Source organism: Larus michahellis, chromosome 6, assembly GCF_964199755.1.
Source record: "Larus michahellis chromosome 6, bLarMic1.1, whole genome shotgun sequence".
In the NCBI taxonomy this organism is placed as follows: domain Eukaryota; kingdom Metazoa; phylum Chordata; class Aves; order Charadriiformes; family Laridae; genus Larus; species Larus michahellis.
Genome location: NC_133901.1, coordinates 19,088,259 through 19,159,046, shown reverse-complemented (window position 1 = coordinate 19,159,046; position 70,788 = coordinate 19,088,259). Strand labels below are relative to the sequence as shown.

Here is a 70,788-nt window from a genome sequence, read left to right as displayed (position 1 = left end):
AGGATTTTTATAAAGCAGAAATAACTTGCATCTTGACACAGTTTCATTTCCTGCTACAAGCAATTATTATAAATGCAAATCAAAATGGTTACTCAGATATGTGAGGACAATCACTAATTACAAGGTTTTCTAGTAGGGGATTTTTCCAGCCTTCCTATGATACACCTTTTTGTATTTAGAAAGTAGCAGAAGAGCTGGATTTTTACCTATGTATCCTCCTCAATAAAACTGTAAATTCAACCCTTTGAATTTAGGACTCTCTGCATGTCAATATAATTTTTCAGTTCTGAATGGCTAGGTTCACACTGTATTTTTAACCTGAGTCTGCTCAGCCTCAGTTGGACAGTTTAACAGTTGGACATTGTTAAAAATAAACCTGCACTCAGCTATTAACCTTAAGGGAGCTTTGGGAAGAGACAAGATAAAAATGTGAGCCAAAGCTACCACTGATATGGGTGGCAAACCGTTGGCAGTGGTAGACAGGCAAGGAGCCCCAGCACTGCATGCTTTACTATCTTTAGGATTATAGGAGTAACCTGAGCTCAAGATTCCCCTAGGAAACTATGGGCATATGTTCAGACACCTTTCAGTGAGATACGTGGACAAGTAATGTTTGGATCAAGGACCATATTGCATGTCAAACCATGCCCTACCTCCTATGACAGACGGAGTCTAATAAGTCTGTTCCTGTGAGGCATTCAAACAAGACTGTATCAGGGAAGTTAGTGAGGAAATCAACACATACAAGCAGTAATTAAATTAACTTACTGAATTCATCTTCATATTTCTGTATCAATACTGCTTCTGTTCTACTCTCTTCTCACCCCTAAAATACTTAAGCAAGATTTTCAAAGTTAGGAAGGGCAGTATATCTTAAATTTCCATTGACTGTCCCCATCAGAGTCTTGCTAATGTTGCATCACCTGCCTGTCTTTGTCACCATTCACTGAATCTACCTGTATCAACTCCTCTGCCAATTACCGCGGTTTTATTTTTCCACTCAGCTCTCAGCTTTCTTGCTCTTCTCCAAACATACGCTGTCTTTTCCATCAGTTTCTTCTCAATAAACAAGGTTCCATAACTTTTTGCCAAACTCTGAGAAGCTGAGATCAAAGCTCACTGTCAACAAGACCTGTTTTGTTTTGGCAGTTGCCACAGGAAATTGGCAGCATAAAGGACATGTTTACATTTGAACTCATATCATCCTTCAGTGGAGTGGCACAAATTTAACACAAGACATTGTTTATTCACTATGGATCACTTTTCATTCTCAAACTAACTTTGTGCAGTGTAATTCCTATTACTTCTTCCAAATTATTTCTCATTCACAGCACTGCAAGGCATCAAATAAGACACATTTTTTTCCAGAGTCCTGAATATCCCTATCTCTAAATTTTCTTCCTATCACTTTCTCCAGTGAGCACTGGGTGGGATATATTCCTGTGACAGAGTTTGTGCTTTAAAACATTGCTCCCACATCTGTTTAGATCAGCTGAAGGCATTACAAAGGATCTAAGGACGTGTTAGTTGCATCGCTCCTTAAATCCATAGACTAATGCTCCTCTAGTGCTCTTCACCACTATCAAAACCACAGCCTGTCTGTGCAAAATCATTTCACTTGCAGACTATCCTCTTCATTATCAATTATTTGGAAGGAAGGAAATACAGCCCGTACAATTATAACCCTACCCAGTTTAATAATTTTTGCCTATTTATGCTTTTCTAAACAAATTATTTGTTTCTAAGAAGAGGAGAGGGAAAAAGGAGGCATGTCGTGCCACTGTTCTCTGGATTGCTCAAAAAGAATTTTCTGATCATTTTATTAACAAAACAATGCCTCAAACACATTGAAGTTAGATCAAGGCAGTAAAACTGCTAAGCAACATCTAAATGTAAAGAGGGCATGGATAATTTAAAGAGCATGTAGCTTAAAAATTCTGTAAATAAGAAGTTAACTGAAATGAAATGAGTTTTGTCTCGTTATTAATAGAAAGCTCCCTCATAAGAGAAATAAATCATCCAGTGCTGAACTAGAAAGCGAATTAAGCTCCAAATACTCTTGGAACTTTTTAATAACTGAACTTCCACTGACTGTAACTGGTCTCTGATGAGGATTTGCCTATGATACATGGTTAAATGTCTCCCTAAAGTACAATGGTTCAAATCTAGAACAATTCAAACAAAGTTGCTTTGCATTTACTCTAGTGTATCTGAGTAGACAATCTAGCCTGTAAAGAGAGCTTTTCCTTACAGATATGGTCATATCTGCATACCCCATACCCTGTTTATTAGTAATAGACTCTGAATCACACCAAATCATGAAACAGCCGAGGATGGAAGGGACCTCTTGAGATTACCTAGTCCAACCCCTCTGCTCAAGCAGGGTCAGCTAGAGCACATTTTCCAGTTCATGAACATATCTCTTTAAAGGTCTTTTGTGAAAGTACATGAAAGGTGCTATAAAATAAATAAATTTATTGTATGAGATGATAATAACTAACATATACTTCCTCTTGTTATTTTACGCAGAGCTAGAAACATGTTAGCGCAGCGCTAGTTGGTATAAGCCCCCAGGTCTTCACTCATGAAACCTTAGAGTCTTTGTATTAATAGCTTTAAACAGCAAGAATGAAAAATACAATTTGCATACATTGCACAAGTATCTGTTAATTCACTCAGCAATTCACTATTTAACATGAAAACTTTCTATTTGTGTATGTGAAGAAATTAATGCAAATGACAACAAAGCACTGTAAAAGCTTCACATCAAAACACTTGTCATCTTGAATGCATTCGGGTTTGCGTTGAATGGTTGATCTGGGGCTTTTTAGGAGGAAGATGGGGTATGGTAGAAAGCAACTGTAATTGTGTCTTCTCATTATTCAATTGAGCTTACTTTCACATATTCATAAATTTCTTGTTAACTTATCTGAGTTAATTATCTGATTCATGCAGACACTAGTGACCTGGGATGGTGACAAACTGGTATGTGTTCAGAAAGGTGAAAAGAATAACAGGGGCTGGAAGCACTGGATTGAAGGAGACCTACTGCATCTGGTAAGGGCTGCTATACAGCTACATAGCACATAACTGAGACTGCAAAAAAGTACAGTTTTCCATTTTGAAGGGTTTGTTACTTGTTCTAGTTAGAATGGTCTTTAATATTTGGACAGCTCTGATCTCTGAACTCTAAGGAAATCCCCCCCTCTGCTACAACTCAGGAATGCTCAATTTTTTTCCACCTGCTCCCAATTAAGTCATAACCCTGCAGTGTTTTTTTTTCTTCACTTCACTGCTCTCCAGCTATTAACCCTTCTTGTTACATTGCACGTCTAACATCATCTCATTCTTATATAATTGTTGGTAGAAAAAAAAAATACCAGTATGGGACAGATTGCAAGAAAAGTATTATTTTTTGTTGTGAAAGAAGCACTATGAAATTTTAGCGTACTATGCTGTAATACAGATCAGAAACCTCTGGATACTCAAGAGGATCCTGCAAACTACCTACGCTGCAATTACTTTATGCTAGTACAATAAAAAAGACAAAACAGTCATACATCTAAGTTAGTAAACTGTAGCCCAAAGATAAATGAGGTGAGTCCAAGAGAGGCCAGAAGACCCCGTGCAGGAAATAAGCAGTCGATGAAGTCCAGAATGATTGCAAAAAAATAGATACATAATAATAACGATTCCAGAGTTTCTTGGGAGATCAATCAATAAATGTGCATGGTAATGTTGGATGGTGCAATAGGTGGCTGCAGAGAGATTATGGAGGAAAGCTCATTGTTTCTATCTCATGGTTTGCATCTAGATATCTACTCCTTCACAAGTTTCCCTACAGATAGATAGCTGGTATGGCCAACCACATTGCCTCAAGTCTGTATGCTTGAAAGGTCAAAGCAATGAATTAAAAAACACTATCTGCCACCTAACTAAAAGCCAGCTATCCAGCACACTTTTTCAACTCGATTTTAACACATATTCAAAAACTGACCCGACAAAGGTTCAACATGCCAGCACGAGGATTCAGGCTAAGATTTGTCGAAACAGAGGGACCAAGTAGATTCTTGTAACAGTCTGCAGAAACTCTGCAGAGTTTGGCCAACTGTTCGCCAAAAAGCCAGCCTCAGTTCACCTCAAAGCCTTATTTGGCACAGGAATGCTGGCTAATGAGAAGACTAACCAAACTGACTCCCTTGCAATGTGCAGGTGTGACAACGTTTAAGAGGTCAGTTTTAACACTGAGCAAAAATGGTGCATTTTTCTGGCCTCTGAAAAATGGCTGGGCGTATCTCTGGACCAAATGTCCTCATCTTTTTAAAGCATCCTCCTTTTTTTTTTCATTTCCTTGTTTCATTGCTTCTCATGAATTATGAGGTAACGTATGAATTATAAACTATTAGAGTATATTGTTTTAATAACAGAGCATGAAAAAGCCTTGCATTAAAGACCAATGCATTAAAGAGCAATTTTAATGCATCTTCATATTTATTTTTCTTAGAGCTCAATTCAATTGTCAAAATTTAATTACTGCAACATGTAGTGTGTGCCTACTGATTGGTTACATATAATACACTATTCTTTCTGTTCTCTTTTTCATAAGCTTATCTTTTTAATGCAGTGGCTCAGTTGTAGTAATTCCTGGTGGGATCTGCTGTCTATGCAAAATACAATTTGTACCTCTATATACTTACTAATTTTTTTAATACTGTAGGAACTGACATGTGAAGACCAGGTGTGCCATCAGACATTTAGGAAGAAAAACTAAGATCGACCAGAAAGCCACCCAGATCTTCATCACACTATTATGCTGTTATGTTTTGTCTAAAAAGAAGAACCAAGCCAGATTTGCAATAATTATTTGACACTGCTACGTGAATGTATTTTGTGCATGTTTATGGAAACAAACACATTTTATAGAAATAGTATCAAACAGTTACAAACATCATAAATTCCTTTGCCTTTCAGTCTGGAGTTAAATAAAAGTAATTGTCTTTCAAATAATGCTTTCCTTCATCTTTGTAATAATTTCCAGAGGAATGTCCTTTAGCAACAAGGCTGAAAATTAACAGTCACAATTATCTCAACCACAGTATATCTCTCCACAGTGCTGTAATATCATAATATATTTGGATGACTGAGTAAAATTGGGCATTCATTGGACTGTTTCTATTTAATTTAGTCCTGGATCACTAAGTCCACAGTTTCAGGCAACAGAATGGCTCACTGAACACAATACATGGTCTTTCACATCAAGGTTATTCATTTGAATTTGGCCCGGGTCTATAGCTGCTAGTAGTTATCACCTGATAAATGTCTCATGGCCAATGCGAAATGCTGTAGCTCCTTAATACAGTCCTAACGTGGATTTTTGACAATGCTGCTAACCTCCAGTTAGAATTGGCATCCTACTAATAATCCCAGAGGAGAAGTCCACTGTTTAAAGCAAACTCTACATTCAAGAGTTGCTCCATGATGTGAAAACTAAGGCATACATATGTCTATAAGAGAAAAACTGCAGAATATACACAGACTGCATGTACACTGTGCATAAAAAATACCCAGCATGCTGCAATCTTCATCTTGTACCTACCTTTCAGAGAATTTAAAAAGAAAAGTAATTTTCATGCAGCTTTTCTCAGTTTTATTCAGGCTTTTTCAAAAGAATTCATGTTATTGGCCAAAGGCAAGTTTTAGTTAACCACGGATGGTGAGCACTGTAGATGGAAACTGAAATTATTCAACCAAATGTGTGCACATGTTCCACAGAACTGAAGAAGGACTTGTATGCCCAAAAGCTCATCTTTTTTTTTCCCAACTATACGAATTATTCTAATAAAATACACTGTCTTTCCTACAACCTTGCCTTGCAGATATATAAACTTTCACGTAAACTTTATCACCATTTCAATTCCCCCTTGTCCATGGGCCCCCATCTTCTGTTTAGTATGAGAGGAGTGGAAATTCACTAAACAGATCAGTGGTAGGGAATTAGAGAAAAGATGTGGAAAAAAAACTTTGCAGAAATGGAGGAATATATGTTTGCTCTGCATCCCCATCTGCTGCCTAGCCTACTTGCTGTCAATAGCTCAAGATAGGAAAGGGGTGAGACAGTCTCCCAGCTGAAAACAAGGTAACATTTGCAAAAGCCCAAATCTGATTAATATGTCACTAATACTTATATGGCCATAGGCATATAAGTGCATATGTAGGGATATTTTCATGAATTGGATTTTGCTTCTCCTGATAGAGGTTGACCTGCGTCAAACTTCCTGTGTACTTCAATTGAGCAACGCTCTAATGTTAGTTCACATTGAGGAAACTGCACTTGGAGTTGGTAAACTCCTGTTCAGCCCTCACCTGGACTTTCCAGCAGAAACATATTTAATTCCTATTTCTAAGTCTCTGCTAGTTACTAGGCTAAGAAGTACCACAGTTCATTTAGCTTTCAAAATGATAACAGAACAAAGTAATCACTAGGAAACAAAACGTACTTATTTTAATCAGTGACATTTCTCATAGCTGGTTCTTGCCAGGGGTAAGCCTGCACAATGCAGGGTTTCATAACTTCACACCAAATCAAAAAACAAAGGAAAAGCTTTCATATATCACAAAGAACTATCATTAATTCACAAATGATGAGTTTGAAGATGGAAAGCAAGCATTGTTCAACTGATTTCTTATTATGCTTACTATTTTTATCTAATGGATATTATTGGGCAATAAATGAAATAGGCAATTTGGCACTTGAGTAGACTTTGATTAGGAGAAAACTAAATCTGACTTTATTTTTTTGCCTATTTTGGAAAATAAAATTCTAGGCTTTTTAACCGGGAATGAGAAAATGTGCAAGGTTGTTTACGCTCCAAAACAACGTTTTCTTCCTACACATACTGATATTCAAGAACTTGTAGCGTCCTTTACAACTGTATGCACAGAACTGGAGACAGAGGAGATATTCATTGTGCTGCATTATAATTACTTCCAAAGGTGTACTTGTTTGTATCATATTTGTGATGTTAGGTTGGTCTCTAAGCTGTACAAAGTCCCTTATCTCCTTGTCATCAGATTAAATACTTGACTGGAGGAATGGACCTCGCTGGTAAACCAGAGAATGTTCATTCATATTTTTTCAGCCCTCTGGCATGCAGTGCTGTCTCAGCTGTTTTGAAGGATTACCATTTGCATTGATTCTTTTCCTCGTAGAGAATATTACCCAAATACAGCTAACTGTAAGGGAATTTACCAGCAACCTTCCGATCAAAAAAACAGAAAAGCCTGTACTACAATAAAAGCACTTTCTAGTGAGTACAGTACTGGGCAAAGGGTCAGACATGTCACTAGACTATTCAAATGACAATGACAAAGGTGTGTGTAGGAAATGTTTATGTTCGGGTTTCTAAAAATCCTCTGCATTGGGCCAATTTTTCACCCTAAACGTCAACTAGCAATTTTTTAGCAATTGTTAAAAGAAGAAAGCAATACTGCAAGCAAACACTGTAGAATAATGTTGTAAATGCTCCTACCAATAATGTTGTGTGGCTGGTTCCGATGATGCTATCTTTCTGTTAAGATCTGAAGGGTCACCTAGGAACTATGTGTACAGAATGGCTTTCAAATTTGCCATGAATATCCTACGCGTTTTGCTGATTTGCTGCTTGTGAAAGATATCTATTCCATTGCCATCTGTCAAAAAGTCTGAGGTTTCTAAATCAGCATTTACTTCAAGATCTGATGAAGACAAATAAAATTTCAGTAAAAAAAATTTTTTTTAATTACATGTGTTTCTATTCTTTTTAAGCAAGGATACATATTTTTCCTTAGTGGGGAGAGATTAATAGAAAGGATTTCTTCTGAAGGTTTTTTCCCCACTAGAAAACATTCTTTTCAGGTTTAATTTGTGACTGATTTGAAGGGCAGAGGTTGCAGATATTTTAATTTCAGCTTGCTCATTACACTTGTTATGCAGATGGTGAAGACTTAAAATTGCAGCATGGAAAATTCAGGTAGACATCAGGCAACATTTCTGTACTGAAAAGATAATGAAGGACTGCTGGCAGAGGAGCTTGTGGAGTCTCTATGGTCCAACCATAGTATCCACTTTCTTCCATCAGCAAATTAAGCTGGGTCTTTATTGTACCTGTAGGAATAGTTAACAAAAAGACTGCCTGGAAGATCTCAAAGATATTATAGTCTTGCCGTTTTTATGAAAAAAAAAAAAAAATAATGGCCAAATAGAGTACCTGCAGTAAGAGAAAGGCTACAGCATAAACTCATGTTTACCAAGACCCAGAAACAAACCCTAAGAACCATTGGAAGTTCTCTTTACCTGTTTTCATGTTGCTATACTTTGGATTACTGCTGTTTTTAGTTTAGGTAACAGTCTGTCTTAGAAGGGCTTTCTGAAAATCTGATAAACCCTTCACAAAGGCTGTTCCTGTAAATTTAGTTGTGACTTCAGAATTAAACCATGGAAGGAAAGTTAAATAAGATATCTTCCTGTGAAAGCTGCCAAGGGCATTCCTTTGAACTGCTTTTAATATGTAGTGTCCTTTGCTGCCTTTCACCACTCTATTTTCTTATAGTTTTTTAATTGTTTCTTTCTGTCACCTCTATTTCATTCACTTTTGGATTCATACATAAATACATTTACACACACACAGGTATTTACATTCTGGGGGATAGTGGTTCATTAGCCTCATTTGTTAAGAAAATGAGGCATAGGTGTTCACAATATTTGTTTACCCACATCCCCACAGCTTTTGAACCAACTGCTCAGTGTAGACTGGCCAATCAAATCTGCCAAAGGATAAAGACTGTCTAAGATATAAAAGTTCTACAATTTTATATGAAAATGAATGGCCAGATAGAATGCTTCAGTAAAAGACAGGCTACAGGGTAAACTCATGTTTATCAAGTCCCAGAAAAATCACTTAGGATAAAACCAGGATAAATGCCTGTAACTTGGAAAACCTTTGGCTGGAGTTCATATCTTGATACCAATGGATTCAACCATGAGACAAAATCCATAGGAAACCAAGCTTCAGTAGTTCTGCTGCTCAGAGTAGTACTTGTTTTATTGACTACCTTATAGTAATTAATATTTTTGCTACTTACTCAATTCTCCGATTTGTCTTTTTCTGGCTATCTATCTCTAGTATCTGATCACTTGTATTTAAAAATTTTCTCATCTGTTCCTACACATGTGTAGAGGAAAAGAACTTTAATAACAGAAGAATAAGTATAGGTTTTTCCTGGAGGCGCTGTAAAGACAAAGGCTGCTTAAATTTTCTGGTGGTCAGACTAAAACAATGCTCTTCCAACATGCCATCCAATGCGTAGTCCTAAAACCCAACTGAATACTTTAGTATGTCTTTTCAACACATTAATTCATTGACTGAAAAATACCTTACTCCATGGTCATACATTCTAGCTTGATCAGAGAAAGGCTACTGAGCCTTTGTCACAAAGGTGAGTAAAGACTTCATAAAATCAGTTGGCATGACGAGTGAGCCAATACTATATTCTGAAAATATATAATTTTATCTTTTCTTTATACCTTTTAAATTAGATTACAACTTTTGAAATCATTATAAGGGCCTCTAACTGTAGATTGGAGACAGTTTTGCAAGCAGTTCTACTTAAGCAGGGAGGACTTCTGTGGAGTCATTTATTCCATTCAGACAGATCCTGACTCAGGTCACACATACCTACTGATAACACAGAATATAGACTCTGAAGCTGCAGAATTTTATGCATTCAAAGTATCAGTGTCAGAAAAATGTGTATTACTATTCACTGTTATTTATATCTGCTTCAAAGATTCAATAACGAAAGAATGCAATAAATTTCCCGAATGTTTAGGAACAAGGTTTTTAAGTTAAACATTTTTCTTCTCACTTAGATGTTCAAAACATGCAACTAAAAATAAGAGCATGTGACATATGGCAATTTTTTCTATTATCTAAAAAAAAAAAATTTACATTTTTTTATATAGATACATATCACACTGTATTTCTTTAAATAAATCACCAACAACTTAATCTAAACTAGACTTTCACTTTCTAAACATTTTGGGGAAGCCAACATCAGTAAAATAGTCGGGAATAACACCTGGAAGATGAGCCTTACTGGCTAGAGGATTAAGGCAGAGTTGTATGGCTCCCTTTGTGAAATAACAGCCTTGGTTCTCTAAAAACACAGATTGCTGTTTGCTACTAATGGGTGCCTTGAGTAGCATTACAGCAAATTGCTTTCCTTCATGGCATAAACTGAATACACAGAAAACATGAACACTTAGTTAAAATGTTAGCACATCAAAAGTCACTAAAGGAAAATAACTGTTTTCCAGAGAAGGGCCTTGTATGATCATAATTGAACTATTTCTGTTTTAGTGAACTTGTGCCATTTAAAATGGGAAGCAGAACCAGATTTTCTACTGCCATGCTGATTGCATAGTCATTCTGCAGCAGTGCAAAATGAGTGCTGACTGTGACTAAATCACAATGGCAGGAATAAATTAACCATTGGCTATTGGGCTGCAATGTGGTCCCCAATGGAGTCTAGATAGCTCCAGCCCTTGCCCCAGTTTGAACTTCCAGATACATCTGCTCACAGCAAGAGGGTTATCAGACTGTTTTGGTTACACCTCTTCCTACCTGACTCACCTCGTTTAGCTTGTGTTGTACCTGCACTATCAGATTCTACAGGGGCAATGCAATACTACAGGAGAGTAATGTTTATCAGGAGATGATCTCACACCAACTGGCTGAACTCTTTCAATGGAACAAGTAAACTCAAAGGAATTGCAGCACATATTTTAGTATAGTAGATTAAACCTCTGTAATGCTCCATTGACACAGCATGAAGTGCAAGGCAATAAAGATTCTGGGCCTTGAGCTCAGACTTGGGTTTACTTCATAGCCTGTTTCTTCATAAGAATAAATCTCTATATTCTGTTGATACAGTTTATGTTTTGGGATTTTTTTGTTTCAAAGAAGAAAGTAAATCCTTCCCAAAGTCATAAATAAAAAAAAAATTTGTTTGGTTTACTCTAGATCTCAATATAAACAAACTATAAACAAGGCTGTGCATGAAAACATTATTATAACTTCTCAGATATGTGTTTTTATTTATAAAGTAACTCTGTAGCTGTCCTAGTGCAAGTAATTTAAATAAAATGTGACCTAGAACATATTAGGAATCTTCCAATGAAAAGTAGAACATATTTTGGCACCTTGGAATAGGGTTTTAAAAAGGCCCAAATAATCCAAGTGTCTCTGCAAATTTGTTTCCTAATGAAAGTAGACCCAGATTAAAATTCTTTCATAGAATAAATGTGTACCACTCTATTGAATATATCAGTGCAACAATTTATCTAAAAATATGTGCCTGCAAAATATTTAAAATGTGTGTAGTCCTTTGCCTAGATTACCAATAATAGTAACAATTAAGTATATACTCTGGATGTAATTCTGCAGTCATATACATATACAGATTCACATACAGAACAGTCAGTTTCACCTTAAGCAGTTTACAGTGCAAATCACTTTCTCAAATATTAGATCAATACTAGAGCATTTGGGCTGCATGGTTTAGTTATTTTCTAGATTCCACTTGGACTAAAGAACAAAATACGGAAACATTTCAATCAATTGCTCTCAGATTGTTAAAAGATTACAAGTTATTCTTCTTTCCTGACCACTCCATTAGGTTTTGGTAATGAAAACCATTATTACTTCTATCCTTTCCTGTCAGCTGCATCGGCAGTAATTAATCTCCACCAACTGAAGAGCATAAAGGTAGCCTGGTGCTTTTATCGCCTTTTTTTCCCCCTGCATGATAATGATTATGTATCAAAAAAGATGCCAGAGAACACCTTTAGATAGGAGAGGATTTAATCTGAGAACTTCTATATGTAGTTCAATGCCAGGTCTTATTATCTGGCAGTATTAATTAGAGAGGGAAAAAAAAAATCCTGGTTTATACAGCTCTCATTAATGTGTAAGATTGTAACCACATCACAGTATGGTGAAATGAGCTGCAAAGTGCAGCGTGCCTGTCTTGTCTAATGCATGACATAGGTAAGCTTTCTTACATACTTTGTACTAATATGCTCCATGGCCCTTTCTGAAGTTACTTGAAGCCACAGAAGAATTTGCAGCATCTTCTCTGAAGACAAATTTTTTAATTAAGTGATTATTTTTTTAGAAGAGAATTTATATAATGATATTTTTGATGAAATGAGTAATACAATAAGCACTTTTTTTTCTATACTACCATCTTCAGCATAGAAAAAGTTCCTCAAAAATCTGGTCTACGCTGCAAAGGTTTATTGCCAGAAACCTCCTTTTGTCACTAAATGTATGAACACAGATGTGATGTAAGCTAGTAAAAAGCCCAGTTTTTGTCTTGTCTTGTCCAAATCAAATCTACTTTCCCAAGCAACGGAATTCTCTCAGCCAACACACAGTCACAAAAATACTGATGACAAAATAATACTGCCTCATAGTGTTATTTTATATAAGCTCCCAGCTTCTATTTGCAGTCAGTGCCAGTCTTCTGAGTCCCATCTCTGAGAAGCCCCTCAAACAACTCCATCACTAATTTCTACTACATTTAACATAACAATATTAATCAGTTGTCATGAAATAGTTCACATAAAAAATCAGATAGCATTTTCATTAAAGTTTATATTTAAATAATTTAAACAGTGGATAGCATCTCTTTCAGTTACGAGCCCATCTAATGAGGCTGGGTTTTTCTCAGCAAAACAGCCAAGTATGTGCAGGAACACAGCAATGTCCTATCATACAACATCCATTACAGTAAGTTTTTTTGTTAAGGGTGGCCCAGTGCAGCCCTTTGACACACAAAAAAATTATCACAAAGGAAATAGTTCCTTTTGGTCAACTGGATGCCAGGAACTGCTCACATGCAACTGTCCACCTGAGAATGTCTATATTGAATTATTGCTTAACCAAAAATAGAATCATAGAATCGTCTAGGTTGGAAGGGACCTTTCACATCATCGAGTCCAACCATCAACGTAACACAGACAAAAACCATCACTAAACCATGTCCCTAAGCACTACATCTATCATCTTTTAAATACCTCCAGGGATGACGATTCCACCACTTCCCTGGGCGGCCTGTTCCAACGCTTGATAAACCTTTCAGTGTAAAAATTTTTCCTAATATCTAAACTAAACCTGCCCTGGCAGAACTTGAGGCCATTTCCTCTTGTCCTATTGCTTGTTACTTGGCAGAAGAGACTGACCCTCACCTCTCTACAACCTCCTTTCAGATAATGAAGTCCCCCATCTTACGTTTAAAGGGAGGCTGTGTGGTTTTCCTTAGATTTATGGCAAGAAACTGCCAGGTAGAAACATGCACACATTTAGCGTGGAGTAGCTGACCCATGTTCATTTGTTATACCATGGTAACCTGCTTGTGTACCACAAACTACAGACCTGAAGTCTATTAGCGCAGAGACTAATGAATGAGGAATAGAAATTACAATGCTTCCCTTGATCTGTAGTTAAACAGAAGATTTCAGTCTCTCTCCAGCCTGGTCCACACAGGAATTATTAATGGATATAAACCTGTCAATACCAGGATCAGTGATAACTTTTGCAAATGTATGAGTCTGTATCATAAAATGGATACAGTTATGCCAGTATTAAAATGCTTTACAAAAATATAGTTTATTCCCCCTGCCCTCCTGGTAAGGAAAAAGGTGCCTCAAATGAAACATATTTATACAAGGATTTATCCACACATGCTAAATATCTGTTAATAGGTGCTGTAAAGGACATTATCCTGACCTGCTTCTATTTTTAAGTTACAGTTGTGAAGTACAGGGACACGAAAAACATGAAAAAAAAATGTATGAAGAAGAAATTTTTTTAAGACTTTTTGTCAACAACAAATAAATTCTGAGTATAACAGAAAATCTGATGATGAAAAAAGACCACACACACAAAAACCCCAAAACAAATTAAAAAAAACCCACAAAACAGGCTGCTGTTAAAATCAGAGATGAAAATTGAAATAATTGTATTTAATTCTGTAGAAGGCCTTCAAAATTTAGTAAAGAAACAATTTCAGGATTTCAGGTCCAGACATCAGTCAGGAAAGAGAGAAAAAAAGAGAGATTAACAGAATCAAGACGTCATCTAGTGGCTAATCTTTTAAACACACAGCTAAGGGGGGCATCCTGTGGATTCATTATCTGAGTTTCCTGTCCTCTTCACAGACTCAAAACAACAAATACTGTCATCATTGTAATTGTATGTCTCCGTAGTAAATTGAATAAAATTCTTATAATATTTTTTTTGAGAAAAGAACTATTAAGACAACGTATGTAGTCTAACCCACATTGCAAGTTTACAAGTGCTTTTACTTTGAGGGGATTAAATACCAAATACACACTAGGTACATATTAAAATGCATCAGGATGGTTGTGATAACTTGCAGTCTTCAAACTAAGTGAAAAGGGTACATAGCACACACTTTTACTATTGAATACTTATATGACTGTATCTCTGAAAGATGTAACGATTCAAGTTCTAATAGAAATGGGAAAACAAAAGAAACAGAACTTGTGTAGCACTTGCATATATAAATACATTGTTACATTTGCTTCTGGCAATGTATTATTTATATATGATTATTATAAAAGAGCACAGATAAAATCTAATACAGCTTTCATCACTGCTTGCTCTCCTACACAAATAACTTGTTACTGTGTCATTGTGAAGAAAAAGCTTCAAATACAAAGACATACATTCAGTGCCACAGAAATGCCATGAAATTCTGTGATTGCTAATTGTTTGAACTACAATACAAACTGAGAAACCATGTAACTATGCAGCTCAAATCACAAAGACAGAGTGGTCTTAACCTTTCCTGAAAAAACCCCTACATATTACCACTACTGAAAACAAATTAAAAAAATAAAAATAATTTTTTTAAAAAGCCCCAAAACTGTTGACAGAGCCACTTTCCATTTGACAGGCTTATCTTGAGAGAATGGTTCTGGATTACGGTCACATTTTGGGTTTCTAAAATCTTATTCTCACACCCTGCGTAAATTAGCCTGACCTGAAAAGAAAAATTAGTAGTAGGGTTTTGATTTTATGTGCCTAGCACACCACAAGCCTGACCTGCATTTGAGCCCATGGTGAAACGCTGCTATCAAACTATAAAACAAAAGACTGCTCATAGCAGAGCATTAGGTCATGTGGGATGAGTGCCTAAGCAATAGGATCTTAGTAACAAGAATGACAGCTGCTCTTTAACCTCAACTTTCTTCTCTCTGCTGAGAAAATACACAACTGAAAGAAAATGTCTTACATCATTACAATCCCATAAAAGTAGTTTTAACATCATGACTGTTCCTTTGAAACAGATACTAATGTAGAATATTTAGATATTAATACTGTTCAGTTTGTTCTAACTAAATGTATTTTGACCGTTTGATTCTGTATTGTTATATGCATTTATATGCAGATGTTACACCAGGGGCTGAAACCTCATATCTGCATCTGGAAAACACAAAACCACCTGATCAAGAGAAAACAAACAACTTTGTTTATTCACAAGCTATAGTCAATCATCAAAGTCTGGCCACTAACCTTTCACATTGACTAAGCGTCCATACAGCTGTTCTTAAACTTCCTTTTACCACTGCTTTATATCTGGATAAAAAATAACTCTATGGCAATCTTGTCTAACATTAATAGAAAAAAAATGCGGTATTTTCAGTTTTCCAGAGTGCTGGCAACAGGTCATTCTGATGATTGATAATACTATTAAATAAACATTCTTTGTAAGCTCATGGAAAACCCTATGCTGAATCATTTCCTAAGCACACTCCAACTCTGTGGTCAGCAGTGATAATTTAATAATATACATTAGCAATTAAAAGTGATAATAAATGAACATTTTTGTCCTGAAATCATGAATATCACTATATAAATTTGTAAGTAGCTATTGGACTGATACTCCTCAGACAAGAAGAAATAATTTTGTAAGTTTTCTAGTTCATGTTATCTATCTCAAGACTATATTCAGAACAAATGAAACTGCTTGCTGAATCAGATCGTAGAAGTAGTTTGATGGTTTCTTTAAAGAAGAGCAGAGAAAATGGAATAAGTTTATCTGAAGCCTCAAAACTCAATAAAAGTACATTAATACCAACATTCAGCTACAGTGGAAGGCGTTATAAATCTGATAAAAAAAGAAATTATATGCTCTAAATTTGGAATACCTGGGAGGATATATACTGCTACATTCCAAACCACTTCTGTGGTTTCAAGGCCTGCCCTTTTGCCACTGATCTTAATGGAAGTGGAATCATGCCAAAATTGTGACTATGGCCTCCAGAAAATAAAATGTGAAGGAGCAAGTGTTAATAAATCAGAAGCACTAGCAGGCCAATCAAGATCATTCCTGCTAAGTGATTACATAAATGACATAAAGATAGCATTTATCTAATGAATCAAATGTACTCAAAGAAGCTGTAGCACAAAAGGGTAAGAACTGGAGTCTTTATATTACGTACAGCACTTCGTTCACTCTCACCGATAACCTTTTTTTTGTCAAAGTTCCCTGTTTATAGACAACTCTCTCGTATTTATTAGCATGCCAGTAACTTACTGTGCTACCACGATTAATATTTTATGTTATATTTTCTGCCTAAATTAAGTTTATATCAGATGCTGCTAAAAATATTGATGATTATCCTGTTCCTGATTTTAAAGAAACTGATATTTTGTGCTCCCTTAACACCTTTTAAAAAATAACTAAACTTTTCTACCTTGAAAATACAAGCTGACATAGGTCACTTCTTCAGATGAAGAAATCTAATACAAAAAAAAATCTAAACCCACACAGCTGAAGTTTGTCAGAATTATAAGTTGAAAAGGCAAGCTTGTAATGAAAGTGTCAGGTAATGTTATTTTAGGTGACTTCAAACACCAAACTTTCAATCCGTTCTTTACATACTGCAGTATCCATTTTCTCTGTATGCACCACATATATGGTTGTATTTGAAGTAAGAACCATTTTTTAAAACTATCAGTTTATGCACCACCAGGCTGCTACTGGAAGGTTGCAGGTTTTGGAGAGAATGGGATTATTTTTTTCTGGTATGAACTCTACGGTTTTGACATTTCTGCTAAAAGTTCTGCTTTCTTTACTGGCATTTTAATTCCTCACTATCCTAGTCAGTTTAATACTCTGTATATCAGTTGGTATTGCATCCAAGGCTGGTACATTTCCAAGAGATTGAGAAGAGACAAAGGCTGGGCATCTCAGACTGAAAGAGACAAACTGCGTTCCACAACACCGCTATATCCCTGATCTGCAACAAAGTGAAATACTACAGTTTCAAGAGAGCTTTTAATTCAAATTTACAATGGGGTTTGTCTCACAGCTCTGCCACCTACACGTTAATAATGTCTTTTCTTTAAACCAGTTGTTCCATCAATCTTTATCATCTTCCAAGTTAAGGCTGCAATGAGTTTTACTTCACTTCACCGCACTGCAACTATTAACTCCTGGCAATGAACAGCACTTCACATTACTTTTGCATATGAAATAAACACTTTACAATAATACACAGGTGACCTAAATATATAAAAGCCTGTGTATATTCTAAAAGGAAGGCTCTAATGAGAATAATACAGTAATTCAGGTTACAAGATAACTCACAGAATACTTACAGAATTAGTAAGACATCCATAATTCTACCTCAAGATAATAAAGTTAGTCAAGCTCAGAGATGCTGGCAAACTGAGACCCAAAGTGAAATGCAGTGATCCTGGGAGGTGCCACATATCCCCGTAAAGAAAATAAGCAACGTCTGAAGTCTGGAGAAACAAAGAATTTACCTAACAGTGGGAGTGTCCTGGGTAGAACAATCCTTCCCCTACATTTTTTCTTTCAGTGTTCCAGCCTGTTCTTTCAGTGTTCCACCTGAGCTGGCTAAAAATTATGAATTAGACTCAAAAGACATAAATTTTACTCAAATCATTACTTTTAAACAAGATTGTCCAGATTCTACATCCTGAAATTATGTACTCAAATGTTTCAAGCATTATTCAACAATCATTAATATAATGAAATGAGAGTGAAAAGAAAGCCTCAAAGAAAGCTGAAAGTTTAAACTCACTCGTAACAGTTGACAAAACTGTGCCCCTTTTCTTGCTTCAGGCATTTCTCTCCTCACTTATTGTCATCAGGCGTGCGTTTTTTAAATTTTAAGTATCTGTCTTTTCTGTCTTTGCTCTCTTGTAGTGAAAATAAAAAGAGTTGAAGTAATCTCTCTTTCACACTTTTGTTTGTTTATGTCCTTCAAACTGTAGACACTCCAGGGAAATGTAGTCCTTCTTACTGTGTTGTAGGATAGAGCACACGGGCTCCTATTCCTCAGGTGAACACTTGTATCAAAAGGAGAATTTTCTTTAACTGAATCCCAAAGAATATAAATATCCTCCATGTTATTCCTCTCCTTTATATAATGAAATGTGGGGATTGCAATTTTTAATTAAACTTCAATCTGGCAGCAGTGCTAGGAGAAATTTTCGCAACAGTGGTTCCTTGTGCTTTGGTGCTTCTCAAAATCTCACATTCTGCATGATGTTTCTACAAGATGCTGTTTGGGGTTGCAGTATCTGTAGCTTTAGCTAACAAAAAGATTAAGAGGAGGACAAATGTTTGTGCTGGTTTTGACTGGGATAGAGTTAATTTTCTTCATAATAGCTGCATGGGGCTAAGTTTTGTATTTGTGCCGGAAACAGTGTTGACCACACAAGGATGTTTTAGCTATTGCTGGCCAGTGTTTACGCAGAAGCAAGGCTTTTTCTGCTCCTCACACTGCCCTGCCAGCGAGCAGGCTGGGAGTGCACAAGAAGTTGGGAGGAGACGCCACCGGGACAGCTGACCCCAACTGACCAAAGGGATATTCCATGACATGACATCATCCTTAGTATACTCAGTATACAAAGCTGGGGGAAGAAGAAGAAAGGGGAGAACATTTGGAGTGATGGTGTTTGTCTTCCCAAGTAACCGTTACACATGATGGAGCCCTGCTTTCCTGCTGAAGGCCGAACACCTGCCTGCCAATGGGAAGCAGTGAATGAATTCCTTGCTTTCCTTTGTTTGCATTCGCAGCTTTTGCTCTACCTATTGAACTATCTCAACTCATGAGTTTTCTCAGTTTTACTCTTCTGATTCTCTCCCCCATCACACCTGGAGGGGGAGTGAGCAAGGAGCAGCATGGTGCTTAGCTGCTGGGTAAACCATGACGTGTCACATAACCTTTCACATCTACAAGGCTGGACTGGCCAGGCTCACATCTTTCTTATCACATGAGAGAGGCAAGCTGGGCTCCTTCCAGGGGCTTGCTTCAGGGCCCTGTCATGCTCACCGCTGAGGACGTGGCCCCTCTGACCAACGCCGCCATTATGCACACTGAGAGACCACACTGAGCAGGCAAAGGGAATCAGAGGACCCTTGTATTCTCCATCTCGCTCACAACCGGGCAGGCCTTGGTAGCTCTCCACCACCATCATCATCATCATCTACCTGAGAGGTCCATGGCCGCACCAAAGGATCGTGGCAGGGGACGGCGACGACCGGACCTCATCTTACGCCAGTGGCCGTTACAGCCGCCCTGAGGTGAGGGGGCGCGCGCTCCCGCACGCGGCAACTACAACTCCCATCCTGCCCCGCGAGGCGCAGCCCAGGCGCTGCCGACTACACATCCCGGCATCCCACGGGGGGCTCTCTCTCGCGAGCCCCGGGAACTCTGGGCGCCGCTCTCGCGAGAGCGCGTGGGTCCGGAAGCTCCACGTCGGAGGGTCGGAGACACCTCAGCCGTCGGGGCGACGCGGGGCCATGGTGGGTCTGGCGGCCGCTCCGCCGGCGGGGCCTGCTGCCTGCCCTGGGAGCGCGGCGGGGCGGGGGACCGGGAGCCCGGCCCGGGCGGGCAGGGGTGAGGGGGGCGGTGGGCCGCGGTCCGGGCGGAGAGGGTTGAGGGGGGCTGCGGCAGGGCCGGCTGAGCGCGCTGCGAGCAAACCCCCGGTGCCGGAGGGTTGCTAGGGGCCGCGCAGGGGTGAGGGGCTGAGCAGCCGCCAGGCCCGGGGGTCGCGGGGCCCTCCGTTGGGCCCCGCCCGAGGCGGTCGGGTTTGGCTCAGGGCAGCACAAGTCAGGAGTAAGTCCGTGCGGGGTCTTCTTACTTGATTCGGGCTTCCCTGTGCCCGTGCTGCTTGAACAGGTGGTGGTGTTATTCCGTAATTTAGGTTAAATACGGGAGAAAGTGCTTGAACGTCCCCTAGCATCATTATGCTTGCGGTCACGGAGGTCCCTTGGGCTGTGTCACCAGTGTGGGGTTGCAGGACAATTTCTCAAACAGAGCTAACAGTTGTCAAAGTGTTTTGAGTATGTGTTGCAGCTAATCTCTTAGATTGGCTATGGTCTAGTCCTTAGTAGCAGTAGATAAGAGCAATTCCAAGGATAAACGCAGCATCGTGTGTAATTGTCTTGCCTGCTTTCCTAGTATTTATGGCAGCAGAAATAAATCACAAGTTCATTCTCTGCCGTCAGATGTCATGTCCATAAGTTACAGGTACTACACGATAGCTAGGTATCTTTTTTTCTCCTTGTGGTGTCTAACATATATAACCACAGGTTTTATTTTGCTACAAAACACATACAGCATTCTGTGATCAGATATTACCTGTTACGCTCTCTGAGATAAAATGTCAGCAGCATTAAGCGAGCTCAGCAGTCTTTGAGCCTCTAAATGAATCTCTAATGCCTCAAACATTTTAGAAAATAGCTTTGGTGTACTTCATGCCTTTTAAATGCACTGGCTTTACATTGCCAGTGATGAAAGTGGAAGGCCAAAGCCCTCTTTATAAGAGAAAGACTTAAACTTCTCTTTTCCCCCATTTTTGCAATATAGTGTTCGGTTCTAAAGCTTAATGTTGGAATTGTGAAAGGAAATAAATTTATAACAGGGAAATGTTGTTGTGATAACTGGCTTATACACGTCTTCGTTATTTCAAGTGAAATAGCAGGAAGATTAATTTTCTATTGTTTCTATTAGAAGCAGATTCTCATTGCTTTGCTTTAGTAGTTCAGGGACACCAGGAAGATGTACAGAGCATCTTTTTTTTTTTTTTGACTGTTCTGGAGATACTTTATACAGTATGAAAAACTTCTCTAGTTCACAAAGTTAAATTAAATGGGTCCATTGCCATTGGCAGAGATGTGATGTTTCAAGAAACCCCTACAAAAACAAGCAGATGGATATAAAATAGTAGTTTTCTGTCTGCCTGAAAAGCAGAAATGACTCTTTTTTTTAAAGTTTAACTTCAGCTTTCCTTCCTCCATTGTATTCCTGTGCCAGTTATGTTGAGTGACTTAATATTCTTAATTCTTTTCCTCTCTAGCCTCTTCGACTTGATATAAAGCGGAAACTAACAGCTCGGTCTGACCGAGTGAAGAGCGTTGACTTGCATCCCACGGAACCATGGATGTTGGCTAGCCTTTACAATGGTAGCGTCTGTGTTTGGAACCATGAAACCCAGGTGAAGATTTTTGTTTTCTTTTATTATGAAATCTTCGTAACTGACAGATGCATAAACTCTATTTTTTCAATACTAGATACACAAGAAGAATCTTACGTTACTGCACTAATTGACTGTATTCTCCCCATCTAATTTACAAAAGTCACTATAATAATGGGCAAAGAATATCTTGAGCTATAACTTCAATGGTGTTTCGTTTCATATAAATTTATTTTTCAACAACGATATGGTTTCTGTATTTCTTGCAAACTTAATGCCCTTCCTTCTGAGGGATCAGATGCCTCTGTCTTGTACCTGCTATCTGTATTTCTGAACGCTGAAGGAACTCTTAGTCCTCTACCTATCTGTCAAGTATAGTTGAAATTGGGCAGCAGCTCCAAAAGTGTTTGGGAAGTCTGGGGCTGGGTTAAGCACGAAGGGAGGACATAAAGGTGGTGATAAAAAAACCAGAAGAGGCAGGCATTTTCCCCTGCTTGGACAGGGATGTTCCTTTTAAAAAGTGTATGTGTAGTGTTGTAGGATTCTTTGGAGAGTTGCCAAAGACAATATACTGAACACTGTTACGAAAAGAAAAAAAGCTGATTTCAAAACTGTTATTTTACCCAGCGCTATAAACTTATTGTTTTTATTTTTAGACTCTGGTGAAGACTTTTGAAGTGTGTGACCTACCAGTGAGAGCTGCAAAATTTGTGGCAAGAAAGAACTGGGTTGTTACGGGAGCTGTAAGCTATCTTCTTGTGATTTCCATATGCAGTGCTATTTCTCTAATTTATATTTTCATGCCATTATTTTGTACATCCTAATAGTATGGTTGATCTGAACTTGTAGGAGAGAAAGGAATACTTTGCTACGGTTTCCCAGAAATTTTCTGCTTTAAGTAAGCTTAGAAACTTGAACTTTTTATTTCAAAGGAGAGCAACCTAATATGGTGGCTAATCCTACATGTAGTGCAAGATCTAGATTCAACTTTTACTGTCAACTGGAACACACTCAGCACCCAATTTTGACTATATATTAGCAGTGCTACTTTAACTAAGATGAAAGTAATGGCTATCCCAGACTTTCTACTTTTGTTCTTGGTTATATTAAAAATAATTTTTTTAGAGTTTTGTTCACCTTAAGAAAAATACTTTTTTTTTTTTATACAGTGAGTCTAATTCTTTGAGAGCAAAAGTTTTATTCTAATCTTCATAACACATTTTTCTTGATGGAAGGAATGTTTTTTGTCTAAATTGCCTAAAATTTTTTGTCTCTATTTTATTTGCTCGTCTTCTGCCCTATACACAGCAAAAAATCTTGTTGTCTTATGTTGCCATGACCCAGTTATTTCAAGTGGGCACAGTTTCCCTATAAGTACGATACTGCCGCCTTAGCAGCACAGGTGTTCAGTCAGCTGTATGAGAACTGGATTAGGAACTGAAGAAAGTTGAAGTCTCCATTTTTATCAGCTGAATTTCTCCTGAAACGTTTTCTTGATCTGATTCAGTGTGCAGCCGTATTTGTCCTAGCACTCCCAAGGGAGGCTGCAATGCAGTAGCAAGAAATAGTAAAGAAGGGGCAAGACAGGGGCTGTCAGCAGCAGAGCCAAGTCTTAGTGACTATGAAAATGTGACGTAAGCAATAAGTCATTACGTATTCTGTGTGTTCTGTGTTAATTATGCTGATAGCTGGCCTCAAAAACACATACTTGTCCTTTTCTGCCATTCCAAAGGGTGGTTTCTGTAGGTATTGCTGCTTAAACAGGCATGTGTGTGAAAGAGGAAAAGCGAGAGTGAAAAAGTAAATGCTTTGGATAAACTCTACACTATGTGTTTTTATCACAGCACCTAAGTTTCATTTACTCTGATGGCCTTGTAAGTCATGGTCACTTCTGAAAGCTTTACCTGATGTTTTATTCCTTGTCAGATAGTTCTTCAAAATCGGGGGGTTGTTTTGGGTTTTTTTGAGGTTTGGGAATACTGTATCTGAAATAAAGATATCCTTTTTTTTTCTTTTTTACCCAAAAACTCAATTTTTAAAAAGTTAAATTGAAATAATCTTTCCACTTGATTTAGAGCTACAATTTCTTTCCTCCTGACCCCACAGCATTAACATCATTGTAAGTCTGATGTTGGAGCACCTTGCTTTTCATTTTCTAAGGAGCATTAATAATTTTCCGAGCATTAATAATTTTCCAAGCATTTTTGCACTTCCTTTAATTTTAAATCAAAATACTATTCAATGTATCTTTTAAAGATGAGATTTTAGTTGAAGTTTTCCTCTTTTTATAAATGCTTTGCAATGGGCCTGGGTAATTTATAGACTTCTTAATCAAATTCTGATTTGTATCTACTTGTAGCGATGTGCAGAAAATACATTTTCTTAAACATTTTGTTGTGGTGGAATGATTTTTGTTGTTGGTTTTTTTTTCTAACTACTCTGCATTGAATATAAGGTGTATTAAACAGAGAGTCCTATTTTAATGGTTGCTTTTCATCTCTTTCTTAGGATGACATGCAAATAAGGGTTTTTAATTATAACACCTTGGAAAGAGTTCACATGTTTGAGGCTCACTCAGATTACATTCGTTGTATTGCTGTGCATCCCACACAGCCTTTCATACTGACGAGCAGCGGTAAGAGTTCTTTGGTATATTTTTATATTTGTTAACCAGCTATTTTTAGGCTTCTGTTTTCTACTTGAGGGATTGTCTGTTTTTTTTCCTTTTTCTACTGAAACAGGAATCCTTGAGCAAGTAGCCAGCATGACAGTTGCCACTTCATGTTATTTCTTTACCATATGCACTCATGTTTTTAATGGAATATCAACTGTATTTGCAATTTGAAATGTAATAGCTTATGTTCTTGTCAGGGAAGACCAAAAATACCTCATTGCTTAGTATCTGCCAGAGGAAAAGTTCATATGCGTGCTAATTAGCTGTTGTTTGAGTTTGCCACACTAAAGTTCTGGGTTATGTTTTTTTTTTAAAAAAAAAACAATGGTTTGGAGTATGTTTTCAGATGACAATCTGACTAGAAGAAACAGATAACATTAATCTTTTTTTTTTTCCCCAAAATGCTATGGAGTTCTCCGTTATTTGGGGTGACCTATTGCAGTGACTATGTTACTCAGAACTGGAAGATCACAGTATCCCAACAGATCTGGCCCAAGAACATCTACATTGTGCTCCTCTGTCCTTTTCGTTCCTGGAAACCTTGCTAATGCAGTCAGAGCTCTGCAAGGATGCAGAGAGTCTTTGAGTCAGAAGTACTGTATATTTCTCCATTTTGCTGAAACAAAGGGACTAGGAAGCCAGCATGGTTGTCTCGGCTGCCTGTTCCTTTGTGCTCATCAGAGTAGATGCTACAGAAGAAAGCACAGGTCCGATTCCTTAATGTCTGCCAAGTATTTTAAGTTTAATCCAATACCTTAATATAAATTCTTAATCTCCCTTTTTAAGGCAGATGTGTGGTCTGAACAGAATATTTAGCTGAGCCGGGCAGACTGATTTGTTTTAGTTTTTATGACCATTTTGCTGGACAATCTTTTTGATGAACTTATACTCCCTGTGGTCCTTCTGCAAGGAAGGACCAGTAATCTTAGACATGAAAAATATATTGAGTGTTAGTAGTGCCTGCTTTGAAGGAGAAGGGACGGGTGAGCCTTTAACTTGAAGTTAGTAAGAATTACGTAGTTTACGAAGGTAGGTATCAGAATATATTAAACTAACTGCAGCTTGTTTTTTTGTTGTTTTGTTTTTTTTTCAGATGACATGCTTATTAAACTCTGGGACTGGGATAAAAAGTGGTCTTGTTCTCAGGTGTTTGAAGGACACACCCATTATGTCATGCAGATTGTCATAAACCCAAAAGATAATAATCAGTTCGCCAGTGCCTCTTTGGACAGGACAATCAAGGTAGATAAACTGTATTTGGGGGTGGGTGGTCATTAAAAAATTATCAGACAGAATACACAAACCAATAATACTGTATGGACGGTGGGTCAGAATTCTTAAAAGTAGGTGCAATAATAGAATTTTTATTGCATAAAGGCCTGAACGTTGGTCAAGTTACTATACACCTACTAAGAAATTCAGTTAACTTACAAGATCACCTGTCACCTCTAATCATTGAAATGTGGTTCTCTAAATTCAAAGTACTGCATTTCCATATGGATTATACTGAAATACTGGGGAGGGGTAATGGTTATACTTCAATGAGGGGTTTGGGCGAATTGAAACATATATATACACACGTAGTAAAGCCTTTAACTATGTGCATTTAAAAAAAAACAACAAACAAAACCACAAAAAAACCAAAAAAAAACCCAAAAACAAACCCACTAAACCCGTTTCTCCCATTATTTTCCCTGTCCTTGGCTGTCTATAATATGAATTGTTTCCAAAGTGTCTTCAGCCTTCTTATGGTGGACCCTGATGAGTTTCATTTGCTGTGAAACTATTACTAAATATGAAGGCCTAGAGATTTACAGCCACCCAGTCAGTGAGACTTCATCACGTTCCCTATAAATTAGCAGTATATTGCCTGTAAAATGCCAGTTTTGATTTCATACATCCTCAGATGTTGAGATTAGGTGTGTGTAAGTGTTGATTTGTTGTGATGATCATGGGAAAATAGAAGTGTATCTACAACTTGACTCACTTCATTTGGTGTCCTCATTTAGCATGAGATTTGTCATTCATTTACTGTAACTGGAAAAAAATAAAATTCTGGACACAGTTTGGGGCAACCTGTGTATGCACAAACAGTGCATTTTCTAGGTCTATTATTTAATTTCATAAACAGATACTTCTTAAAAGCAGCATCTTACATGGTTTTATGTCCTTAAAAAAAAAAAAAAAAGTTGAAAGAAACGAATTCCACTGTTCTGAGGTGTGAGCCCAGTGTGTGCAACTTAGCATGTTATTTCTGTTTAATGACAGGGGGTGGTAGTTTGATAAACAGTTCAAGTTTTTCGCCTAAGAAAAACAAATGTATCTTTTGAATTTCATATTCCATATCTTTGGAATTGTAAATGTACATCTGAATACCTACTCTGGCAAGGTTGACCTGGATGCAAAAGATAAACAATTACAAGCAGTTGTGTTCTATTGTTGGGTTGTTCTGGTGTTCTTTTGGGAAGGTGTGGCAGCTTGGCTCTTCTTCACCCAACTTTACTCTGGAAGGCCATGAGAAAGGAGTAAATTGCATTGACTATTACAGTGGAGGAGACAAGCCGTACCTCATTTCAGGTGCAGATGACCGGTTGGTTAAGATCTGGGACTATCAGGTATGTGGTCAACTCTTTGTAAACTCTTGTGCAGACTGCCATACCAAAACTATTAGTGAAAAAATAGAAAAAGAGGGAAAAGACTTGAATACACCAACAGATTTTCCTCCTTTGTCCTTGGAAAGAAGGAGGTGGGGGGGGGAATGTTTAATGTAAATAAATATTTCAGTAAAAAAACCCAACTTTGTTAACCCTTGCAAAAACCTGCTGTGAATTTAAATAACCTCAAAGTTAATTTGCAGAATTAAATTTGACATGAGGTTTATATTATTAGCATTGTTTTTTTTTTTCTTGTAGCTTAGTAATCCCTACCTTTCGGACACCTTTTTTTACTGTGGATAGAGGCCCTCCTCTCCTATGTTCAAATGTGAATATTCTTCATGTATCAACTCTTTCCATCCTTCAATTCTCATTCATTTTTTCTTTATTCCCTTCCCTCTCTCCATTTTCTTCCTGTGCACATTTACACAGGCATGTGTGTGTATGCTCACAGGCACATGTGTTTGTACTTGACAGTTTGTGGGGGTCATGAGGTGACTTGTTTGAATGTTCTACAGGAAAAAAAAAAAAAAGTGATAGAATTCAGGGACTGTTGCTGGAACCTAGAGCTCCTAAGTTCTTCTTGCGTACAAGTTTACGAATGGCCAGAAGGGCAAGATAAAATTTGTTAGATAGTACTTTCACGTTGTTAAAGCATATTGCCCTAGGGTAAATCCAAGCTCAGAAATTAAAGCTAGTGCTGTTAATTTAAGTATGGACTGCAGTAAGGACCGCTACGTGCCCCCATGTACAGTTGTATATACATCACTTACCTAGTCCAATCTTAGTTATCTCAAGCAGGGTAGACTTTTCTTTCATAACTGTATGAATGAATGTTCTTAACAAAGACAGTATTAGATCTGTCTTCACATGTATTTAGATTCAGGTAGAAGTTTTGCTCTGATTTTTTTTTATTTTTTTTTTTCAGTGAACTAAGCTTTCTGTCTTGCTTTGATCTGTGCTACCTGGCTCTGAGAAGTGTATCTTTTAGGCAGAAACCCATCTGAAAATAGAGGGGAAACAACTATGTCAAGGAAAATAAATAGTTTCTTCTGGGGAGGAGGAATTAACTCAATACAGTCACAGCTTTTAATATGTCTTATGCTCTTTGAGAATTTTGGAAATAAATATTGCTGGAAGAAATCTAGAGAAATACGTTTTGAGATAAATTTTGGATTTGGGGGCAGACTTTTCTTTTAAGAAATGAAGGTAAAAATGTAGCAATGTGTTTATTATCTGTGCCTGTACCTCTGACTTGTTTGGGGTTTTTTTGTTTGTTTTTTTTTTCAGAATAAAACATGTGTGCAGACACTGGAAGGACATGCTCAAAATGTGTCGTGTGTCAGCTTCCATCCTGAATTGCCTATCATTATCACAGGCTCAGAAGATGGTAATTTTGGGTTTTTTCTGATATATAAAGGACAGGGGAAGAGCTTATGGGAGAACTCTTCTTGTGGTGTGGCCACATACCTCCTGCCCTCATATTGAGAGAAGAGATAAAAGGCATACATTTATTTCTCTTTTCCTCTAGGAACTGTGCGCATTTGGCATTCAAGCACTTACCGCCTGGAAAGTACCCTCAACTATGGTATGGAGAGGGTGTGGTGTGTGGCCAGTTTAAGAGGATCCAATAACGTGGCTTTGGGATATGATGAAGGCAGCATTATTGTTAAGGTACAACTAATGATTTGAAATGAGAAATGGTGATTCATCGCTGTCCTGTGTACAGAGCAACTAATTTCTGATTCTGCGGTAATATGTAAAATACTGAAAAATTGGCATTTTAATTGGCATTTTTAGACAGAGCCAAGGTATTTCACTAGATACATTTTTGATTTCCTTTTCAGTTGAATGTATTTCCTCCATCTGCTAAATTCTTGTGCTACACTTCCTAGCTTGGTCGTGAAGAACCTGCCATGTCCATGGATGCAAATGGAAAAATTATTTGGGCTAAACATTCAGAAGTCCAACAGGCTAACTTGAAAGCTATGGGAGATGCTGAAATCAAAGACGGAGAAAGATTGCCACTGGCTGTGAAGGACATGGGGAGCTGTGAAATCTATCCTCAGACAATTCAGCACAACCCTAATGGACGGTAATAGATTTTAGAGCAAAATACTTAAACATATCTGATTTCTCCTTTTTTTTTTTTTTATTATTTCATATTGGAAAACTTTTTGAGTGAAAAAAAATGAGTTGCATTTGTGCTGGTGGCTGAGAGCCTGCGGAGAACAGGTATATTGGAGCCAGGCACTGTAAAATCTGAGTAATGGATGGGCTTCACCTGTAAGAGCTCACAGCATAAATGGACAGGTTGGACATTCTAGTTAGGGGAAGAAGCATGCAAAGAAAATTTATAAAGTAATAGCAGCAAGCCACATTCTTTTATTACTTATCTTGAATAGATTTTTTGGTAACAAATGGGCTAAATTAAAGTAAAAGGTGAAGAGATAGAAGGTACAAGACCTGCTCAGTGGAGACCAGAAGGAAGAGGGAATAGCAAGTAGATAGCAACATGATGCAGAGAAACATCCCTTCCTGTGACATTTTTGGCATATATGAAGCTCTCTTATTCTGTCTGCATTTGCAGTGATTATATTGGACTAGGGGCCTTTAATTTTTCAGATAATTTATGTGCTTGATCATGCCTGTTGAAGTGAACGCAGATATCCGACACATGCATCTTTCTCCTGTTGTAGGTTTGTTGTGGTGTGTGGTGATGGTGAATACATCATCTACACAGCTATGGCTCTGAGAAACAAGAGCTTTGGTTCTGCACAGGAGTTCGTGTGGGCACATGATTCTTCAGAGTAAGTGTTGCAGATTTTTTTCCTTTGTATTAACTTAAATTTGCTGCCACTAGTTTTCAGGCTGTACAAAGGGTAAACTGGCCTGAAGACTAAGACCTGTGTGGATAATGAACTTTCAATAACTGTCCTGCTTTAAAATTTTCCATTTGTAGCACTCCACTAATTTTTGAAGATAAATCAAATGCACTTGTTTTGTAGCAACCTACAATTCTAGTAATTTGCTACTTAGGAAGCTGAATAATTTTTTTTTTTTTTTTTTTTTACGATGCAATTTCTATTTAGATATGCCATCAGGGAGAGCAACAGTGTTGTAAAGATATTTAAAAATTTCAAAGAGAAGAAGTCATTCAAGCCTGATTTTGGAGCAGAAGGTAAATATTTAGTTTTAAAATAGATATGTTGGCACACTTTTTTTGCACAACGTGGATTTCTTCCATCTTTATTTTCTTGCAGGCATCTATGGTGGCTTCCTATTGGGGGTCAGATCTGTTAATGGTTTGGCATTCTATGATTGGGAAAACACAGAATTGATTCGCAGAATTGAAATTCAGCCCAAACATGTAAGTTTCTGGATGGGACTGAAGATATTTACCTGTCCGTTTTTACTGACTTTATTTATTTTACTAGACTACTGATTTTCTTGAATGAAGCCAAGCTGTCAATTATAAAGTAATAACTTCTTAAGTTTTATGTCAGTCTTGTAGCAGAAGTGGGGGGAAAAGTCCCTGTATGTGTTGGTTTCTCAGGTCCTAAAGCTTCTGTTGGAATTAATATGTTCTAACACTAATTTATACATCCTCCTTCCTTAACCTGGGGTCTCTAAAACGGTGCTGTTGTTGATTCTGATGATACAGATTTTCTGGTCTGACTCGGGTGAGCTTGTCTGCATTGCTACGGAAGAGTCGTTCTTCATTCTGAAATACCTATCAGAAAAAGTTGCAGCAGCCCAAGAAACACATGAAGGTGTCACTGAAGATGGAATTGAAGATGCTTTTGAGGTACTTTCTATTTAAAAAATGGAATAGGATTAGAGGTCACTGAAGCAAGTCTTCCCAGAGTGTAACAAATTAGTCCCTAACATAGTCCTATTAAACTTTAGTTTCCAAAACATTGAGTACCACATGGTGTCCATCTGTCTGAGGAACACTGTTAACCATTTCATTTGGGTTCCCTGGGGAGAGTATCCCGGTTTGAATCCCAGCACGACAGACCTTGATGCCTACGTTTCTCTTCATGCATCTGTTTACTGTTCCCAACGCAGCTATAGAGGTTATTTTTCAAACACACATTTGGATACCATGTTTACGTAGTTTAAACCTTTTCTGCAATTCTCAAGTTTTGAAATGCTATTGAAGTTTGAGAACAAGTGAAAAAACAACCAAATAAACAAAAAAAAACCAAAACCAAAACAAAACACTGCGTGCTGTGAAATGTCAGAAAGAAAAATTTCACAAGGAAGGTTGTCTTTGATTAACGTTTAGTTAATTGTCTTGCTTAACATTTAGTTTGGTGCTTGTTTCCTAGATTTCTAATTGGTTTAGTTAAGAATTAAGGTAGGCATTTCTATAGCTACTTAAATCAAATTTTATTTGCAGGTTCTTGGTGAGATTCAGGAGATTGTGAAAACAGGCTTGTGGGTAGGAGACTGCTTTATTTACACCAGTTCTGTGAACAGGCTGAACTACTATGTTGGAGGAGAAATTGTCACTATTGCCCATTTAGACAGGTAAGTTCCTGCATCAAGTTATGAGCAAGCATTAAAGGTTCTTTCAGTGAAGTTTGGACAAGGTGAACCTCCTCACCTGCTTGCTGTGCATTGCTATTTTTTCTTACATATCATGCTAACGTAAGTTCTGAGGCAGTAATATCATCTTAAAGGGAATAAACAGTGTTATGTGAAAGCGTATGTATTGTAAAAGTGGAATCTTTCCTGTGAGCATTCTTGCTACCGTTAAGACCTATTGGAGTGTTTTTTATGGACTATTTGGTAGTGGATCTATTCAAGGTGAATATTCTTTGTCTTGTTTCAGGACAATGTATCTCTTGGGTTATATCCCGAAGGACAACCGACTGTATTTGGGCGATAAGGAGCTGAACATTGTTAGCTACTCTTTGCTGGTCTCAGTGCTTGAATATCAAACTGCTGTGATGAGAAGAGATTTCAGTATGGCTGACAAAGTTCTTCCCACGATTCCAAAAGAACAGAGAACCAGAGTTGCGCATTTTCTTGAAAAACAGGCAAGAAAACTACCTCTTGGTTATCAAAAATTTAACAAATCAGTTTATTTGCATTTCTAATTGAATTTGCTAAGCAAAACCCATTCATGTTACCTGTAAGCATAAACTCTTGTTAATCATCTATTTGATAATACCGTAACCTTCTGTTTAGAGGGTTTTTGTTAGAACATCTGGGATGCTGTTTGACCTGACAGATCACAGTCTCACTTCCAGACTTTTGTTTTAGGGCTTCAAACAACAAGCTCTTGCAGTATCTACAGATCCGGAGCACCGTTTTGAACTTGCTCTTCAACTTGGAGAATTAAAAATAGCATATCAGCTTGCAGTGGAAGCAGAGGTAAACATAAAATTTTTGGTGGCTTATACTAATTCTGAGTATTAGCATAAATCCGAGAGGTCCTGTAAGAAAAGACAGTGGTATATGGGGATGCAGTACAGCGCTCTGAACACTGTATAAATAGTGTTCCTCCAGCTTCCTTGGTGAAGCTCTTCTGCCTGTAATTCAAAGGAGTCCAGGCTGTGAGGTGGGGATAAAAGAATGTTGTCTGCTCAGAAAGCTACGGGAACTCCTGGAGAATACAAAACTGGAACCAAGCCTTAATCTCCAGTATTTAAGAGTGAGGAGGAATGGCAGGACTGAAGCCTCTGGGCCTTTGTTCCAGCCTTGGCAAACGTAAACCGATGCAGAAGGAAGACTGGCAGGCAGTGATTTGTCCCGTTGCCATTATTCAGAGAACTGATCTCACAGTTCCTGTTGTAAAATAATGAAGTTAGTGATAAGGAATGTGAACTTAGTTCCAGACACAAATACATTTCTTTCATTCTGAAGGTTAACTTGTGAGCTTTCTTTAAGAGACTGTTACTGTTTAAATTTCCAAAGTTATTTCTACCTCCTCCCTCCATGTTTAATGAAAAACTATTTATTTTCTGTAATGGTATAGCTGTGTAATGATCTGCATGTAACACTCACCGTCTCATGCTGTGAAGCTGCAGTAATCACAGTATCTCAAAGGGAAGACAAGTTTAATGATGGGATATGGTACCTTCACAAGTAAACTAACGTTTCTGTATTGAATGCTCTGAAAATCTTTAAAAGCCGTTCAAAACTGCGAGGGTTACGTACTTTTTGGTTTTTCTTTCCCTCCCTCTCCCCTTTTTGTACCATTAGTCAGAACAGAAGTGGAAGCAACTGGCTGAACTTGCCATTAGTAAATGCCAGTTTGGCTTAGCCCAGGAGTGTCTCCACCATGCCCAGGACTACGGAGGACTACTGCTGCTGGCCACAGCCTCAGGAAACGCTAACATGGTGAATAAGTTAGCTGAAGGAGCAGAAAAAGATGGCAAGAACAATGTTGCATTTATGAGCTACTTCCTGCAGGGAAAGTAAGTAGCAAGCAAGAGATGCAGGTTGTTCTGTTTGCTTTCTGAAATGCAAAGAACCTCGGGTTCTTCTCATGGTTAACTACAGGTAACTTAAAACTTCATGGAGAAAGACTGCGGCATGTGCCTTTTCAGAAAATCTGATTCTATTTTATGATGGCTGCTACTTTAACAGCTAATCCAATGCAAAAATTTGTCTATATTAAATTCACTGGTTAAAATCACAATTTAAAATCTTCTAGGCTTGATTCATGTTTGGAACTCCTGATTAAAACCGGGCGTCTCCCAGAAGCTGCTTTTCTTGCACGGACATACTTGCCAAGCCAAGTTTCAAGGTAACTTCAAAGCATATGTAGAGCGTGAAGAGTGTTGTCACAATTAGCTGTATCTAACAGTTACGGCTTGCATCCCCAGGGTTGTTAAACTGTGGCGGGAGAATCTCTCTAAAGTCAATCAAAAAGCTGCTGAGTCTCTTGCTGATCCTACAGAATATGAAAATCTTTTCCCTGGATTAAAGGAAGCTTTTGTTGCTGAAGAATATGTTAAACAAAGTCTTGCTGACTTGCGGCCAGCCAGGGAATATCCCCTTGTCACTGTAAGTAAGAAGTGGGAGCTCTTCTTGTCTCTAGAAGAAAAACATTTGGTGGTGCGTAAATTCAGCTTTAAGCAAGTCAGTGCAACCACAGAAACATTCCATGAACATATGTTTTGGTGGTTTTTTTTCTTTTTTTACTTAGCCAAATGAAGAAAGAAACTTACTTGAAGAAGCAAAAGGCTTTGAGCCTTCTGGAGTCACGGCACCTCAGGTCAGTGTTTGCCACTAAATAATGAATTCTAAGAAAGAGGCAACTTTGCTATTGTATGGGAACGTCTACCCTGGCCAATAATGGTCACTAAATTTCACCAACAGTGGACAAATTAATTACTCCTGAGTTCCATGTTTTTTGCCTCAGACTGTTCTTAATCTACTGTAACTACTAATGACTTCTTCACTCTGAAATTATTTCTTTTGTGTAGTTACTTATCTTGGTTCATCTCTTGTTAGTGTATGTGAGTAATGGTACTCTTACCATTGAACTCATCCTGCAGAAAACCAATTTCAGTTGCACATACAAACACTGCCTCAACTGCTGCTAGTTTTCCAAAAGCTCAGTAGTTGGAATGTGGAAACTCTTGCATATTACAGTAATTCAAAATGCTTTATATTCTTTGCTAGTGTGCATGGTTGTGCAATAAGACTATTCTATAACTAATTGGCTAGGAATCCTACTCAATTATTTGAAAATATGTTCTAATTAATATCTGAAGTAACTCAAACTGATTTTTCTTTTTGACCACCTCAGCTGTCCAACTATTATGCAGCAAACACGACTTCAGTGTAAGATAATGAGGCACCCACATTGAAACAAACACTTAAAATACTGTGTTTTTTCCTTGTAGAAGCACTACAAAACTTCACTGACAGTTCAGAGAAGTTAGCTTACTTTCAAATAGCTTTAGTGACTGTTACGAGCGTATCCTTGCATTCGGTTAGTGATGGCATAGAAGTCCTTAAACAGTTGTCTCACAACTGAGACTGAATAAGGGAAGTTTTGTAGGAGATAATTATGTAATTAATATGATTAACAGAATAGTACCATTGCTTCAGTAATGATATTAGCTGATAAATTATCTTAATATAAAACTTGTGCGGCAGCAAAGGAGGATGAGTGTTAAACCATTATAGGGTTCATAGGCAACGCTGCTTGCCAAAACTTTTGTGACAGTCTCAAGTAACCTCATCTCTTTCCTGCTGAGGACTTTGCAAATCTCTTACATTTTAACAGTGCTGCGGTATTTGAAACTAACTGACACTTTCTGAAGGCTGTTTTCATTGCATCGGTTGCATCATCAACTGTTTTAAATAGACTGGGCAGTGAAACAGTCTGTACTGGTTTGACGACTAGAACACTTCCTGGCTGTGAAGATGTGGCTGAAGAATTGTGAGGGAAACTCTGAAAGAGAACCACCACGAGAGGGGGATTATAGGTCTACTCTTTACTTGCTTTTGTTGAAAGAATTTAAACTCGAAAGAACTTAAGGCATCTCTTTTTCATTAGAAGAAGGCTGAAGAACCAGTTCCATCTCCTAAACCTGAGGTGATGAAGACAGTTTTGCAGAATTCTGATATACTTCCAACAAGAGATCAAAAGGTACTGAAATGTATTTTTATGAAGGGGGAGGTACAAGCACTAAATTCATTTTGTGTTAAAGACTTCAACTAATGTGATGAAACCAAGGTACTGGAAAACATCACTTTCTGTATGAATAGACCCAGACACAGTAATATAGGGCCGTTCCTACAGCATTGTGGATTTACAAGGAACAAAAGGTGAAGCCCAAACACAGTGGGGCTGAACATAGTAAAAAGCTGCAGTTCTGAGAGGGGTAGCTTCTCTCTACAGCTTGCTTTAACAGTGGTGTTTTGCGGAACGTGCAAATACACCATAGAGAATCATATATCACATAAGCTGGCTAACATGTAACCATATTAGTGTCCCCTTAATCTAGTCTTTCCTTTTCGTAGACACTACTGGACTTGGAAGATGATTTGGATAACTTGGATCTGGAAGATATTGATACCACAGATATCAATCTGGATGAAGAGATCTTAGATGAGTGAACATATTTCTTCGATGACCAAATCAATTACTCCAAACAAAGGAATGAAGTTCTGTGGACTATGTACTCCAAGTTAATTTGATTTTTATACTGCAAGTGGACCATCTACATGTAGAAAGAAGGGTAGACCCAGCAGCTGTACAAAAGGAATCTGCTTCCACTATGTTGAAATTCAAGATACAGGCCTGCTCCAGTGCATACTAACAAATGTTTTCATTTATCAAGCAATTTAATAAACCCTTTTAAATGTTCTATTGCTCAGTTCTCCATTTACTATTCTTAGCCTAGCCTCAATAGTGTGTATTGCAAATACTTGAAACAGGAGCACAGTAGCCAAGCATTAGTATTTTAACCTGACTTTTCTTAGCATATACACTTAGGTATATGGTCACTTTTTCACCTGTGCTATTTAGTTTATACCTGTTAACAATTAGAAGCTCAGTTACTCTTCCAAACAACGCTTTTAAGTAAAAATTCTAACAGAACAGTAATATGTTTTAAGGGATGGATGTGGTGTTAAACATGTTCCTAAGCAAAGCTGTCCAGACCCTACGCTTACTTCAGTAAGTAAAATGAACTGTGGGCAATTCTTTAGATTGAAGATGCAACAGTAAAGGAATTCACGTCGGGGCATGTTGTTACCTCAAAACAGAAGTCATGATGAGTGCTATAAGTTCATTTACAGAACTTCTGAAAATAACCAGCTGCTGTAGTGATTCTTACATATTTTAGAAAAAAAAAAATTCTAGAACAGTCAGTTGCATCAGTCTTTGAAAGTCTTTATTGTGGAATCCTGTACAGAGACGGTTTATAAACTCATGATGAACTAAGGTTTATTTCATGAAGCTGTAGAAGTAGCCATTGCTTCTTCATAAGCCTGGAGGGCCAGTTGTATATAGCCTTCTTTCTGTGATTCAGTTTTCACAAATACCTGCAAACATGGCAGGAGAGAGATTAATGGACAATTAAGAGCATAGTTGCATAATGAGATTTCATGAGTCCAGTGGTGCACCAGCCAGCTACAGACAAAATCCTGGTGCAGCTACATAGAGCTTAAAAAAGAACCAAGACAAACCACAACCTGGCATGCACAACAGTTCTAGTTAAGTATCTGCTGCTTAAGGGAAGGAGAAATTTAGACTACTAAATAGGCTTCTGCTGTTTAAAAGCTTTCTCTTTTGTAGTTAAGTAGCCTTGACATAAAAAAAGCTGTCCTGGTTTGAGTGACACAGGACTAATTTCTCCTCTAATGCTTGCAAAAAGTGCACTTCTAGAAGACTCCGGTGTCTGAATTTGAGAAAATATTTGCTTTATAGCCAGCTAGGCTATGTGGGATTCAAGGTCTCAGTGTTTTCAAGCCTTGCCAGGTGCAGGGATGAGGAGGAGTGAGACCTGGGCACTTGACCTAAGCTGGCCAACAGCATTGTTTCATTCCATCAATGTCACATTCAATATAAATTAGAAAGTTTGCTGTGGAGTATGCGCTCGCTCTCTCCCTTGATGGCTGCGGTCCAGAGAACTCCTTGCCCCACTGCTGGAGCCCTGAGCCCTTCCCTTCTTCCCCAAGCCACAGTGCTCACAGTGTCCGACATTTGCTGTCCACTGCTAGGAGTGCACAGCTTCCTGCTGAGAGAATGGGCTGAGTACAGTCCTTGTATATCTTACATTGGTATCCGGATCAATACTGGCTCTTTAGTATTATTAATGTTAATTATTTAGTCTTATCCTATTAAGTCTTTATATATCCATGCTCATATTTCCTTGTTTTTCCCTAATTCTCCTTCCCAGGTGGGGAGGGGTCATCGGGTGATAGAACAATTGTCTAAATGACAATAAATTGTTGTGGGTTTCTCAAACCACAACAAATGCATACCTTGATGAGATCCACTCCTTGAAGTTTCCGTTCTTTAGCTTCTTTTGCTGATTGACATTCAGGATGAAGCATATGATACAGTGTAATTAAACTTGTAGCATCATCCAGCCTAAACAAACAAAGGCCCATTTGTAGCAATTACTTAGTATTTACTTTGCACACCACAGGCTTTCATAGACTTCTGCTTTCACTGAGTTACACAGTCATTAGAATATACAGCTAAACAGGCATCCCATCATCTATCGCAATGGCAACCTCTTCATGAGAAGGAAGACAGAAGGATGTGAACACCAAGGTGCACCAGGTAGGGTACACAAATTTACCCATTCTGCAGGTTAGGCCTGATGTACTGTTCAGCAGTACTAAAGCTGAAATCTCTCTGTAAAATACAATTAATTACCTAACAAGTATTTAGCAGAACAACCGTGCCAAAGAGAAACTTTCTGACACAGACTGCAGCAACGAGCATGTTTTACAGAATCAGTTTTATAAATCTTGTGACACCTAGCCCTCAGCTGAATTTAAATCTGTAACGGGCGTTTTACATAAATGCGAGCATAAGCCAAAAGTGGGTGGATGGCAGGTAAAGATGCTCCAAACTCTGGTAATTCAAATTGTCCAGACATTTGAATTTAACAATTTAACAATTTTGACAACAATTTAAATTGTTAAATTTAACAATTTAACAATTTGATTCCAAAACTGGAACTTTGCTGTATTTCTTTGTATCCTCAAGTTGAAAAGTAATATCTGACCACCTGTTGAAAGTTTCTAACCACCAGTAGGAAATGAATGCCGCCATCACCGCAGCTTGGAGTTCTAATTGTACAAATTTCTCCTAGCTCTAGTGACATTTTGAACAATTAAATGCTTCAGGGAGTTTTGAGTAAGTTTAGCAGCACATGTTACAGAAATTCATCCATTTAAAATGAAAGCCTATCTATCTGTTCCAAGCTACTTAGGAATTACTTTAAAATACAGAGTGTGTCAATCTTAATAGACAAAATTGAGCTTAGTAGTACAAAAGCGTTAGGCTTTAAGATCAGCACTGCCCAGAGCTGGAAGTGTACTGACAATTACAAGGGAAACAAAAATAAAACCCCAACAACTACAAAAGGTTAATTTTTCCAGAAACCTAGTTTAATACCCTACAACTTCATGGACTGTAGTTGGTGTTTCCATTCAGCATCTATATAGCTAAAAGTTACAGCTAGCCCAAAATTCCATGCAAATGGAAACTTCTATACATCTTACAGAGATACTGTTTTCATTTTCAAGCAATAGTACATGTTTTCTATTTGTTTAGATAAGCAGAATTAATAAGTGACAAACACCACTTACAAGTCTCTCTGGATCATATCTATTAGTAAGCCATCCGTTTTCTTTCTGTTTACTAGATACCACACCATTCCTCCAAAGTGTCTTGTTGAACGGAGCAGATCGTATTTGGCATGTTTCTCAATGTCATCGTAAGTCCGATGATGAACCTATGCACACACAGAAAAGGTTTCAGTTTCATTAGCGTAACTGGAGCTTGATGACAGTTTCTCCCCTCTACCTCTCACTTAAAGTTTTTTTATCTATTTTCAGACATCCCTAAAGCGCAGGAGTAAGCCACAGGCTGAACCATGCTACCTTAAAGCTTTAAACATGTTATAATTCAGGGTAACACCAGAATAACCCAGTTCTTAGTACTTGGGCATAGACATCTTTATGTTAAGAGCAAGCTAAAATACTAGCTATGTACTAAAAATTTGGGGAGGGAGGGACATAGCCTCTGAACCTTCATTTCACTGCTGTCAAGTTGTAATCTATTTTTGAAGGGTAAAAATGCTAAAGCAAAGAGGTGAAATCTTACTATGAAAAAAAGGTACTTCAAAAATTGCCCGATAGAAGTTATGTTCTCAGTGAGTCAAGAAAAAAAGAAAAGATCATCACAAGGATAACAGGTAATCTATGGAGGGGGGCAGAACACATGTGAACAATTTTATCACCAGATAACACGTTTACAAAACAAACCCTAAAGTTCTTCACTAATATTCATTATTTATTAGAAAACTGAAAAGTCAACTCACTCTGATATAGTCAGGGGAATCTGGCTCGAACTGAGCAATGCACATGTTAAGGATATCCTCATGACGGTCTTGCCGAAATACAGTCTAAAACAACAGTTCAAATTCAGGAATAGATACTGTATCACACCATTCCAACTATCCAAAATCAACATAGCAGCCACAATATTTCTCTTCTGTGTAACACTTGCAGTGAGTATCCCCTTAATCACAAAACAAAATGGATAGAAGTACAGTAACTGCCTTGATAACAGTTTCTCGACTTTTGCTTCTGAACCACCTGTTCACATTTTCAGATTAAGCATACAATTTTATCAATGCATAACAATCTAATTTGGATTTATAGTATGTATTTTAAGTAAGTTACAACGATAAGCAACTGTTCAAAACAGAATTCAAGCCGCTTAAAACATACAAGCAGGCTGGCTTATTCAGAGCTCCTCTAAGTAGCACATTTTCACTATCCGAGCACAAGCAAGGAAAAATGATCAGTTTTGAAAAACAGGAAGCTCTTACCCCAAGGTGTTCATCCTTGAATACCACTGGGGGAATAACTCTGCGCCCTTCTTTTGGGAAAAATATCTGTATCATTCTGTCTCGTTCTTCCCAGGTCGCTTTGCGTAATACACCATTTGGTTCTCTAACTACAATGAAACGCTCCTGAAAACAAGGTTTAAAAAAAAAAAAAAAAAAGCATTATCTCCCAAAGCCTCCTCTCTTTGTAGCCAGAACCATTGTAAAAAATATTCATATTTGGCAAAGGCCCTCTACATCTCAACCCACAGTAATACTACCAGTTTCTTTCTGACTGTTGCTATATGCTAAATTCACAATTTCTCCCTTGGTACCTGCTAATGGAGTGCTACATTTGCATCTTAATTTTATTTTATGACATAACTATGCATGTGCCTACACTAAAAGCTACATCTCTGTGAAATTTAGACAGATAACATAACTAATACCCACAGAACTGAGTTAATGTTGCTGCTGGCCTGTTTTTATGCTTTCAATAACATCTACTTAATTAAGAATGCAAGTGCCTTGTACTTTTTAAACTTTGTTTCAGAGGTAGGTGCTAGAATCAAGCAAGGGCAAGTGCAAAACAAAAGATACAACAAATAAAGCAATATACTCAGATTTATTCACAAGCCTATTTGATTTAGGGCTGCAGACGGGAAAGAGGAAGTTTTCAATACATTGAGGCAGGAGAATAAATAGCAGGTTCCTGGAGAGAGCTCTTGGATGGAGTAATAGATGGAAGAGTTGGCAACTCATTTACAGGATCATCACCATATGCATCTTTGAACCATGGAGATGACTTAAAATCTTAATTATTGTTAAGGATTTTTCCAGCCTCTTATTACTGGTACTGAAGACAAGCTAGATGTTTCATTATACCAAGAAATCTAGCTGTCATCTTTATCCCTATACTCCACAATTTTATTTAACAACTGTTTCTTCACAGCTTCCACATGAATTCATTTATCATTTACTCAGGTTTCCACCAGATCTTTGCAACTGTGAAGCAGCTCCATCTTTTGGTTTATGCACAGTACCAAGTAATTCAATTCCACAGAAAACTTGCAGGAAGCATGGAAGAAGTCAGCACTTTGCAGCAAGTCACAAGTATATGCTTTTAAAATAATTAACTAGCTATCCCACGGCTCCCCTACGCACACCTGCTTCTGAGCACTGGAATTAATTTATCATTATGAGTTAGAAGCAAACATTTAGAAATATGTCTTTTTATTACCTTGTACCAGACTGAATTTACAATTCCTCAGCATTTTTGCAGACTGCTATAACAACATTTTTTTAAAACCTAAAGCTTACTTTGAAATTAAGAATTAAAAGCTCTTAAAATAAGTTTATATATTGTTACTTACACGATGTGGAATGGAATAAGTTAAATCTGTAAACACATATTTTGTAGTTTCAGTTCCTTCAAGAAATTTGTCTTCTGCTAAGACATCATCAATTGGTTCTCGTTCTTTCAAAACAGGGGGCATAATTAGTTTTTCTTTAGCTTCCTCGATGGCTTTTCTTGTGGCCTTAAAAAAAAAAAGGTAGTTAAAAAACCCTATCCTTTTGGAAAGCTAACATACAATTTTGGGACAAATATTTTTATTTAGAGAGAAATTTTAAAAACCTTTCCCCCCAACCCCCTTCTGCAGTTGAGAAGAAGTGAGACACTAATTCAATCTCCAGGTAGACAAAATGCATGTGAACAATATACCGCTACTGTAACTTGGGCAATTTGGTGGAAGAAGTTCCAAAACTAAAATCTATGTATCATACTGCAAACACCAAGTTTATTTCAGGCATTTTGCCATGGCAAAATTCCCCCAAAGCACAAACTGCAATAAACAGTTTATATATTGCTGTGATTGTGGTTACATGAGAACTGGTTTAAGTCAGGCCCCTTTGTCATCCCGGACTGTGGTCAGACAACAGGAAAAAAGGGTAGTCAAAGGATTCCCAGGGCTATAATTTAAGCATCAGATAAAGCCATTTAATGCAATTAGGAAGTGTAAGGAGAGCCAATAATAAAGGAGACCTTTCACTCAAGAAGAAAAAAAAAGTACCCAATCTCCTTCTATAGTCCATAAAAATCAGAAACCATTAGATAAACAGAACTGATGATTTAAAGTGAAGAAACACTGATGTACACTGGTTTAGGAAATGACCTGAGACAAAAGAAAGAAACTGAAATGTTTTCAATAGCAGCATTAAAGGAAGCAGAAAGAGGGACTGTTACAGACTTTTTGCCAAAACCAAAACTCAAGTCACAACAAAGCAGAGCAGCCTACCTCTTCCAGCTGAGCTTCTGTCATCAGCTTGTACTTGGGCGGTTTAAGCTCCTTTTTCACCGGCCTAAAAACTTTCTGCAGGTTGAGCCCAGTCATTTTGTAGAGCAGATTCTGAACCGTTTCATCCTCAAAGGAAGGCTTGGTGGCTTCTCCCTCTGTGGGGGGATTTCACAGGCTGTTAACCTGGTTGGCGGGGAGGCCACGGTCATAGAATCTTAGAATTGTCTAGGTTGGAAGGGAGCTTCAAGATCATCTAGTCCAACCATCAACCTAACACTGACAAAACTACCACTAAACCATGTCCCTAAGCACCACGTCTACCTGTCTTTTAAATGCCTCCACAGGGATGGTGACTCAACCACTTCCCTGGGCAGTTCCAATGCTTGATAACCCTTTCAGTGAAGAATTTTTTTCCTAATATCCAATTTAAACCTCCCCTGGTGCAACTTGAGGCTCTCTTCTCTTGTCCTGTTGCCTGTTATGTGGGAGAAGAGACTGACCCCCACCTCTCTACACCCGCGTTTCAGGTGGTTGTAGGGAGCGAGGTCTCCCCTCAGCCTCCTTTTCTCCAGGCTGAACAGCCCCAGCTCCCTCAGCCGCCCCTCATAACACTCGTTCTCCAGACCCCTCACCAGCTCCGTTGCCCTTCTCTGGGCCCGCTCCAGCACCTCAATGTCTTTCCTGTAGTGAGGGGCCAAAAACTGGGCACAGTACTGGAGGTGGGGCCTCCCCAGTGCCGAGTACAGGGGGACGGTCACTCTCCTAGTTCTGCTGGCCACGCTATTGCCGATACAAGCCAGGATGCCATTGGCCTTCTTGGCAATGGGGGCATACTGGGGGCCCCCCGCGCCTCCTCCCGCCCTCGCCGGGCTCCACCGCGCCGCACACCCGCCCCATTCCTCTTCCCTCCCCCTGGGCGCCTCCCTGGGAACCGCAGCGCCCACCGCGAAGGGCACGGCGGGGCTCAGCGGGCCCTCACAGGCTGCGAGACCCGTCCCGGGGCAGGGGATCCCCCTCACGTACCGTCCGCGGTGCCCGCATCCTGCACGAGTCCCCGCCGCGCGCGCCAGCCCCACAGCGTCCGCGCCACGCGCGACAGCCGCGCGGGCACCAGCGCGGAGCCCCACGCCCCGAGCGCCGCCATCTTACACACGCCTTTTCCCGCCCCGCCGCCGCGCGGCCCCGCGAGGCACGTCGGGAAATGGAGTCTGACTTCGCCTCAGCAGGCCGTCACAGCGGCGCTGCCGGGGGGGCCCGCCTCAGGGGGAAAGGAACGCTTCCTTGGGAAGGGCCAAAAAAGCGCTCCCAATGCGTTGGTGTTATTAAAATGCTGGTGAGGCGGAGGCGAGGGGCTGTGTTAAGGTGCGAGCTCGTTCTGCCGTTCTTGTCAGAGCAGGGACAACGGTGACGGTGGGAGCGGGAGAAGGGACCGCCGGCTCCCTCAGCCGGTAAGGGGATGGAGCAGGGCTCTAGGCTGTCACGTTCTCTTCCTTAGTGGGGAGACAAAATAGTAGTAAGAAAGAGGAGCTGAGAACATGGTGCACACTGCCGCGATTAAACCACTGGTCAACTGTAGCTGCTGAGGGGTGAGGAAAGGTGCAAGGTAGTAGGTGGGTGTGCTTTGTCAGCAGCTGCCTGGTCTGATGTCCCTCCAGGACGACAGGGCTGGTTCTTGGGCAGCCTGCCTGTGAGGGAGAAATACTGTGGTAATTTATATAAAAATTAAAAACCTCATGTGGCTCTCTTTGCTAATTTGTCACTTGCATGGTGACTGAAAGGGCTGTCTGGTTATCAGGTAGCAGGTTTTCCATCTGGCCCGTAATGTGGGGGGGCTCCAAAGGACACAGCAAGTAAACCATGAGTATTCATGCCTGAGAGTGCTACCTGAGAAGTACCTGTGCCTCTTCAGTGTACTGGTTTCCTCAGTCTGGTAAAAGGAGTCGCTGCCATTGGTGGTGATGAGTTTAGGCTTCTCATGTTTGTGGGCTTTAACGTTTGTGTAAAGGAGAGAAAATAAATAATTGTATTCAAGCATAAAATCAAAATTAAATTTTATATCCTATTGATACAGCAGATCAGCTCTAATGGCTGTGAAGAATGGGTATGCAGTTGAAACTGGTGTGTTATTTCATTAAAACAGTAACTTCTAACTGAGTCTATTTCAACAGGTTGAAAGTTTGTTATTACCTGAAGTTTATTTTCTCTAGCTGGTTTTCTATGGTGAATTTCAGTCTTACAGACTGTGGTTAGGGGGTGCGAAACAGAAAGAAAACCTATTATCAGCAGGCAAGTTTGTACAGGGGCCCTAAATGCTTTGAATTTTAAAATGTTCAAAGCCACACATTGATGCAAGCTGGCTGATGACTTCCCATCAAAACATGAAATATTTCATCTCTAGGAGGGCAGATATGGAAACACGAGTAATGTGCCTAAATTCTGTGCATTTCCAATTGTTTTAAAGTGTAGCGGGTTCTTCGTTGCTTTGCCAAATCAAAGTCTAAATTATCTTACTTTTGAAAATGGAGATTGAAGTCTTGGAGAAAAGGAAGACTTTATAGCATATATTAGTTTTCATTAGAATAAAGTTAAGCATGAGATGAAAAATACATTTGTTTCTAGTAACAGATCTTCATTGTGCTGGAGTCCATTCCTATTTTCTTCAGCCTTATTCAATATCCAAACACATGTGCTGGGTTGCGTTTTATATTCAAGCTTTTCAATATCCTGGCCTTTGCAGGAGGGCATATTCTTCTCTTATTTGTATTGGTACAATTAAGTTGAAATCACTGAGAACTGAAGAGTGCAAATGAACGCTTAATGTTAGTTTAAAGTAATGTTGTGCTTAATTTATTTAAATAATGCTAAGAAAATGAAAAATAGTTTTGAGGAAATGGAGAAGATGGGGTTTTTTCAGTTCTTGCTGAGAGATCTCTGGAGTGAGAGCTATACCCTATAAGGGAATTGGAAAGTTATTTGGCCACTTGCCTAAAAGCCACTTCAGACCTGTTCATGAATTTGGATGGCAAGCTGATGTCCATTTTAATTCACAGAAGTGCTTAGAAAAACAACAGAATTTATTAGGCTATATCCAGGAGAGGTTAAATTCACATTCATTCTGTACTGGAGTAGTAACAGCTGCTGTGAGGATTAGCCTTTTGGCTGGTGGGATGAAAGGAAATATTAACTAAGTATACTGTAGATGGAAGTATAGCAGGTTAACATAATTTATAAAATAATAGCAATTTATATTGGATAGGTTAGTTATATTTTATTTATGGTTTATATTTGTACTGAAGTAACCATTTTAAGTAGGGTGTTTTATATTGGCATACTTAAAAATATGACACCAGCCTGAAGAACCAGGGGTGTAAAAATTGATAATGAAATAAAGAATCTTTCTTAGCTTTTGTTACTATTTTGAATGCATCCCAGGACAGTTGCTGTTGGAAAATTACAACCATCTGATGACAGGTGGATGTCCCCTGTGAAACACACTGGTGGTCTACGTCTGGATTCTATTGGAAAATTGTCAATACAAAATCACCTCCACAATTGGCATTAATTTCCTTTTTGCTGGTAGTTTCAGGAGGGCAAAAGGATCAGATGGCTGCTGAGAATGAACCAGTTTGGTTAATATCTCAGGGAAAGAGAAGGCAAATGGGGAGCTTAAGAGCTTGCATTGTTGCTTTACCTATTTAATTGATAAAATAAGGGGCTGTCATTTACCAGGCTTTCTGAATAATAAACATGTCAAATTAGTAGTAAGAAGTTGTTAGGAAGGAAGAATTCTTTCTTGGAAAAAAAGTAGAGTGAAAAATATAAAATATAAGGTTTGGTAACTGTGCATCCAGCTGCTATAAGAAGAAACAGAGTGAACCCTGTAAGGCTGAGTACATGTCCACAGTTGATGACGTGACCTCTTTAAAGTTAATGGTTGGTTCTCTTGTTCCTGATAAGAAGGAATCTGGCAATCCTGTGGAACATTTTTCTGAGGGACACAGTGGACCGTGTTGGAAGTTCTTTTTACTAAACCTGCATGGGTTAGTCTGAAGAGAAATTATTTTTCACAGAGAGTGCTGAAGTAAGAGAGGTGACACAAACCTTGTTATATCATCAAATTATCCTTTAAAGGAATAATATAGTAGATGTGGTTGGTTTGTTTCCCCATGTACATAGATGGAGTGAGGTGGGGTTTTTTCTAAAACTATTGGGGTGGTAGTTTGTAATATAATTGTCTACTTGCAGGCATACTATCTGCAAGCATCTTATTTGCCATTTTCTTTTGGTTGAGGGAGAGAGTATTATTTTCTCTGGAATTGTCTTTTAAGGTCTTTAGCCATGGATTTGCATTGCCATCCAGAGCCCTGGGTAGGCAATTTTGTTGTTGGTGGTGATGACGATGCATGAGCCTTTGCTAATACATCAAAGTGGCTGTTTTCTATCTTAAAGACCATATAGATATCTGAAGCTGGTTTATTTTCAAATTTAATTTTGATACCTGACAGCAGGGACAGGTCAATGTGGCTGTAGAACTCTATCCCAGCATGCTGGGCCAAACTTACCTCTGAGGGCAGAAATATGTGTAGTTCATGGACAAAGCCCATTTTTACAAATAATAACTGAGATGCCCACTGAAACTACAGTAATTGAGCTCAATTGTAGCCATTATCATCCTGCTTGAACAGCTGCCTTCTGTTGCCTATGTAAATATCCTTAGGGAGGGGGAATGAGTGAAACATTATGCAAAAGCCTTCTAAGTTTGTTTCCTTAGTACCGTCAGTTTCAGCAAGTGCTACTAGTAAGCATAGGTTGAAAAGCAAATGTCCTTCTAGGTTTTATTTGTGCCTTGACTATTTGACATTTGCATTTCAAATTTGAAGGAAGAATGAGAAAACAAAAAGGATTGTACATGCTCTTTATTTTTATTTTTCAGTTTAGTTTCAGATGAACTTGTACTATGCACGTGTGCTATATTCCTATGGGCCACAGGGGGGCAAGATTGAGATTTTAAACAAGAATGAAAAAGTGCCTGAGTAGTTACAGTGGATACCGTAAATGAACTGTTTTCGCTAATGACCCGGATTTGCCTCTGTCTCACATAAAGCTGCCATAATCTCACTTTAATAATGATAAATTAGATATATACAAATACTGTCTCCAGTAATTTAGATTACATACATTATTTATAGTACAGGTATAAATCCCACTTCAGTTTATATTGTTTTCATAGCTACACTATAGGGGCTTGAGCCAAAGCCCATTAAAGCCATTGGAAGGCCTTCCCTAACTTCAGCAAGTTCTGAATTAAGAGTCCATATTTTTCAAATAAATTTTATTTTTCCTTTCTGCTCTTGTAATACTTATATTTTAAAAACGAATTGTCAGGAAAAAAAATAGTAAATATTCAGTATTATTCAGAGTAAGGTAGGATTTGAGTAATTGTTGTTTTCCCCCTTCTTAATCGTTTTTTAACCTCCCTCTCATTCCATCCCTATTTAAAGTTCTGTCTGTCTGAATCCAAGCACTCGCCAGGGCACCGCAAACTAAATCTGGCGTACAGCACAAATTGTTACATGTGGGCAGGATGGGACATAATCTGATACCTTTATTTCCACAATAGAATGCAGTAGAAGGACAGAGCAAGGATCCTGACAGATTTGTTGGCTGGTTTTATTCTCTGGGGACAGGAATGTTTGGAGGAGATGGCACCCTCCAACTTAAAGGTTAATTATAGTTTTTCCCTTCTCTCATGTTGCTAACACAAGTAGTCAATACCTTTCTCTCATAATTGTACTTTTATCTGTTTTTTCATTGGAACCTAACACCTGAGTGAAACCTAGACTGTCCGGATTACACCTAGATGTGTATTGTGTGTATTGCCTGGCCTGTTGTCAAAGGCTTCATAAGAATCCAAATCAGATGTCTCTACTAGTTACACTTTGTCATGTTTTGTCATTCTCCCAAAGTAGCCTGGAGGTCTGATTTTCCTACTTTTCTTAATCCAAATTTCATTAGGGCTATTATGTGATTTTATGTTTTTTTCATTTATTTATTTTATCAATTAATTTACCTGACACAGAAGTATATCATCCTGATTCTAAACTTTTCTAATACCAATTCAGTGATAACTGCAAAATTTTTCTTTCTTACAGCCTTTTCTCATAATAGCTGATTTTATTACCATACACAACCACTTCATTCTTCAAGTCTTTCACAAGCAGGTGAATACATTTTTCTGCTGATGACTTGTTATAGTTAAATAGATTATTTTTTCCCCAAACTGGTTCAGTCTCTATCATAATTTTCTTTGTTTATTTTTTTCCAGTTTAAAGAGTAGTTACCTCACAACTGGCCATCTTGTTTCTTAATGGTGTCAAGAAACCATTCTTAACTGCATGCTATTCCCTTCTCATGGTCTTTTTGCCTCTGATACTCCATCTGTCTCTGGGATTCTTTCACAAGTTCACTTCTTCTGGTTTATGTAATTATTTTTCCTTAAATCTAATAATTGTTCTTCATATTGCCCCTAAGCATTCCTGTTCTCATCTTATATTATTATTATTCATCTGGATTTAATACGATTTGTTTTGTCACCTTGTTTTCTCTTTCTTCTTTCCCCATATTAATTTTTCACAGAAATAAGCTCCTGTAGTTTCCCACTTAACAATATGCATCTTTTTGTTTACTTTGTTGTTGTTGTTGATACGGCAATGTGTACCTTTGGCTTGCTATTAAATATTTAAAGAGCCTACATGACATGGCCAACTTTTTTTAACCAATTTTTTACCCATACCAGACTAAAGGACTTTTTTACGTTATTCAAAATAAATAAAATTTATTTTATTTATATTATTTTAAATAAATAAATAAATTTTAACTTAAAATCCCCTCTCTTCTAAAGGTGGTGCTGGCAAGGGGTTGGGGAAGGGGGTGTTCCGTTCTTTTTTTTTTTTTTTCTTTCCTTTGGATCCAGAATGTAATACAAATTAAATTTGCTTAGGCAAACCCACTGTGCGTTTTAAAAAAGTCATTATAAAGACAGGATCCTGGGGGTCTGACAGAAAAGCTAAAACAGCTGTGCTCTCCAGTACAAACAACACATAAATCTACAGTATCTTCTCTTCATGATCAAATAAGCAAAACAGAAGGCTCAGAAAGTAAAAGATATTTTTATCTCACAGAAGCAGAGCTAAAAGAATTTAGTGTGAGTTTAAATCCCAGTCATTTCAGTTAGGCTGTTAAAATCTAACATTTTTTCATGTGTTTTCAGTAGAAGTATTTTGATTTGCTAGCCAAACATCTCTATTTACCTGTTTGATATGAAAGTTGTCTTTAGGTACAAGGTTATTCAGCTTTTTAGTGAAGAGTGTATTTCACAAGAAAGTTTCCAGTTGTGTTTGTTCTTGTTACTTTCTGTCCAAGCAAATCAAGAAAATCCTAGAAAAAAAATAGAGATAGAATTAATTTGGTCAAATAGTTATCAGATTGTTATTCCCATTTATTTCCAAGTAAACCTCTTGATATTTATTAGGTTGCCCACTAGAGTTAATGGGAGGACTCCCATCCATTTTTGGACAAACTGTGGAGTTCAAGATGTCACCAGGCCACTTGATCTACAGGAACCAGGCCTGCTCGCTAAGAATGGGAAAACCCTATCCTAAAAGGCGAAAAGGCTATTAGGCCAAGAGTTAGCAAGGCTCATGGACAGGGCTTTAAACTAATATCGAAGGGGGAAGGGGATAAAACCAGGCCCACTAGTAATGAGCCTAGGGATAAAGGGCCAAGGATGGGGGTGAAATCGGTAGCCCAGCTCAAGTGCATCTACACGAATGCACGTAGCATGGGCAACAAACGGGATGAGCTGGAAGCCATTGTGCAGCAGGACAGCTATGATGTAGTTGCCATCACGGAAATGTGGTGGGATGACTCTCATGACTGGAATGCTGCGATGAAAGGCTATAAGCACTTCAGAAGGGATAGGCAAGGAAGGAGAGGTGGGGGTGTGGCTCAGTACATTAGGGAGTGTTTTGATTGTATAGAGCTAGATTCCAGTGATGATAAAGTCGAGTGCTTACGGGTAAGGTTGAAGGGGAAGGCAAATAAGGGAGATGTTGTGCTGGGAGTATGCTACAGACCACCTGGCCAGGATGAGGAGATAGATGAAGTATTCTATAAGTGGCTGACTGACGTCTCGCAATCGCCAGCCCTTGTTCTGGTTGGGGACTTCAATCTGCCGGGTATCTGCTGGAAATATAACACAGCAGAGAGCAGGCAGGCTAGGAGGTTCCTCGAGTGCATGGAAGATAACTTCCTGACACAACTGCTAGGTGAGCCTACCAGGGGAGGTGCCTTGCTAGACCTATTGCTCACAAACAGAGAAGGACTAGTGGGAGATGTGGTGGTCGGAGGTCGTCTTGGGTTTAGTGATCATGAAATGGTCAAGTTTTCAATTTGTAGTGATGTAAGGAGGGGGGTTAGCAAAACCTCTGCCTTGGACTTCCAGAGGGCGGACTTTGACTTGTTCAGGACACTGGTTGAGAGAGTCCCTTGGGAGACAGTCCTGAAGGGCAAAGGGGTCCAGGAAGGCTGGACGCTCTTCAAGACGGAAATCTTAAAGGCCCAGGAGCAGGCTGTCCCCAAGTGTCGCAAGTCTAAAGGGTGGGGAAAATGGCCAGTCTGGATGAATAAGGAACTTCTGATGGGACTTAGGAATAAAAGGAGGGTTTACCACCTTTGGAAGAAGGGACGGGCAACTCAGGAGGAATACAGAGATCTCGTTAGGTTATACAGAGAGAAAATTAGGAAGGCAAAAGCCCAGCTGGAGCTCAACTTGGCCACTAACATTAAGGACAATAAAAAAAGCTTTTATAAATACATCAACAAAAAGAGAGCCAGGGAGGATCTCCATCCCTTACTGGATGCTGGGGGGAAAGTTGCAACCAATGACGAGGAGAAGGCTGAGATACTTAATGCCTTCTTTGCCTCCGTCTTCAATAGTCAGACCAGCTATCCCCAGGGTGCTCAGCCTCCTGAGCTGGAAGATAAGGATGGAGAGCAGAACAGACCAACCATAATCCAGGAGGAAGTAGTCAATGATCTGCTTCTGCACCTAGACACACATGAGTATATGGGGCTGGATGGGATTCACCCAAGAGTACTCAGGGAGCTGGTGGGAGAGCTCACCAAGCCTCTCTCCATCATTTGTCAACAGGGGAGGTACCAGATGACTGGAGGGTGGCTAATGTGACGCCCATCTACAAGAAGGGTCAGAAGGAGGATCCGGGGAACTACAGGCCTGTCAGCCTGACCTCGGTACCAGGAAAGATCATGGAGAGGATCATCTTGAGTGAGCTCTCATGGCAAGTGCAGGGCAGCCAAGGGATCAGGGCCAGCCAGCATGGGTTTAGGAAAGGGAGGTCCTGCTTAACCAACCTGATCTCTTTCTATGACCATGTGGCCCGCCTTCTGGACGCGGGGAAGGCTGTGGACGTTGTCTGTCTGGACTTCGGTAAGGCCTTTGACAGCGTCCCCCACAGTATTCTCCTGGAGAAGCTGGTGAATCATGGCATAGATAAGTGTACTCTTCGCTGGGTAAAAAACTGGCTGGATGGCCGTGCCCAGGGAGTTGTGATTAATGGGGTGAAATCCTCTTGGGGGCCGGTCACCAGTGGTGTCCCTGAGGGCTCAGTTTTGGGGCCAGTTTTGTTTAATATCTTTATCAATGACCTGGATGAGGGGAATGAGTGCACCCTCAGTAAGTTTGCAGATGACACCAAACTAGGTGGGAGTGTTGATCTGCTTGAGGGTAGGAAGGCTCTACAGAGGGACCTGGACAGGCTGGATCGATGGGCCAAGGCCAACTGTATGAGGTTTAATAAGGCCAAGTGCCGGGTCCTGCATTTCGGTCACAACAACCCCAAGCAACGCCACAGGCTTGGGGAAGAGTGGCTGGAAAGCTGCCCAGCAGAAAAGGACCTGGGGGTGCTCGTGGATGGCCAGCTTAACATGAGCCAGCAGCGTGCCCAGGTGGCCAAGAAGGCCAACAGCATTCTGGCTTGTATCAGGAATAGCGTGGCCAGCAGGCGCAGGGAAGTGATCGTGCCTCTGTACTCGGCACTGGTGAGGCCTCACCTCGAGTGCTGTGTTCAGTTCTGGGCCCCTCTGTACAAGAGGGACATTGAAGCGCTGGAGCGTGTCCAGAGGAGAGCTACCAGGCTGGTGAGGGGTGTGGAGACCAGGTCATATGAGGAGAGGCCGAGGGAACTGGGCATGTTTAGCTTGGAGAAGAGGAGGCTGAGGGGAGACCTCATTGCCCTCTACAACTACCTGAAAGGACGCTGGAGAGAAGTGGGTGTTGGCCACTTCTCCCAGGTGAATAATGACAGGACCAGAGGAAATGGTCTGAAGTTGCAGCAGGGGAGGTTTAGATTAGATGTTAGGAGGAATGACTTTACTGAAAGAGTGGTCAGGCACTGGAACAGGCTGCCCAGGGAGGTGGTTGAGTCACCATCCCTAGAGGTATTTAAGAAACGTCTAGATGTGGCACTTCAGGGCATGCTGTGAAGGGCAGAGACTGTAGGTTGTTTGGTTGGACTCGATGATCTCAAAGGTCCTTTCCAACCATGAAGATTCTGTAATTCTGTGATTTCCAGAACAGCGTGGACAAAATGTTTCAGCTGGTGCTATACCTGCTTAATCTGGAGCAAAATATATATGCATACTCTTTACAAACTATTTTAAAACTGTGCACTGAATGAGTAATTGCATTTTTGCTTCTTTTGGTTTTCAGAGAGTATGTATCTGGGCAGAAACCTGTACACTGTGTTACCACAGCTCTTTCTATTGTGTACCCATAATCCCTGTACGTTTAGCCATGCCATTGTGCAATATATGATATGATCATTAACATATGTCAATGTTTGTACATTTGGACTAGAATAAGTGCTTGGATCTTTACGAAGGCACATATTATATATCTGAATAAATAATGTAGCTGGGCAGCTGGCAAGATCTAGTAGTGGCTTTATAAAATGTTTCAAGGGGAAAAAACCATCAGATGGCCCAGCATGCCAGGAGAAATATTAGTGACAGAAACATAAAAACCACAGGCCTAACTCTGCCCCATGCACTGTATGCAGCTTGCCCCCATTTGTCAAAGGTACACCAAGTAAAAGCATGGAATTATTTCCGTGTTGGGGAACAATTACAGCAAGCAAGTAGATTGAAAATTTAGATGAAAAGCTAGAAGTCCAAATGTTTGTACCTGGTTACTTTTTTTTTTTTTTTTTGCAACAGCACAACAGAAGGGGAATGTCTTGGTTCTCCCTTTTATTCACCCTATTCTGGGCTGCCTGATTCTGATTCCGTCCCTTATACCCACTTCATACACACACATCATATCTTTTCATAAACAGTCTCAGTTTATTATCCAAGTGGAAACAATGAATAATTTTCTTTCAGGTTATTGAGCTGAATCAAGTCACAGAGGGGACTAATGAGTGCCAGAGCCTCTGAGGGAAAAAGAATGGAAGCAGGATCTTCTCATTTCATTAGCAGCAAGTCTGCAGATTGTGTCACAGCATTTCAGGTAACTCTAACCTCAAGATGCAGTTTTATAACTGGCCAAAACTGATCTAAGGCTACCCTGCTCCCTCTGTTCAAGCCCTCCCTTTTTTGATTAAAAGCACAATAGTTTGGGCCACATACAAACTCAGGATCTGACTCTGTAAGGCACCAACATAGTTACTACTCAATAACAGTTACTTGGACTATTGTGATCGGATGAGATCTTAGCAACTCGGAAAGGATGGTATTTGAATTACTAGTCAGAACTAACAAACATCTACTACGTCAGGCAGTTATGCCATGTTTTCAAAGTTATCTCTGAAGCCTTGTGCGAAGCTTTGTGCTGTCACACCGCACTCTTACAGGACTCTTAGGGACACTGGAACTTCCTTGCAACCACGTTTGCAATGTGTACTTTAAACTGGAGTGAAGCGCTCTAAAATTTCCCAGTGTGAATGGCAAGCTTAGTCTGAATGTGTGATTGAAAATTCCCCAGGATGCACACAGTGGTTTTTTTTTTTTCCAAGCAATTAACTTCCCTCTCTCCCAGGTTGAGTGACGTTTTGGATGCTTCCTAGTAATTCCAGATAATTGGAATGATTTTGTTCCCTTTAGTTATAACACAACTTCCTAAAAAAGCAACTGGGTTGTTTTAGGCTACACACATGAAGCACTCATGGTGCTCCTCTGAAAGCATCACACAGCTGTTGTTCTAGGTCCAGAGATTGAAAGGAAAAGGAAATGCTGTCAATCCAGCAGACTCCTATAACATGCATGGTAGGCAGCTCTGGGTAGTAACTACGCTGGTGCCTTGTGCAAATAGTCTGGTGTTTTCTGCTGTCTTGGGTGTCCGTGTGCAAGTTTTGGCAGAGGGGGTCTGCAGTGGGCCCGCTGTGAAGTGCACTGCAAGTTCTCACAGAGGCCTCCTAGATGTTGCTGCCTGTGCTGCTGGATTGACTGAGGCGAGCTTTGGAGCTCCCCAGGATGATGAAGGAGGAGGGAGCAAGACCTGGCCTACGGTGGGGAGTGGCCACCACCCTGACTCCCCTAGCCCTGGAAGTGGGATTTACACATCCCAGGCTGGTATCGCAGTGTGTTCAGGGAGGTGGCCATGGATCAAACTGTTATTCTTGCAACTACGCCTGCCAGGTGAATGATCTTCCAAAAAAGTTCTTTTACCGCTCTGCATCATTTTGCCCCCTACACACTTCATTCTACCCTTGGCTATTTGGATAGAGAGGTCAACTGTCCTGGTGGCCCAGCAGCTTCCAGGAGGAAGGCAGGCTGGTGGCGCATGAGCTATCCAAGAGCAAAGGTTGCCTCCTTGGCTAAGCATTCCTGCTTCAGGGACTCCATCCCTCCAGGGCCTCTGTCCTGCCAGCTGGGGACCGGCACAGCAGGATGGGAGTGAATGGAATGGCACCCAAGGGTGTGCGAGTGCAGGGGTTTCCTCTGGGTTCCCCTGTGCTCTGCCCACGCTGCTCCACTGCCTCCATTAGCTGCTCTTAGCTGCTATCCTCCCTACTGGGACAGGATTTATCTCTAAGTAAGACATTTTTTACAGTGAGAACAGTCCTTCACTGGAAGCTGGGCGGATCGCTGCCCGGGCGACCTCTGCGGGACAGATGGGCCATTGTGACATCCATGTCGGTGAGCGACATGTCCCTTGTCACCTCACGTCCCTGGCTGCTTATCTTCGCTTGCCGTCAGAGCATGGGCCAGCCTGGCTCATGCCTGGACTCCTGCTGAGTGTGCCTGCAAGGTGTGGAGGGCTGAGCGAGGCTTTTCCTGGTGCCGGGTGGTGCTTTGGGGGCTGTCATCATCAGCTCTCAGTGCCCATCCCGGAGCCACCCCCTGTGCTTCCCCGGCCCTGCCTGGTTCAGGCAGCCGGGCACCGCGGGACATGCTCGCAGCAGCAGAGGTGAGCTGTGGTGGAAACATCCCCCCGGGGTGGCCGTGGGGCGGGAGGTGGGGCTGGGGGAGCCGGCAGGGGGTCTTTCTCCAGGGTCTGGGCATTTCGTCCTGCCCTCCCCTCCCCAGGTCAGCCAGTGACCCTGGCCTCTGTCCATTTTGCAGCGTGTGACACCCGCCGCTGCGGTGCCGGCGAGAGGGAGCAGCTCCTCATACTCAGCGTTCCCTGACCCACTGCAGTGCGCAGAGAACATGGCCAGCAAGAGCGAGTGGAGATGCCCCATCTGTTGTGATGATGAAGAGGATATCGCCTATCTGTCACCCTGCCTCCACCCCTTTTGCTTAGGCTGTGCAGTGCGCTGGGCACAGCAGAGGCCAAGCTGTGCCGTGTGCCAGTGTGTGGCAACAGATATTGTGTTCTCGGTCTGGTCAGATGATGATTATTTAACATTCGACATCCCATGCCCTGCAGACCTCCAGGACGAGGAGGGGGCTGTGGAGGCCGAGCCTCAGGTGGACGCATTCCCTCCTGAGGTCTGGGCAGACTTTTTCAAGAGCCACCCAAGTAGCATTGAGCCCCTGATGCCATGGCTGCGACGGGAGCTCGGGGTGCTCTTTGAGGACCGGTGGTGGGATGTGGCAGCGGCAGAGGGCAGCATCGTGGCCCACCTGTGCCTCTGGGGACTGGACGAGGCGGTGCTGGAGCAGCAGCTGCAGAACTGCCTGCCAGAGCTCACGAGGACCTTCATCCGCCACCTCAACATGCTCGCCGTGCGCCTGTGCAGCAGGGAGCTCCGCCAGCACCTGGCCCACCAGGACCCACAAGTACCTGATGAGGAAGAGGGCGATGACAACGATGGTGACAACATCCCTGCGACCAGCCGCAGCCCCACAGCTTCGCGGGGGGACACTCTGGGCCCCCAGCTGGCCTCCCCCAGCAGCTCTGTGGGCTCCCAGCCCCGGGAGGAGCCAGGGGAGGCGGCAGCGGCAGCAGGTCCTTCTGCTCCTGACCAGGTCAGGAACTGCTCACCACGGGGGCCCCAGCGTCCCCCAAAGAGGAGGGCCCCCGACCCCCAGGACTGTCCCCAGCCCCGCAAGAGGCCGCCCCGCCGGCGGCACTAGCTGGTGCACCAAGGGGCGACCAAAGAGGGGCCAAAGTGGACTGGGAGGCTCTTGTTAGTCCTCAACATACGTCGTAGAGAAAGAAAATAAAGGATTAAGGACTGCAGGAGAAGTGTCATTAATGGTGCGTGTGGCGTATCTGTCCCCACCAGGGCTGACTTTGGTGCTGTGCCCACCTTCCCCCTCGGTGGCAGCTGCAGCCTGGGGTCAGTGGGGCCATCTGGAGGGAGCTGGCTGCGTCCGCACCGCCCTTTGCTGGGGAGGGTCTGGGATGTTGCTGCTAGCAGCTCCTTCCAGGCAGCCCCGCTGCTGTTTCTTTGTTTCTGCCCCAAAGAGCGAGTTCTGCTCTGCTTCAGGGCTGCATGTGGGCAGCCAGTCCCAGGGAGGCGTTTGCAGCAGGGCCTCTCAGGACCAGCCTGTGCCCATTGCTCCTCGCCCCAGGCCTGGCTGCCCCCACTCCTTGCCCATTGCCCCCACGTCCCGGGGCTCTGCTCCCGTGCCAGCCCACGCTGTTCTGTTTGGCCCTGGAACGCAGCTCCATGGTTTGGTGCTGCTCTCGCTGGGACAGCAGGGCTGTGCCCCACGGCACCTCAGGCAGCTAATGCCAGCGAAAGCCCTGGTCCCTGGCAGACCAAGGCTGAGCAGCCCCAGATGGGAGGCCTTGCAGACCTGGAGCAGAGCAATTCTTTTCCCAGTCTAGGGCAGTGAGCTCATTTTTGGAAACCAGAAGTCTGCCTTAGGCAGCCATGGCTCTCTAGTGCTGCTCTCGGTAAAACAGCTCCTCACTCCCCCTTTGCCTGCTCACAAAGGGGAAGAAGCAAGCGGTTCAGGGCATCAGCCGCTATGAAGCAACCAACTTCTGCTGCAGAGAACCAAGCTGCATTAATAATTTCTGGGTAGTAATGAACCTCTTCCAGGGTTCCCCTGGTGTTATTTGGTAGGCTTAGGTAAGAAGAGTTTTGCTGGCAATGGGGCTGGATTTAGCGGCCTACCTAACATTGTCTGGGGGTGTTTGAGATTCCCTGGATACTCTGCCTGGCTTCCAGCTGGCTTTTGAGACAGAAGGGGTCTTATCTGGCAGACCTGGGGTACCCTGAAATCTGACCTGACACACATGGGCGGATAAATCCACCAAGGGTATCTCTTGATCTGCACAGGTAGAATCATAGAATGGTTTGGGTTAGAAGGGACCTTAAAGATCATTAGTTCCACCCCCCCGCCCTGGGCAGGGACGCTCCCACCAGACCAGGTTGCTCAAAGCCCCATCCAGCCTGGCCTTGAACACTTCCAGGGATGGGGCATTGACAACTTCGCTGGGCAACCTGTTCCAGTGCCTCACCACCCTCACAGTGAAAAATTCTGTAAATTGGATTCTGTCCCCTTTGCGACTCTGCAACAGCATAAAGACTTTCTAAACCTTACAAGGTATTATTGAAATACAGCCAACCCACGTGATATTTTGCAGTAGAATGCTGCAGCACTGAGGTCGCTTCATTCTTCTTGTGTGCTCCAGTGCAGGAGAATTACTTCCAACCCAAGTACCATTTACTTTGTAAGTAGGCAGTGGAATTTTTGATTGATGCTTACAAATCAAGCAGGCTATCACTTGGATGGTTTTAGTGTAGATCAAAAACCTAAAAGGACAATTTGAGTGCTGAGGCAGCAGAAAATTAGGTCTGATCCTGGGACTAACAGAGCAATATGAGAGCAGTATTGTATAGTTTTGGATAACTGTGTGCAAAATTAACTCTGCATTTGCTGTGCATAGTTCATCCCTAAGGACCAAGTATTTACCCTTAAAGCAAATTTACTATTTCATATTTGCCCTAAATGTGCATCATTTTAATTAGTTATTCACTCTTTCTCCCTCTCATCATCTTTTTTTTTTGTAGTATACCTGATCAAAGTTCTTCTAAATGCTGGTACAATATGTGATTCTGTGCAATGTACTATATGCTCTAAATATGATTATATCTCCTACTGATGACAGATAAATGATGCTTACTTTACAGTCAGGCTTTCTTTTGCTTTCTTCTTCTAAGCACTCCTCAGTGCTACTCAAAAAAAGAATGGTAGTTCAGAATAGTGTCCGCCTTGTCAACTATTAGATGTAATCGTTTCATCACGTAGTCCCGTGTTTCTGAAAAACAAAACTAATCCATGTTTATTATTGTGAAATAATTTGGAATATCCTTTCGAAGTTCTCAGCGTTATTCCCTGCATGGCCACAGAACGCCAGATGGCACTGTGTGGCTGTGTGTCACACACAGGAATGACAGGAGCCAAAGTCTCTCCACGCATGAAATGATCCTCATCTTTCAAAAATATTTGCAATATTGCCTTTTTATTATGAAAACAATTAAAACGTGTAAATTCTCGATTTTTACACTCTAAAAGCATTTCAAACCTTCATTTCCCTGCATTATGGTTACATGGGGATCATTTCTGAATGAGTTAGACCGGTGAGTAAATTTGTTCATTTTTTTGGTCTATTCTAAAGCTCTCCAATCGATTAATCTACCCACAGGGATAATTTTCAGTTCCTGATATCATCAGCACGCTCCTTACTATAGAACAGGAAGGAAGGAATGACAGCCAGTGTGTTGCCCTCTTCTATCTCCTCAATAACCTTTTACTCAGTGCCATGGCATTCATGAGAATTGATATCTTAAAAATTAAGTAAAAGCCAAAGGTGTTAGGTAGCAACAGCAGCCTTATACCCTTATTTTGAGCTAAAGAGTCATCTTGAAGACAACCAGAACCAGTGCAACAGCTGTTACTTTATCGGTATTTGGTTGGTTTTGGATGACTTCAAAAGAAGTGGTTTCAAGAACACTGCATTTTACACAACTAACATTATTCAAAAGGACCCAATCCTGCATAGGGTCTTTAAGAAAAAGGTTGTGTTTTGGTAATGTAGTTAAATCACACGTAGTGTGTTGTTACTTTTCTGTGTCATATCCTATCTCTGTTTTGCTGCTTTAGGTCTCTCTCTTCTCCAGTCTGTATAGGTCACTTTTCATCAAGATAAAACCAATTCCTAGGTAGGAGCTGGGTTCTTTATAATTGCCACAGGCTTCTTGGTGACTCTGGGTCAGTCACTTTCCCATTTTGTGTTTCTTAATTCCCCTAGCTTTAAAATACAGATTGATCAGGTGGATTGTAAAAATGAAGTATTATTGTATGTATTCCTAATTTCACTTTTGTGAGGCCTAATGAAATATATATTAATTTTAAAAAATTATTAAAGTGTTTCATGAGTAGCTGTCATGCAAGTTTGAGGGCTTTTGACCAGGTATTATTTTAATTTCTAGTATAATTTTGCATTAACAGTGCAATGGCTTTTCAATTTTTCCAAACAGACCAACTTTTTTAAATGCTGCCTCTTTATCTAGCAAGTTTCACTCTGCCCTGTGTTTGGCAAAGTTAATTATTTCACCTTCCAGAAAGGTAGGCAGAGATAATTTTTACAAGAATGGGATGATGGTACAACTTTAATGTGCCTCTGTACAATTTTGCATGTGGTGTATTACTGCTGTACAAACAAGAAGGAGATTTGTAATGGTGAGGAGAGATGGGCCACTGTGACATCCATGTCGGTGAGCAACATGTCCCTTGTCACCTCACGTCCCTGGCTGCTTATCTTTGGTCGCCGGCAGAGCCTGCCTGGACTCCTGCCGAGTGTGCCTGCAAGGTGTGGAGGGCTGAGCGAGGCTTTTCCTGGTGCCGGGTGGTGCTTTGGGGGCTGTCATCGTCAGCTCTCAGTGCCCATCCCGGAGCCACCCCCTGTGCTTCCCCGGCCCTGCCTGGTTCAGGCAGCCGGGCACCGCGGGATGTGCTCGCAGCAGCAGAGGTGAGCTGTGGGGGAAACATCTCCCCAGGGTGGCCGTGGGGGTGGGGGAGCCGGCAGGGGGTCTTTCTCCAGGGTCTGGGCATTTCGTCCTGCCCTCCCCTCCCCAGGTCAGCCAGTGACCATGGCCTCTGTCCATTTTGCAGCGTGTGACATGGCACGGACCTTGTTAGAGAATCCTATGTTAAACAACAAGCGAAGAGAAGTCTTGGTGTCATTAATGGTGTGTGCAGCGTGTCCATCCCCACCAGGGCTGCCTTTGGTGCTGTGCCCACCTTCCACTGTGTGTAAGTGTAAACTGTTAACTCTCGCTACAATCCTTTATTTCCAAATGAGGAACACAAACAAGGAATGTCCTTGCTCAGTGGAAATGAGATTAGGGACTTTCAGCAGTTTGCAGGCAGATCAACTGTAAAATTAAAACCGAACAATTGGAGAGCAGTACTAAAATAAAACAAATATCACTGATCAGTCATGAAAGAATTTTCCTGAGGTTTGAACTTATTGTTTGTCTTTCAATAATTCAAAATAAAATCGGAATCCAAACTAGCCACAGAGCTGCCTCCATCCTCTTACAAAGCAACCAGTCTCTTAAAACAAGCTATTATATATTATGAGCAGATGCTAACCCCAAATTATGTCCCCAATACTTCAGAAGCCAAGGATCTCAGTTTCCTCCCTCCGACAGGGGAGGAGCATGCATGTCCCTTGCTGGGTTAGAGTGTGAAGAGGCCCACCTGCTCTGACTGACCAGGTCACTCAGAAGCACTGCTGCTTTCTGCAGCCGGCCAGGTCAGGGCAGGGACTCCAGCCCATCTGCTCTGCTGAGCACCACTGCCAGGAGCCCACGAGGGCTAGGCTCGGTATGGTTTGTAGTGAAAGACAACCAGGGACATACATACTGCTTGGGAACAACAGCTGTATTTTGAGATTATCTTGATGACCAGAATGTATTCCATCCTTACAGAATGAATTGTTTCCCGTGTGACAACACCAGAACAGAGGACACTAAACTAAGTGTGCTGTCTGAGGAGGTGTCGGTGCCTCAGGATTCCCAGCTGGTGGGGAAAAACCCTTCAAAACACCCTTTCCAAATCAGATTGGTTTAATAGTAGCAAGACTAAATGCTCTTGTCTCCTGCTTATGTTTTCAATGAGAAAATGGGCAAGCAATAGCCAAAGCCCCTCACAGAAACAGGACATCCTGAGCTGTGGCAGATGGACTTCCTTTACAAAGTTTTAATGAAAAGTTTTCAACAATAGCTTGAGGAGGGGGGGGTTAGCATGTGTACATGCTTATGTGCACATACACTGTGCAATGCTACACAAGTTTTTTAAAATAACATAGAAAATACTATGGGATGTGTATGTTTTGCTGAAAGAAATGTATTCTGTAAAAAAAAAGAAGTCAATAAAATAAAATATGTGTACTCTGTTATGGCATGAGGCAGTATTAGGTAGAGAGAAAATGTCAGGATGTGGGTGGCCACAGTGGAAGGTCTTGTAGCGAGTGTTCAGTAAAATATCCTTGGAACATAAAATTAAAATAAATTAAGAGTAAACTTAAGCAATCTATCAATGAACATAAACACATCTTGATGCTAAATAAATATGCTGAGGAAGCCAAAGTGCAATAATTAGAAAGGGAGAATTATGCTTTCTCTCCTTCCTAGAGCGCATAGATAGTATTTTTTGTAATTTCCTAAATGCATAGCAAAAATAGCTAGTGAAAGATAACAAGCTTTGTTGATGTTTACGATGTACAAGAGTCTACTCTGGCTGAAGGACTCTTCCATGGCAATAAAGACAGAGTATAAGAAAAAAATGAAAAGGTATTTAAAAAGTTTTATCTGCTATCACATATAAGAGGATCTGGAAATGTCACATTTAATAAAGCAAAACCGCTACTGTACTGTAATTTAGACAGGAATGGTGGTAAAGCATGTTATATGGTTATTGATGAAGTTGTTTTTAGCTCATAGCTTTTCACACAAAAACAATGTGTCACAAAATGCAAGGGGGAAAGATGGTACATGAATGAAGTTTTTCAGAAGTTTTTATTTGTGTTCTATTTCTGAGTTCCAGCTCAGGCATCGTTAATTACCTGTGCCTGGGCTTTGCCAGAGAAGGCCAGAAAGTCAGGAGTGAGCTTTCCTGGGCCATTTAGTCAGCTACGGCAGCAAAAGTATAGGTTCTGGCACAGAGCATCTGAGTATCTGGGCTTGTGTCACTAAGTGATCAAACTGGTGCTTATCTTTCCTCACCTCTCACTGCTTTTTTTCATCAAACAAATGGTACAAATTAGTGAATAATTGTAAATTATAGCAATATGTCAAGGGCAATACATACCACATTTAAATGCAAGGTAAATGTTTATAAGAAAGAGGACTTTTAGTAATTGTCATAGAAGCTTAAAAGTGCTCAGAGATTATAATAACTTTTTTTAAAAAAGGTTTGTTTTATTCCATCCTTCACCCAGTTCCAGATAATTTGATCTTGTGTTTCACATGAAGTAGTCACAGTTCAAATCATGTATCTTTAGCAAGAACTTCTATGGTCAGCACTTCTGCCTGAGTGTGGCTGTTGGTTATTGACCTGGCTCTGAAGCCGGCAAAGTGGTTGGCAGCTCTATCCTCGTGCATGTTGTTTGCTGTGACTCCTCTTTGGTTGGTTGCAAGGAATTTAATGGTGTTTCATCTCTGGATGAATTTTTGCAGAACTGGTTGGTGGTGAACATTAAAGAAATGAAAGCACTTTTAAGATCAGGTCATATAGAAAGGAAGTTTAAACGTTGGGCCATCAACTAATGCATGTGTTGTTTGTTGTATGTTGATACTTACTGGAACAAAATTAAACTGACAGTGCCATATTCAGGCCTGGCATCTTTTCAGTGGTAGGGTGATGAAGCCCCAAGGAACAAATTATATTGAAGAGATCAGTATGTGGTGGGCTTTTTTTTCATTTTGCATTTGTGTTGATAAGCAGTAGGCTGATTTGTGATAAGAATATATTCTTCCTTTTAGAATAATTATTTTATTTTACTTAGTGGTATTTAAGAGTATCTTACAAATATATATAAATTCTCTCCTGTTTAGTGTGTAGACTCACAGGAATTACCTTCCTTTCTTAATAACTTAGAAACAGCATACAACCTTGTTAGAGAATCCTATATTAAATAACAATTAAGAGAAGAGAATTCAGGAAGGTAAAGTGTAATTACTCCAACTGGAATCTGGCCAGAACCTTACCCCCTATGATTGGACCTTACTTCTTTACATTGATTAAAATCATTCTCCACCCGTAGCCACCCTGAATCAATATAAAAGCCAAGACTGAGAGTTGAACACATCATCTGAGACACAGGCACCCCTAAATAGCTGCCCTCAGGATTGCAGCAATCAGATTTGCATGTAGAGCAATCGCATGTTTTGATGAAGAGGGTTTTTTTAGTGTTTGTGAGTGTTAACTTTAGTTCATTTCTGAGCTGCCAGTTTTCTAGGAAGGACAACAGACAGACACTGTTCTGATGTCAGTTATCTGGTACAGTTCTGTCGAACTCAAGAGAGTTTAGATTTTCAAGGAATGCTGTGAGATAATAAACTATTCTTATGATATTTTAACAAAATGATATTGTTGTCAAAACCCAGTAACAGCATAAAAAAATATTTATTAAAAACTCTTTGCATTTTTGTCTTATATGGTAAACAATCTGGTCTTCTAATCCCTTCTGCATGAGTTTACGTTCATGCCCATGCTTAGAATGCCCTAGTCATAACCGCAGTGGCACCTTCACCCTCTCTTCTTTTTTAGGTTTTGTTGTGCTGTATTCCCAGAAATCTGTGTCAGAATTAGACACCCATTGTGCTGTATGTTATGCAAACATACAGTAAGAAAAGACATGCCCCAAATTTGATACTACTGTAATGGAAAGACTGTTCTATTGTTCCTATTATCACAGTATATAGAAGATTTCCCAGGATGCTTTAGACAAGATGATCAAGGCTAAAAAAGAACAGCACTGAAAGGAATGTTTTGCTTAGAAATTTTGTGTCATTATAAGGTAAAGACTTTTTGGTTTTCTGCTCTTAAATGAAGATGTGAAAAGTCTTTTTCGTTTTGTGTTTGAAAACTGGAACATGGTTTTGATATTCCTGGGAGACAATGGAACGTGTGCAGGAAGTGTTTGAGGAAATGTGCTGTGGTGTGCCACATCGGTTGGAATCCCTAAGCCCTGAAGGTATAAAACTGAGTAAATTCTGCTTATTGTAGGTCAATAAGACCAGCCCCAGGTAGGTTACAATTGCATTTAACATGCAGTGATATGAAGTAATAGGGAGAAGAAGTAGCAATGCTAGTGCTAGAAAACATGGATACATGTGAATGGTGTTTGTGTAAAGATAGATGGATTTGAATTCTTAAAAACGGGAAATAAAAACTTAAACAAAATGCATATCATAGAGAAGAAATATTTCATAATCTTTTACTTATTAATTGTTTTTTGTAGAGATTTGACTGACCCACATCTTACACTCTGCAAAATAAGTGTTTATTCCCATAAACTTAAATTTCCAACTGTCTGAGAAGATTCATAAAGAGTCTGATACAACACCAGAGTCAAAAATTAAATGGAACAATAAATGGCAATGAGATATATTTTACTGAGGCAGATTCTAAAATGATCTGTGCTATGTCAAGACAAATATAACTTCAACTGCAGACATCAGGAAGATGTTGGTTTTATAACTTTGGTCTGAAATCTGTTGATTGTTCACCTCTTTAGAGTTACTATGGTTTTAAACAGAAGAATTATGTCCAGGACATTTTTGCTCTAGTGTCCTTAGAGCCCTTAGGAAGAGAAAAGCACATTGCAGTTATTTTGTTGTGGTTTAATGCTGTACCTCTTTAGGATCAGTGGATAATTAGGCCTGACTTGTTACTGGGAATGTCCTTGTAGGTATACATAGGAGGTAGTTAAGTGGAAGAGGGACAATTGCTGGACTCGAATCAGGAGAAGGTTCTTTGATTCGGCATGAAGTTGGAATCTGCTCAGTGACTCTGCCAACCTGGAAGCTGGTTGAGCTCTTGGAGGGTCAGGCTGCACATGGGGCTGAGGAGGAAGAGAGGATGAGTGTGAGCAGACAGATGCACCCATTACAATGCAGTGAAAGCATTTGTAGGGATGTGTTTTGCTTTCACGCCAGGAGGAGAAGACTTTTGGTTGACAAAAGGAATGTGTAGCCCTGTATCCTGAGCTTCCTGTTATATTATAAAGCTTTGATTTTGAGTTTTGCATTTAGATCTGTGTTCAAACCTGATTCCAGTCCTGAGCCTGAAACTCAGGACACAAGCTCTTATCTTGCTTCCTGTCTTTCTTAGACTTGTGCTGCTTATGGGTCAGAATAGATCCAGCATTCACTTGTTTCCAGTTAGGACTTTAAGTGAAGTGACTGGTTTCCCACAATTGCCTAGCAGATCCAATTGAGAGCAATATTGGAAGAATCGCAGCTGCATATCTCTGAGAAACCAGGTGCCTCATTTTCAGTGGTTAAATGTGGTTTCAGTTCTCCTAGAAATTTAATCACAATCTATAAAGACAGTTTGTGAACAAAAGTTCAGGGTTATATATTCAGGGTTATATGGATGCAGCCGTATGTTGTCATGTCTTTCATTTTTTACGATGATTTAGGAGATCGGGATCTAGTATTATATTGTGACTCTGAAGTCTGATTCCAGCCTTCTCTTACCCTGAAAATGAAAGTTTGAGCAAGTCATTCTTAGTTGAAGATTTGATGCACCTACTAAAATAAATCACTTTACTTCAGAAGTTTGGTAAATTCTTCTTCGCACAGATCAAAGTCAAAATAACGCTTTTCTAGAATGCATTTTCCATTGCCCAAAATATTGGGGGTTTTAACTGTTTATAAATAACAAAAATTATAAATGCATTAAGTCGTCCGCTAGCATCCGAGCATCTATTAGCATCACTGAAACAAGTCAAAATACCTACTGTGATTTAATAACCATATTGGCTTGTGGGTAGGAAATTCCATTAAGTCACACCTTGTTCAAGATGTGTTCCCCTAAAGTTGAGAACACCACTGAGGTTTTATTTCCCTTGCATGTAGCAACATTGAGTAGAAACAAAATAGCTCAGAACATAGGGGATAAAAATGGATCATCTGAGAGCACTGGGCAAGTGACCTAAAACACAAGATGGTTTATGGTGGCGGGTTAGTTATTTTAATGTTGGGCTCGTCCTCAGAGAATGGGTGGAACCCTCTCTCTATCCAGAAGAACCCAAAAGGGTATGAGCTCACAACAGGAACACGTGGGATTTACTCTATTTTGCTCAAATCTGAGACACTAAATCACCCAGGCCTGATAATTAAAACTGACCTGTTGAAATGACCACAATACTTTGTGTAACTGAAAACTCTCTGCTAATTTCGTAAAGTATGTGAAGATATCCTATAGAAGATTAAGTATCTTGGATTCACACCACTGGAGGCTAGACTTCATGAGGAGAATGCGCTGTGTATGAAAATTGCAGAGGAGGTATAGTTTAACCTGTATTTTCCCCTTTTCTTGGAAGGAAGCAGGGAAATGAAATGTTGGCTTCCAGTGAAAAGAAATTGCTTCTTCCTGATTCTACCTGTGTAACAACTGCACCAGTCAACGGCTGGAGAGATTGTTCTTTTTATTCCCTCCCTGCTAGATCCTGGGAAGGGGTATGTTGCCTGCCTTTGTATTTGTGCTTTTATTGCCTAGCCTGCTTCTGATCATATTGTTTCACCTGTATTAGATCCTGACTTTGACGTTACTTATGTACAAAAGTGGCATTAGTAACATTTTACCTTTTGTGTTAATTAGCTCACACTACAGAGGGGTTGTCGAGATATGGGCACAAGATGCTCTTGGAGGAAAGAAAACCTCATGGCTGAAGTTAACCCCACAGGACTTTCTCAAAGCCACACAGGAAATCTGTGACAGATCCCAGAATAAATCCCAGATTTCCTGTCTCCTCCACTTGTGCTGTAACTACAGAGCCCATAATTTCTTAGCTGAGGAAAGTGTTGTCCAATATTATCCTTCTTTTTCTGGTATACTATTGCTTCAGTTTGCTACACTACTTGCTGCCATATGTTATGCTGTGGCAGTTCATCCCCATGACTCTTTCTTTGTTGTATTTTGTGGGATATGCATGCGTATTGTACAGTGAACAGTATTAATGCAGGGTATCAGTACTGTTCAGCATTTAAGCAAATAAAACTCAATAAAGGAGGGTATTATGAGCTAACCATGGAGTATTTGCAGGTACAGATAATTTATTGTCTGATTCCCTCTTCAAAATAAACTGTTTATACTTCTGATCTAAATAGCATTCAGAGAAGCCGTTTTGGTATGTATCAAATAATAGCTGCTTATTAGCCTACTGCTGAAATAATACATTTTTATAGAGTTAAATTATTTGAAAAAAGTAATTTTCATTTTTGTATATGCCACTTTGGATTTTAGAAAATTGACCCATTCTGCCATTCTTAAGCATGAATTATAAATTAATAGATGCAGCAGGGAAAAGTAAGTCATTGTGGATCTATAACTGAATGAGGTGCTCTTAAGATTTTTATTACTTTTACTATGGCTTGATGAATGGAAATTAGAGGAATTTGGTGTGCTTATTAGGTATCTCAGATGTTCATGTATTCAGATATATTGCTGAACGTCTAATCTTTTTTAGGTACTTTGCCGCTAGGTTAAACTTTAATAGTTTTCATTCTGTGCTGCTCAATTTGCCCTCATATGGTTCTTCTTTAGATAACATTACTTGTACAAATTCCAACTGAAGCAGGATCAGTAATCTTCAGCCAGTCTTGACAGCATTTCTAATGCAGTGCAGCTATGGAATTTCATTCTATCTTCTTGTTTTCTAAATTATATCTAAATAACTGAACAGAGACATGGAAACAAATAAGCTTTGCTAAACACTCTCTTCTTAATTTAAAGGATGACATTTAGAGCACTTCTTAAATGTGTAATCATTTTGAATGCAAAACCTTTGTAGATTTCAGTGGGAAATACCACAAGCAGTAAGCTGAAGGTTCTTACTTTACAGATGTTTAAAGTGAAAAGTAACTTCCAGAATATTTTTAGGTGTAAGCATTATCCCTTTCTTTCTCAAAAAAGAAAAAAAATAAATCATCCCATGTCAGCCATTTTCACAAGCTGTATCTGTCTTTAGAAGTAGAGTAGGGATTTAAAATACTCTTTCTGCCCAGTGACGTCAAGGTCTGTTTTGTTATTGAATTTGAAGAGAGGAAGACTGGGTCCTAGATGCTCCATCTTAGTAAGGTCCTTAGGTATGCAGGAAACATGCAGCATATGTGTAGCCCACTTGAAGTCATGATACTCTACACAAGATAAAAGTTGCACGTACGTCTAGGTGCCAAACAACAGGTACTTAACACAAAACAGCCTGTAAAAACATTCTGAAAAAAAGTGAACACTGTTGAGGTTAGAATAAATAGAAACATGAAACAGCTGTAGCTTCTAAAACCAGTTTATTTTTAACAAAATACATTTTTCCCTTTCTCATAGGATTTTAAAGTTCTTTTTACTGTGAATCATAGTGATATGGTATTAGCACTTAAAAGTTAGAATGCATAGGATGCATCCAGCATCACCCAGCTGCTGGATTTACAGACACGTGAGATGTAGAAGACTCACTTTTTCAGTCAAGTTGTGGCAGCAAAACTGGCCGCTAAACAAGGGTTTCACTGGCATGCTGCAACAGGCTGAAAGTGACACAAAACGGTAGTTAGTGTATGATTTTCAGAGAGGCCAGAGAGTATCTGAGGGTGAGATGCAGTTTGGCAATTGGTCTGGTAAACATTTTACCCATGTTTTGTCTGTGATCTTTGCTGCCCTAGTTCCCATTTCAATGGATAATGGAGTGAGCTGTATTACAGTTGTTTTAGTGTAAGACTGGTTACACTTTGTGGTGAGTAGTGTTACTCTTTGGGATGGGTGCCACCAATGGTGGCAACGTGTACTGATTCTGAATGTACTGCCTTGCAAAATAAACCAGAAGGTACCAAATTAAGGAATGATAGTGCTCACCTGAGCCCATTACAAAAGTAGAAGGATAATGAAGATTTGGAGGATGGTGGTGTTCATTCCTTCCCCCCGCCCCCCAGCTTTGATGGACATGAAAGTGCAATGGCACAGATGCAGATACTGAACTCCAGCTTACATCAGAGTAAAGCGGAAGGCTCTTAAACCAGGTGGTTACCAAATTATTAGACTGTAACAAAGCATGAAGAGAGTTACCATACAAAAGATAAAACTTTAGCCTGCATATGCTTTTGTGGCTCTTAACTTTTAGTTTCATAAAAGAGAAATCTGTTGATGTCCTACCTGTCATCTCCTGACCAGTCCTTTATATTGATCTCAATGTTTGCTATTCATTGTGTATAGAGGCAGCTAATAGCTCACAGCCGACTCCAAAGAGATTGTGTGTGAACTGGCACCCAGCCTTTGAAATGTATTTGCACAGCTGATTTATTTCTGAGCTGGGGATGCTAGACT

At 40.1% G+C, this 70,788-nt stretch overlaps 4 protein-coding genes across 10 annotated transcripts in view; 3 read left to right on the top strand and 1 right to left on the bottom strand.

The window, feature by feature from the left end:
- The window catches only part of RBP2 (retinol binding protein 2), a 10,938-nt gene extending 6,167 nt beyond the window's left edge, over positions 1-4,771 (top strand). The window contains exons 3-4 of the mRNA XM_074591800.1: positions 2,956-3,057; positions 4,718-4,771. Of these exons, the coding sequence (XP_074447901.1) occupies positions 2,956-3,057; positions 4,718-4,771 (156 nt within the window). The remainder of the gene's footprint in view (positions 1-2,955; positions 3,058-4,717) is intronic.
- A 15,028-nt stretch (positions 4,772-19,799) lies between these two features.
- On the top strand, positions 19,800-36,255 carry COPB2 (COPI coat complex subunit beta 2). 2 transcript variants are annotated; one of them, XM_074593229.1, is made up of 22 exons: positions 19,800-19,911; positions 21,468-21,605; positions 22,241-22,327; positions 24,093-24,219; positions 25,352-25,500; positions 26,727-26,873; positions 28,203-28,302; positions 28,444-28,586; positions 28,808-29,007; positions 29,612-29,722; positions 30,005-30,093; positions 30,176-30,282; positions 30,577-30,720; positions 31,318-31,448; positions 31,753-31,960; positions 32,187-32,297; positions 33,129-33,343; positions 33,583-33,675; positions 33,755-33,935; positions 34,078-34,146; positions 35,443-35,532; positions 35,907-36,255. In XM_074593229.1, the coding sequence occupies exons 1-22, from the start codon at positions 19,909-19,911 to the stop codon at positions 36,000-36,002; spliced, it is 2,739 nt and encodes a 912-aa protein (XP_074449330.1). In that variant the 5' UTR covers positions 19,800-19,908; the 3' UTR covers positions 36,003-36,255. The 2 variants fall into 2 exon arrangements, with proteins under 2 accessions (XP_074449330.1, XP_074449329.1); XM_074593228.1 differs by having other exon boundaries at positions 35,440-35,532.
- Positions 36,256-36,764: 509 nt separating this feature from the next.
- Positions 36,765-43,969, bottom strand: MRPS22 (mitochondrial ribosomal protein S22). The gene is made up of 8 exons (XM_074593237.1): positions 43,780-43,969; positions 42,757-42,911; positions 41,833-41,997; positions 40,463-40,606; positions 39,950-40,033; positions 39,216-39,361; positions 37,875-37,983; positions 36,765-36,932 (listed from the first exon to the last, which is right to left on the bottom strand). The coding sequence occupies exons 1-8, from the start codon at positions 43,898-43,900 to the stop codon at positions 36,840-36,842; spliced, it is 1,017 nt and encodes a 338-aa protein (XP_074449338.1). The 5' UTR covers positions 43,901-43,969; the 3' UTR covers positions 36,765-36,839.
- LOC141745456 (uncharacterized) lies at positions 43,943-57,459 on the top strand. 6 transcript variants are annotated; one of them, XM_074593235.1, is made up of 4 exons: positions 43,943-44,118; positions 54,217-54,343; positions 55,886-56,242; positions 56,398-57,459. In XM_074593235.1, the coding sequence occupies exons 3-4, from the start codon at positions 56,225-56,227 to the stop codon at positions 57,352-57,354; spliced, it is 975 nt and encodes a 324-aa protein (XP_074449336.1). In that variant the 5' UTR covers positions 43,943-44,118; positions 54,217-54,343; positions 55,886-56,224; the 3' UTR covers positions 57,355-57,459. The 6 variants fall into 6 exon arrangements, with proteins under 6 accessions (XP_074449336.1, XP_074449335.1, XP_074449334.1 ...); XM_074593234.1 differs by having other exon boundaries at positions 43,943-44,204; XM_074593236.1 differs by lacking the exon at positions 43,943-44,118 and adding an exon at positions 48,909-48,977.
- The last annotated feature ends 13,329 nt before the right edge of the window (positions 57,460-70,788 follow it).

What these genes read in the sequence shown, in the direction of transcription:
- COPB2 (XM_074593228.1), top strand. An exon ending in TTTCATACTGACGAGCAGCG is followed by an intron (nt 24,220 to 25,351) that starts GTAAGAGTTCTT and finishes TTTTTTTTTCAG; the next exon opens with ATGACATGCTTATTAAACTC. An exon ending in TTGAAATTCAGCCCAAACAT is followed by an intron (nt 30,283 to 30,576) that starts GTAAGTTTCTGG and finishes CTGATGATACAG; the next exon opens with ATTTTCTGGTCTGACTCGGG.
- MRPS22 (XM_074593237.1), bottom strand. Translation starts at nt 43,900, where the DNA reads ATGGCGGCGCTCGGGGCGTGGGGCTCCGCGCTGGTGCCCGCGCGGCTG. An exon ending in CTTATTCCATTCCACATCGT is followed by an intron (nt 40,607 to 41,832) that starts GTAAGTAACAAT and finishes CCTTGTTTTCAG; the next exon opens with GAGCGTTTCATTGTAGTTAG. An exon ending in TCAAGGATGAACACCTTGGG is followed by an intron (nt 40,034 to 40,462) that starts GTAAGAGCTTCC and finishes CTGTTGTTTTAG; the next exon opens with ACTGTATTTCGGCAAGACCG.
- LOC141745456 (XM_074593233.1), top strand. Translation starts at nt 54,251, where the DNA reads ATGAGTGCCAGAGCCTCTGAGGGAAAAAGAATGGAAGCAGGATCTTCT. An exon ending in ATTGTGTCACAGCATTTCAG is followed by an intron (nt 54,344 to 56,397) that starts GTAACTCTAACC and finishes TCCATTTTGCAG; the next exon opens with CGTGTGACACCCGCCGCTGC.